A 72,089-nucleotide genomic window follows, 5' to 3' on the forward strand; every position below is an offset into this window, starting at 1 on the left:
AAAACTTACCAGGTTGAAGCACAACACGTGAAAGTTGTTTTTGTAATCATTGAAAATCATTTAGCAATGCTGACAAAAAAATTTAAAAGATACTTTTTTGCCGACGACCAATTAATAAGTACCTAATAGTTATGAGTGGGTCGGGAATCCGTTTCAGATAACACCCGAAGAGCTCTCTACTGCAGAAGAAGAAACCTTCATAGACTTCACAGCAAATGCCGAAATCAAGAAACAGTTTAATATAAGATCCCTCTTTGAATTTTGGGCAGGGGTAAATGATGAGTTTTCTGCACTGAAAACCAGAGCGTTCCATATACTATTACCGTTTTCACCATCCTACCTTTGCGGAACAGGATTTTCCGCGATGGCTGCTTTAAAGACCAAATATAGATCGCCGCTAAATATAGAGAAAGAACTGAGAGCGTCTATTTCTAATATTACACCCTATTTCGATAAGCTTTGATCTGCAAAAGAGGCCCAAGGAAGTCATTAATTTACATTAAACTTGTTGATTTAGTATTCAGTGCTCATAACTATGTATAGCTCCTTGTTCATGGGTATTTTATTTTTTGTTTGTCAGAATTTTGTTTTGCTTTGATTTTAGTAAATTAGTCAATGTTTTAAGTGTTTTTTTTTTCATATTTTCACGCCCCCCCCCCCATGGCTAAAAGCGCGCCCCACAGGTTGAGAATCACTGCTGTAAGTTGTATCCTTATGGAAAACTTTTTTATTATTAATTTTACGAAAAAAAGTTATTCTTTATAAAAAGTTCTGTATGCTCCAAAACCCAAGATTCAACCTTCAGATATTAAATTTTATGAATGTTATACGAGGTATGTCAAAAAGTTATAATTTCACTCAAGAGTAAAGTAGCTTTATTTTTCACAATATTGAAAATTGCTATTATGAAAAGTTTTTGGAATTAAAAACTATATTCTAATAAGCATTTACATCCTATTAATTGAAAAAAAAATTTGAAAAATTATGGATAACATTATTTTCAGTTATTTCAATAATTCTGATATCTCTTTTATTAATAATTTTACGAAAAAAGTGATTCTTAATCAAAACTTCTGGATGGTATAAAACCTAAAATACAACCATCTTATATCAAATGTTATCAATTTTATACGAGGTATGACAAAAAATAAATTTAGATCAAAATAAACTACCTTTATATTTCCGAATATTTCAATTAGAAGGATGTAATTACATACTGAAACATTGTTTTTAATTCTATATAACTTTTCATAATAACAATTTTCGATATTGTAAGAAATAAACGTATTTTACTCCTGAGCAAAATTCATATTTTTTGACACCTCGTATAAAATTGATAAAATTTGACGAAAGATGGTTGTATTTAAGGTTTTAGACCATGCAGAACTTTTTATTAAGAATATTTTTTTTTCCTAAAATTAATAATAAAATCTGAATTGAAATAACTGAAAATATTGCTAGTTATCCATAAATTTTCAAAAAAAAATTTCAATTAGAAGGATGTAATTGCACACTAGAATAGAGTTTTTAATTCCAAACAACTTTTCATAATAGCAATTTTCAATATTGTGAAAAATAAAGATAATTTACTCTTGAGTGAAATTCAAACTTTCTGACATACCTCGTATAATATTCAAAAAATTTGATATTTGATGGTTAAATCTTAGGTTTTGGACCATGCAGCGCTTTTTATGAAGAATAACTTTTTTTCGTAAAATTAATAATAAAAAAGTTTTCCATATGGATACAACTTACAGGGACATAGTGTATATTAACAATTATAATTTATTCATTCTCAATTACAGGTCAATACCTACAAAAACTTTTACTTGAACTTGACTGACATTCCATTTTTATATTTTTCTTGACATTACATCAAAACTGCCTATACTGTCAATACGTAAATCATAACAACTATGTATAGAATAACATCTACTTTTATTGTTTTATCTTATATATAAAAATCAATTGCTGTTCGTTCGTCTCGCTAAAACTCGAGAATGGCTGGACCGATTTGGCTAATTTTGATGTTGAATTATTTGTGGAAGTTCAGGGAAGGTTAATACGGTTTTATATTGTCATTTTAGTCGCCACCAAAAATTTTACATCTATATGTATAAAATGTTCTTTTTACAGTGTTTGTTGCCATACTTCTTCGAAACGACTTGTCCGATTTTTATGAAATTTGGTAGGTATATTCGAATGACGTGAAAAATACGAAATTAAGTAGGTGGACTCCTTGCTGAATTCCCAGCAGAACCGTACTAATTTTTTTTCTCTACCGCAATCGGTGTCCGAAATACAATATCTTAAGGCGTAGAAATATTCTGAGGACAGAAGAAGAACGAGCAATAAATTTCATCGAAGAAAAGTGCAACTGTTTAACTTTTGGACTTAAATTGGGCAAAATACGATTTTTTTAATTTCTCGAAATTTTCAAAAAATATCTCTAAACGAAACTTTTCTGACGAACGGCAAGGAGGAGAAAAGTTTTGAGCACACGAAAAGGACAAGCAGCAAATTATAAAATTTGATTTAATTTTAATTAATTTTGTTTAATTTGATTAGTTAGACAACCCCGAACCCAATTATAGATGTTATAATGTAGATAAAATAAAGCTGTTATATTCATTATAAAATAAACAAATTTAAGATTGTTTCACTGTTTCACTACAAACTTTATTTTGTTACTTATAACTAAACTTTATTACTTCAAACATCATGTGTAATTAATTAAAAATATTAATAAAACCTCATTCACATCGAGCATTTTTGTTTATTAGTTACGAATTCGGTTTGTTTATTTTAAGTTTATTGTATACAAAAGTTTGTTTTTATCTATTGAGGCAGTACGAAGTCTGCCGGGTCAGCTAAATTAGTCCATGTGGTGAGACTGCTCCCGTCTGAAAAAATTTCTGATTCAGTTTCTTTGTGGATTCCTATTAAAAAATGTCCCCTTTAAACAAATCTGAAGGGTGCCGGGCGGAATTTTTGGGCAGAAATTGTTTAAACAATTTTTTTAAACAAATACAAAAGATCATGTTTTTTTGCTCTGGAGCATATATTTTTAGATTTTTTGGGTCAATCTAAACAAGAAAGGTATCTTATAGTTTTTCTCAGAAATTGATAGTTTTGGAGTTATAGGCGATTAAAAATCTGAAAAATGCGAAAATACGCATTTTAGAGGCTTAAAAGCTCATATTTAGATTAGTATTTTTGAGGTTGCCAGATACTTAGATTGAAGACTGAAGATTCAGCTTCAAGATTCTGAAGAGTGATCGCGTCTAACTTTAATTTATACCGTTGTTTTTTAATTGTCAATTACGCGTGCTTATCCGATTTTTTTGCCGGTGCGGCGCGCTCCATTTTAAAAATCTCCTATTTTCCTCCGAAAAATATTTTTCCTAGATTCTTTGGGACATTCTAAATAAAATAAGTTTCTTGACATTTTTCTCAAAAGTTAATAGTTTTTATGTTATAAGCGATTTAAAATCCGAAAAATGACAAAAAACGCATTTTTGGATTTTAAATCGCTTATAACTTTAAAACTGTTATTTTTTTGAGCAAAATGTCAGGAAACTTATTTTATTTAGAATGTCGCAAAGAATCTAGAAAAAATATTTTTTAGAGGAAAAGAGGAGATTTTTGAAACGGAGCGCGCCGCACCAGCAAAAAAATCGGATAAACACGCATATTTAACAATTAAAAAACAACGGTATAAATTAAAGTTACACGCGATCACTTTTCGGAATATGGAAGCTGAATATTTAGTCTTCAATTTAAGTATCTGGTAACCTCAAAAATACTAATATGAATATGAGTTTTTAAGCCTCGAAAATTCGTATTTTCGCATTTTTCAGAATTTAAATCGCCAAAACTCGAAAACTATCAATTTTTGAGAAAATTTACAAGATACCTTTCTTGTTCAGAATGACCGACAAAACTTAAAAATGTAGTTTTGGAGCAAAAAAACGTGATCTTTTGTATTGGTTTAAAAAAATTGTTTAAACAATTTCTGCCCAAACATTCCACCCGGCACCCTTCAGATTTGTTTAAAGGGGGCATTTTTGAATATTAATCCGCAAAGAAACCGAATCAGAAATTTTTCCAGACGGGAGCGGTCTCACCACATGGACTAAATAGTATTCAGCTAAATAGTAATAAATTTTAATAGTTTTTTTTCTACTAACTTGTTAAAAATGCAATAATACAGTTTAAATTAAATTTTCAAAAACCTTTTAAACCACTTTTTTCAAATTGCGCAAGTTGTAATATTAATATTAATGTTAATAAATGAAATATAGATATTTTGACGTTTCACAATTTGACAATTCACTTTTAACTGCAGTGGCTTAAAAATTTTAAAGCACTAGTGCCTTAAAGTAGCATTTTTAACGCTCCTATGGAGTGCTAAAAATTGCATTTTTAACACGGTTGTAGAAAAAAAAATTTTTTCAAAATATACAGGGTGTTTCATTAAGAATTTACATATACTAACTGGAGAAATCTTGGCAAAAAATACGAAGATTTAACCTAAAACACTTAAATAAACTATTCCTCGTTACCGAGATACAGAGTGTTTTATTACAAATATTCTAAAATGATTTTAGCCCATTGTTTTAACAACTTCCAAAATTTCTTGTTCAAACTTGACAGCCAGTTTACACATGTCATGATACTTTAACTAGGTAGTGTTAAAAGATAGTTTTCCGCTGTTACCGGAGGCGTGCTGTAGGGATATATACTTTCTTTTCCCCCCCGTTACCCCTCACAAACTACGCCACTGTCGTAATAATCATTTCAGCATGTCTTTTTGATTCGTCGTTGCGTTTTACATATTATCCTTTTGTCTCAATGCAATAGAGTAAGTAGTTTTCAAGTTATTTGTGGTGAAAGGTAATGGATTCAATAAGATCATGTATTTTAACACTAGAAACACCAGAGCGGTCATATTGACTGCTTTCTATTTTTGACCCTCTGTATTACTTATTCCTAGTTGTTTCAGAAAGTTGATAATTTCTGACTTTTCCATGATATACTTGAGGATTATAATTCCTCCTTTACAGGTACTTAGTGTAATTACTTTTTGAGATGTGTTAATATATACCTAGAAGAACCAGGGCGGTCATTTTGACTGCTTTCTATTTTTGACCCGCTGTATTACTACTTATTCATAGTTATTCTAGAAACTTAAAAATTTAGGACTTTGCTACATCTATTTAAGGATTACAAGTTCTCTTTTGCAGGTAGGTACTTAGTATAATTACTTGTTAAATAGTATGTTAATATCTACTTAGAAAAAATGCGGTCCTTATTACGGAGAAGTACCAGATCTAAGCGATGATCAACAGATAAATTTGCACTTCCATCGGCAATATGGAACTTATTTATAGATAATTGTACATTTTGCTACACCTACAACTGGCTAAAATATATCTATCGACGAACAGCTTTTTCCCACAAAGGCAAGATGTCACTTCACCCAATACATGGCGTATAAACCCGATAAGTTTTTAATCAAATTCTGGCTTACAGCTAATGTCTAGTACAAATATTTATTGCACGGATTTCCTTACCTACGGAAAGATGAACAACGACCAGACAATCAACTTCTAACATGTAATTATTAGCCGTCTAATGGGCCCATTTATGAATAAGGGAAGAAATGTCACGATACATAAAAAGTATTACAGAAGAAGACTACCAGCAGTACTGGAACAATAAACCGAGCAAGAAAGGATATTCCTCCGTCAATAGAAAACGAAAAGATGGAATTATATAAATCAAAAATTTTCGTACACGAAGACTTGAGCTAACCAGGGAAACCAGGTGTACCAGAGAAAAATGATCAAAAATGTTCTAGCGCTGAATTCTCTATACTCAAACAATATTGTAATAGGCATAGACAAAAAGAAGAAACCTAAAACTATTACCTACTACAACCATACAAAATACGGAGTAGACGTTGTAGATCAGATGGCTCGACCAAATCAGCTTCAAGAAGATGGCCGTTGCAGGCTTTTTTTAATATCTTAGATATGGTAGGAATAAATGCTTGGATTCTGTATAAAGAAGCTACTGGTTGTCAAATATCTGGGCAAGCTTTCCTACTTCAGTTAGCAGAAGAATTGCGACAAGATCATCTGACTAAGGACAGGACAATATCAACGGAAACAAATCAGAGATACAACACCTCAATCAAATAATAAACGTAGGCAGTGACAAAAGCTACAATATCTCGGACATGTGATGCAGAGCGAGAAGTATGACATCCTATGACTCATAATGCAAAGAGGGGTAGATAGCAGCAGAAGCATCGGAAGAAGACGAATTTCATGGCTGAGATTTGGATGCAGCTCAAAACAACTATTCAGAGCTACTGACTCAAAAATTAAAATAGCTATGATGATTGTTAACCTCCGTAGCAGAGATAGCACCTGAAGAAGAAGAAGTGGAAAACTGAGAACTAAAACTAAAATAAAACATGTGAAAGGCATATACCTATGTAAAAAATTTGTGTGTAGGTCTTGTACAAGCAAAATTAAAAAATTTTATTCTACATAAATTGTGCTTAAATAATTAAATAATTTATTTGAATTAACTAAATGTCTTTTGTTAGTAGGTATTAACTCAATATAGGTTTTTTTTCAATTAAAAACAATACGAAAACGACTGGCGATAGAAAATTCTAATACCCGTCATCTTGACCGCTTCGGTGCTTCTAGGTATGCTAAAATGTTGGTGCTTCTAGTGTTAACTAATCACACATAATCTTATTAAATGTTGTTTAAAATACAATAATATTATTGCATCCATTACCTTTAAACGCAAATAACTTGAAAACTACTGACTCTATCGCATTGAGACAACAGGATGATATTTACGTAAAAGTAACGAAGAATCAAAAAACATGCTGAAATGCTTATTACGACAGTGGCGTAGATTGTGAGGAATAAAAGGGGAAAAATGAAGTATATATCACTACAGCACGCCTCTGGTAAAGGCGGAAAACTTTCTTTTAACACTAGTTCAAGTATCCTAACACGTTGTAAACTGTTTGTCAAGTTTGAACAAAAAATATTGAAAGGTGTTAAAACAATGGGCTAAAAACATTTTAGAATATTTTTGTAATAAAACACTCCATGTCTCGGTAAGGAGGAGTATTTTATTTAAGTATTTTAGGTTAAATCTTCATATTTTATGCGAAGGTTTCTCCAGTTACTATATGGACAGTCCTTAATGAAACACGCTCTATATTTTTGGACTTTATTAAATTTAGTCTTTATAGTAAACACGACAGTTACACAACATACTAATTGACCATGTAGAATCTTATGTACGTATACCTTGGCACCGAGGTAACTGCAAAATGGGAAGAGAGCACAGAAATTAAGGCGAGAATAGAACGAGCTAAAGCAGCATTTAACAATATGAAAAAGCTCCTCATAATAGTGGCGGCTTGTCCTATGAGGCAGGTGAGGCAGTGCCTCACCAGTATATCAATCGACTATTTACGTTATTTCGTTGTTTCATAATCAATTTTTGAAAAATAATTTAGCTTTTTGAAATTTCCTAAATAACTTTATTTTTATGAAAAAAATTAAAATCGGTACAGCCCTGACTCTTTATCTTTGTATCCGTCTTCCACGTGCCAGTATTATATGCATCTATGCATCTCATTCCAACTTTCTCAAATCATTACAGTTAAAGCTAGCCTCCCACCATCCTTGTCTAGCATACTACCGTTTCTTAAAATGGGACAACGACAACAGTAAAAGCGGCAAAATTTGAAAAATGTGCCACCGATTCTGGGAACAAAATTCATCTATACTTAAGGCCGGCCTCAAACACGTGTTTTTTTAGTTATGAAGTTACTTGACCTTGCTATTTACTTAAGGTTCCGCGGAACGGAATAGGAATAGCTGAACTGAACCGACTACAAGCACAATTCGATGATTGCAGATCATAGCTTTCTATGCATACGCGGTGTATACGAATGGATTATTATATTTTAGAAGTTTATGGATATGTATTTAAAACATTGTTCATTATAACCTAGTATATTGTTCTGAAGCTATTTCTTTGTGGAATTTTTGTAATTTATTATTCTAAATGGGAAACAAGCCACAATTTAAAAAATTACTTTATTAACGTTTTCACTTCCACATCGGACGTTTACATACAAAAGTAGTTTTTAAGTCTTTAAAAAATGTTGTATTTTGTGTTTACTGTTTTTTTTTTGGAAAATTTATAACTAATAAATTATTTTTCTTTATTTATTTGTTACATTTACATACAAGAATAGTTTTTAAGTGTTTCAAAAATGCACTCTATGCACTGAGGCTGAAAGCATTTGAGTCGATTGCATTCACGGGAAAATTTTAGAGAACTAATCGGCAGCAAATATTTCTTGATGATTTTTTGTCCGGAATTTTTTGTGAGGATATTTTGTCTAAAAAATTTGTGGAGATTATTTGTCCGGGATTTTTTGAGGGGATTTTTTGTCCGGGGATTATTTGAGCTGTTGAAAACCAGAGTGGTCTTTTTTTTGTGTGAATTTGATGGCCTTGGCCGAGCCAATTAGCCAGACATTTTGCAGAGTGGTCAAAGTAAAAAATTTTATTTTATGCGTTCTCTTGGTGTAATATTATTATATACTATATTATTCCATATATATAATATTGACATCTATTACAGTAGCTTCGTCTGTAAGTGGGTGGATGCACTAACATTTTTCAATTTTTTTTGCAAAATAGAACACTGTCAAGCAAATAAAATTCTTGACGTAAATGTAAAATGAAATTCTTGACTTAGACCACTTTGGTTTTCAAGGGCTCATTTTTGTCCATGGATTATTTGTCTGGGGATTTTTGTCCAGGGATAATTTGTGGGGACTTTTTGTCCGGGATTATTTGTCCTAGCTTCGTCCTAGCGTTATGACGTCCCAAAATAGACCTTCCGGCCACTAAAGAAAAGCTAACCATAATAATAAAATTCCTCAGGTGTAGTGTGCCTCACCACCTTCTGCTATCACTAGCCGCCCCTGCCTCATAAGCAAAGATTTATCTCTGCCCCTAAAACTACGTCTAGTTAAATGCTACATTTCTCCGATCTTACTGTATGATGTGGAGGCCTGGACGCTGACAGAGACGCTCACGAAAACACTAGAGGAATTCGAAATGTGGGTGTACCGACGCATTTTTCGTATATCCTGGACCGAATATGTCACCAACCTAGAGGTAATCCACAGAATCCGAAAAGATAACGAAAACTTGAGCACAAAAACAAAAAAAACTTGAATATCTAGGCCACATCTAGAGACACGATATCGATAAGTACCGTCTACTTCAATTGATTGTCCAGGGGAAAATAGAGAGTAAGCGTGGGCCAGGCAGAAGAAGACACTCGTGGCTCCAAAATCTGCGGAAGTGGTTCGTACTCACATCAGTCAAACTATTCAAAAGTGCCGCAAGCAAGATCAGAATTGCCATGTTACCATTACCAGACAAGGCACTTGAAGGAGAAGAATTTACTTTTATTTTTCATTATTTCGATTTTATTTTTCACGCTGCTAAGCAGTATTTTCTACTATTTTCCTTGCTCCATTTACATCTAGTGAAACTTGTAGTTCTTTTTCCATAAAATTCTCCATAGTCTCTCACAAAACTTTGATCATTTTTATTCCTTGTATAATTAGATTTTTCCAGAAAATACAGGAAATGGAAAAGAACCAAGTAGCAACCTCTGGTTTTTTGTTTCATACGTTGCTTCGTATGAACTATTTTGCATGCACCAACAAGTTTTTTAGGATTATTATCACTACCATTCAATTTCTTAATTTTAGTGGTCTTTTCCGCTAAACTTAGTTATTTGACAGATATCTAAAAATATCCCGCATCTGCTTAAAATATAATCGAAAGTACCGACATCTTATACTGATAAAGAGTACATGTATTATCAAAGATAAAGGTACACTATAAATAATATAGATCGTGATATTGTTTTTAAGTAGATCTCAAAATCGTCGTCGTAAGATCAATTGATTTTTAAAATGACTGTAAAATACTCTGTGGTGTTTCTGCTGGCCTTATCTTGTTACGATGTAAATAGCGCTTCTCAAGGTAATTATCATTATAGTTTATCTTTTCTTTAATATTTAATTACTTGCTATCTAAAATATTTTGAAACATTTTTTGATATATGCATTAATTTTTCTTAAATCAATCAATCAGTGGAACTTTCTTCTCTTGATTTTAAATAATTAGATTGATTGATTAATTTATTTAACCAGAAATTGTAAAAAATTTAAAGGAAAATATATTTGAAAGTTACTAGTCCAGAAAGCCACTGCGCATCCGCTAGGAAAAATATTCTAATTCGGATTTTTTGCACAATCTTACTTAAAAAGGACTCCTTTTAACAAATTTGCATGTTGCCAGGACCAAAAGCTGGTCAAAAATTTTTTAAACGTTTTTTTTTTGTTTTTTTCCTAAAATTATTTTTTTTGCATGAAAAAAAGTTTTTTTCGGTTTTTTGGATCATTCCAAACAGAAAAGGTCCTTAGTGACTTTTTTCTAAAATTGATAGTTTTTGACATATAAGCGATTAAAAATTTGAAAAATTGCGAAATCGGCCATTTTTAACCCTCAAAAACTATGTGAAAAACTAAAAATTTGAATGTTGCCAAGGTAGATAGATATGATTTAAACATCGATTGATGAAATTCCGAAGAGTTTTTTGCAATACAATATTCAAAACTCCTTTGTTTTTTAATTGCTAATCAAGCGTGCGCGACACTATTTTCCACCGACAGTATGGTGCAAATGAAAGGAATAAATTCGTTATTTCGTAAACCGGCGACTTTAAGGAAAAATCCCGAAACAGGTTGATTTTTATTGTTAAGTTATGATATTGTGGCATATATGGTATACTAGTGACGTCATCCGTCTGGGCGTGATGACGTAATCGATGATTTTTTAAAATGAGAATAGGGGTCGTGGGGTAGCTCATTTGAAAGGTTCTTCAATTCTTTATTCAGTAATGTAATTATTTACATAATTATTTATACAGGGTGTCCTTCTACTTCTTTTTTGTCAAATAATTTAATTTAATAATAATTTTTTGGACACCCTGTATAAATAATTATATAAATGATTATATTACTGAATAGAGAATTGAAGAACCTTTCAAATGAGCTAGCACACGAACCCTATTCTTATTTAAAAAAGTCATCGATTACGTCATCACGTCCAGATGGATGACGTCACTAGTATACCATATATGCCACAATATCATAACTTAAAAATAAAAATAGACCTGTTTCGGGATTTTTCCTTAAAGTCGCCGGTTTACGAAATAACGAATTTATTCCTTTCATTTGCGCCATACTGTCGGTGGAAAATAGTGTAGCGCACGCTTGATTAGCAATTAAAAAACAAAGGAGTTCTGAATATTGTATTGCAAAAAACTCTTCGGGATTTCATCAATCGATGTTTAAAGAATATCTACCTACCTTGCCAACATTCAAATTTTCAGTTTTTCACATAGTTTTTGAGGGTTAAAAATGGCCGATTTCGCAATTTTTCAATTTTTAATTGCTTATATGTCAAAAACTATCAATTGTAGAGAAAAGTCACTAAAGACCTTTTCTGTTTGGAATGATCCAAAAAACCTAAAATAACTTTTTTCCATGCAAAAAAAATAATTTTGGGAAAAAACAAAAAAAAAACGTTTAAAAAATTTTTGACCACCTTTTGGTCCTGGCAACATGCAAATTTGTTAAAAGGAGTCCTTTTTAAGTAAGATTGTGAAAAAAATCCGAATTAGAATATTTTCCCTAGCGGATGCGCAGTGGCTTTCTGGACTATACAGGATTCTATTTTGTTTAAATTTTTGTTCAATGTCTATTTTTTATATAGGGGTTTAGATTCGAATGCCGACGTTATTCGTTAGTGTCATTTTGCATTATCATCATCAGTAGTAGGTATCACAGCTCGTTATGATTCAAAGCCTTTTTCAGAATAATCATCCATTCACTTTTGTCTCTGGTAACTCTTTTTTATTCTCCCACTACAATAGATTTTAACTCATCTTCTAAGTTGTCTGGATACCTAAGTCTCGGTTATCCTCTGGCTTGTTGTATTAGCGGCCCTCTTCGGTCAAAAAGTTTTCCGACTGCTGAAACTTCTTCTAGCGTGATTACATGCCCTATTCATCTAAGACGTGCTACTTTAATGAATTTTATAATGTCAGATTCCTAAAACATCCATACAACTCATAGTTGCAATGCCTGCGCCACAAACCATGCTCTTTGATTCCTCTATATTTATATTCTTCTTAAGATTTTACGCTTGAAACCTTTCAGAAGTTCCTTCTGTGTAAGTGACTATTTTTGCTTCATACATATGTTATCACTGGTCTCTTAAATTTTTCTGAGTAGTTTTTGAGGCTCTCTGCCTTATCAATCCATAGTAACACTTATTGGCAAGCACTATTCTTCTTTTAATTTCTTTTCTAACGGTGTTATCTTTAGTCAACAGTGAGCCTAGGTATATAATGGTGTCCACACCGTCCAGTTCTAAATCTTCCAGTCTGATTGCTTGACCTCTTATAAAACAACCACAAGATTGACACTTTTGGCCAATACGACACAAATCCTTATTTTTGTGTAACCTCGCCCATGGTATCCTTCGCAAAGCCTTACGTATTTCTCAGAATTCCATTTCTCTCCTAGACATCTCTGTGGCTCAGGTATAGGAACTGTGTCGTACCTACGCCTTCTTTTCTTCTATCTTTTGTCTTAAAACAGAGAAAGCATATGTTTTCTTCCTTCCAGGTATAAACCCAAACTGTTTTTCTCCTATCGAGGTCTCCCTCTTCAACTTCACTATACAGTTATCTTCCAAGTTTTCATTTTGTGCGATATAAAGCTTATCTCTTTATAGTTTTTACAATTAGTCCAAGTAATGAATCTTAAAATAGGAAAAAACCTCGCAATTTTTACAGAATGGACCAATTTGCTTGAAAATTTGAGGATAAGTAGTGGAAAGTCCAAGGATCAAAATCTATATCATGGCGAAAGGCGCTTTTACCATGGGGTTGGTTGCCACCCCATCTCGGGGGTGGAATTTTTTATTATATTTTGACCGCAAGAGTTGGTAAAAACATTCATTATAAGCAAAAAACGTTCTATATATCTTTTTGATAAAATCAATAGTTTTCGATTTATTCGCTATCGAAAACGTTTGTTTTATATCGAAAAAATGAATGTTTTTAATCAGTTGTCTGCTAATAACTCAAACAGTTTTCGTTTTATCAAAACAACTGTACTTTTTAAAAAAATTAACAAAACTGTTTTTGCTAATTTTCTTTAAGATCAATAGTAATCGAGCTATACTTTATTATATTGTAACTATTCTTCGTCAAATGCTAAATATTGTAGTTTCAAAGTCAAAAGACGGGAATTTAAAGTATTTAAACATATCTATCTCCAGAAAAAATAAAAGTCTCTAGCTCAAAAATTAAGTAACATATTGAAAACAATCTCAGTCCCTATTTTTTTTTTTTCAGCGAAAAAGTGATCCGACACAACCCTGTAATAACCACCCTAATTTAAATTAGTCATTGGCCTTATCTGGTCTTCTTTATTTATGTACCATTAATAGGCTCTAGAATATTGACCGGCTTAAAATGATTAGTTTAAACAAATGGAGTTAAAACGAATAATGAATTTTTGTAGTTTGTTAAAAAATGCCCTTTTATTCAGAATAAATAAATTAGCATTAGAGATACGAAGAAATATTTAAATAAAAAATTGTAGCTTATTTAATTGCCAAGAAGCTGGTTTGCAAAAACTACAGTTCTACAGCAAAAATTAAGTGAACTATTGACCATTAAAACTTGTAATAACATGCAAAAACCACCTTTGCCAACCCTTTCAAAGTGATCTCTTTTTGCGAATGTGGATTTTAAAAGGATTTAATATTAATAGCCTGTTAGACCTTGTAAAAACATACAAAATTCTTTTTTACCAAACTTTCTAAGATAAAAAATAAAAAGTTACGGTTAAAAATTCAATATATTTTTTTGAAAAAGAAGGAGAAATATAATTGGAAGCATAATATTGTAAGTTAGCGGTGTTTTTAGTCATTAGCCTTACTCACTCTTCTTTATTTATGTATTATTAATAGATTCTATAAGTTTGACTGGCTTAGAATGATCACTTTTTAAATAACTGGAGTTAAAAGCGATAACGAATTTTTGTAGTTTGGTAAAAAATGCCATTTTTTTTCAGAATAGAAAGATTAGCATCAGAGATACGAAACAATGATTAAATATGAAATTGTAGGTTATTCAATTCCTAAGAACATGGTTTGAAAAAAATTTTTTTACGGCAAAAATTTAGTGAATCATAGATGAGTAGGTATAATATCGAAAAACATTGATTTTTTCGATATAAAACTAACACTTTCGATAGCGAATAAATCGAAAACTATTAGTTTTATCAAAAAAAATGTATAAAACATTAATTGCTTAGAATGAATATTTTTATTAACTTTTGCAGTCAAAATATAATAAAAAATTTCCACCCCCGAGATGGGGTGGCAACCACCCCCATGGTAAAAGCGCCTTTCGGCATCATGTATATTTTGATTCTTGGACTATCCACTACTTATCCTCAAATTTTCAAGCAAATCGATCCATTCTGTAGTATTTGCGAGGTGAAAAGCTTCCGTTCATGTACTATTACCTATATACAGTGATACCATTAAGCTCTCCCTCTGTGAATTGGGATTCCATTCTTCCTTATAGATCCTACTAATAATTTGTCGCAATACATGAACCCTCTTCTAGACCCTTCGGAACTCCCACAGGTATTCCATCAGCTCCTACTGCCTTCTCATTCTTCATTTTATTGAAAACTTTTAAAACTTCATCTTTCATCTCCGGTACTACATTCTCATTTGTAGCCCCGCATCCTCTGCTCCTCCTCTGGGTACTTCGTTTAGCAAGTTTTTTAAGTACTCGTACCATCTTTGCCTTATTTTAACATCGAATCTTAACACTCGGTCATCCGCACTCTTAATCTGGCGTACGCCAGTCAAGTCATTTGATGGACTTGTCTCTTACTTTAGCAATGCTTTATATTTAGGGTGCTTCGAAAAAGGCGAAAAAATTTTTTTTTGCGATGGAAAAGTAATACCTCACAAAATTTGCCCAATCAACTGTTAAGTATTTTGGTAAAATTTTTTCGAAATTGGAAAATATCTTCTGCCCCCCCCCCCCCCCACCAAGACAGTTAACAATTTTGAAAAAAAATGTTAAAATGTTAACAGACGAAAAAAAATTTTATTTCGAAACGAAAATGTAATGTTAGAGGGCGTTCTAACCTTACTCCGGTATAAATAGTTTTATTGTATACCGAGAACTACGGAGGTTTTGATTTAAATTTGTCTTCTTGCATAGCCTCCTTGACAAAAGGTAGACCTAGAAATAGCGCTATCGGGGGATGGCAGGAGACAGATTTAAATCAAAACTAAACCGTCTATTTTTGTATTTTGAAAATGTAATAGCTCACAAAAGTTGCCTAACACACTATTTAGTATTTTAGTAAAATTGCGTTGAAATAAAAAATATTTTCTGCGCCCACGGCAACTAAAAATTAGAAAAATACATTAATATGCGAATTTCTTGTGTAAGGAAAATGTAATACCTTATAGAATTTGAATAAATAAATTCGGTTTAAATTGGAAAATATTTTCTGGTTTCACAAGGCAATTAAAAATTTTACTTAAGAAAAGTATACTAAAATATTCTTTATATAACAAAATAGCCTAACTTCTCCGTCTCCCTGACGTCACCCAATTTTTTAATACTAAAATAAATATAAAGCAAAGTACAAAATTAGGTATATAAATATTACAAAAAAATATGGTAAAAGCATTTTTTCGAAGATGTTTTCCGATTTAGCGTTAAAGTGAGGCATAGTTTTTCTGGAATCAATTCGAATTTTTATAAATCCATCCCTCGAATACGCTCCACAAACTAATAGAGAAGCTTGTGTCACAAGCTTGACACATCGTTCTATTGTTTGTGGCAGTGATATTTCTCAATCTCAATGTTAAACGGGTCTAAGTTAGGATTCTTAATAAAATCTCGCAGATTGTCACTCGAAAATTTAGAGAATATGAATATAGGTGGTTCTGTAAGGTGATATTCTTGTTAGTTAATTAACTCAAAGTTGTCGTTTGAATCAAAATTTTTATAGGAGAAAGTTTGAAGACCCTCACGTTTTTTGATTTGGTCACTGGAAAACTTCTTTTGATGTCCAAGGGGTAGATCATTTGAATGTCGCAGACATACAAACCACTGAAGCGGTTTTTAAAGATGTTCTCTTAACAGCCGTATTACATCACCCTTAACGTCAGTATTTACGACTGTTTCGTCACATGCAATAGCTGGATTTGATACTTTCTGATATACCAGACAGCGGAAACCCATATCCGAAATATTTGCACCCTGGCTCATGCACAAATGTTATGTGTTCTTCCACGATAGATTGACCATAAAACTTGGTACTGTTTTTTACTTGAGATAAAGTTTTTTCTTTGCGTCGGTAACTTTCTTCTATTACCGTTGTTCTCTCTGATTATATTTGTTTTTGTTTTCCCTATCAATTTCCTGGGACCTCTTTGATTTAATAGAAATTCGCGCTCATCCAGAGGCACCTTTTGAGATTTGCTACAAAGACAATTAATCAGAGTGTCACATTTGCATGCTGCAAGATCGAAACGTGTAGTTTACTTTTGTTCTTAAAGCACTGAATTTTATTTTTGTAAAATTCACTGTTTTGCTTGTTCTTAAATGGTTTCATAAGTTTCATATTTGTCATGATAGGCTTTTAAAAGCTGAATAATTCTTGTATGTTAAATTATTCGAATAAAAGCCTTTTTCCATATTTCCTCCGATTTAATTGCAACGTGTTCGGCAATACCAGAAAATTCTTGCTCTTTCTTGCTGAGTTTTTTATCCTCTTGCAACCATAAAACTTCATCGCTTGTTTGTATTTCGGTAAAACATTTTCAGGTATATTTGGTGGTTGCACAAAAATGGGGCGGTCCAGAGCACATCTTGATTTTATTCCCCATGATCCTGGTTTATCTATTTTAAAAATCTTTAATTTACAAACAACAATAATAAAAAAGTAACGCACCGCACCAAACATAGGCGAAAATTGCACGCACGGACTCACGAAGCGGGACATTTGAAAGGTTTAAATATCGTTTAAATTTGTAATTGACAACATTTTTAGTTTTCTTTAATTGATCTTAGATCAACTTAGCTTATATTTTATTCCAAATAATATAAATTGAAATTTCCATAAAAATCAGATATTTAATAAAATTCAAGGTCGTTGGGGGGGGGGGGCAGAAAATTCGCTCAGAAAAAAAAATAAAAATACTAATATGCTGAAAAATAACACTAGCAACTTTTTCACGCTATTAGATATAACATTTCCAACTTTTATTTTTTCGATGCACCCTACTGTGTATCCTTATCTTCTTCTCTGTTACAATTCTCAGACGTCTTTCTAGGCTTTTTCTTCTACCTACACTTCTGTTATTTATCGTTCTACCACCAATTTTATCATTTCTGGAATAACTGCTGCTAACTTCAGTGAATTTTGTGTTTTGTTTTAGATCCAGTTGTTTACTGGGGAGATTTCAGGTACCATATGAACTATGTCGGGGCAATTTACCATGGACAGACCGTAACTGGAGAGAGAGTTTATATATCACGGACCATTGTAGCAGATGAACAAAGCGTTTCTTTTATGCCTGGTTCTTTCATTTTTGGATACCAGTACCAACCAGCAACTCTGAACGGAAATCACTATATTAACTATGCAGAACTTTACGTAAGCATTATTATGATATTACTAAAGTTACTAGGGCGGTTAGATAAATACTTAGCCTTCAAACGAAAAACGAAAATTTTGGAAAAGTGGTGATTTATTTTTGAACGTAGTTTCCTTCTAGCTCAATACACTTGACCAAGCGATGCTCCACCTTCTTTAACCAGTCTAAAAAATACTTGTTCTCGAGGTCTCCAAAGTAAGGCCTCCCTGGCGGTGATAAACTCTCCTCATCATTCTCTTTGCCTTATCCCTATGCGGGGTCGGCTTCCCTCATTGCATTTCTCCACACAATTCTATCTTGAGTCGTATCAATGTTAATCCCATTTAGCAACATGTCCTGCCTTATCGTCTCCCCCCAAGTCTTCTTTGGTCTTCCTCTCCTACTCCTTTCAGGAATCTACAATTCAGCTATTCTTCGTATTGGGTGATTAGCGTCTCGACATTGAACATGACCAAACCATCTTAACCTATCCTTTCTCATTTTGGCATCCATTGGTGCCACACCTAGACTTCTCCTAATATACTCATTTCTAATTTTATCCTTATTTGTCACTCCACTCATCCATCTAAGCATTTTCATCTCCGACCCATGCATGCGTTGTTCCTCTTTCTTTTTCACTGCCCAACATTTAGTTCCGTACATCATAGCCGGTCTTATGGTTGTTTTATAGAATTTTTCCTTCAGTTTCATTGGAATTTTTCTGTCACACAACACACCACTCGCTTCTCTCCACTTCATCCATCCAGCCCTAATTCTACTGCATGCATCTTATTTATTTCTCGGTTTCTTCACGTATCCGTCTATCAATTACTCTCTCCCATATTTTCATGGTGTGGCTAAGTAGTTTTATAGCCCTATAGTTTGTACATCATCGTTGTATGTCTCCCTTGTTTTTGTAGACAGGTACTAATATACTGCTTCTCCATTCATCCGGCATTTGTCCAACTTCCATAATTCTATTAAATAGACCTGCTAGCCAACTTATTCCTATCTCTCCCACTGCTCTCCATACTTCCCCAGGAATATCATCTGGTCCGACTGCTTTTCGTTTCTTTATTTTTTGAAGCGCTTGAGCCACTTCCTCGTATGTTATTCTGGTAGCCATTGCTGTTACTGTCTCCGTTAACTCCACAAGCTGTCTGTCAAATTCTTCATTTAATAAACTGTAAAAATAGTTTCTCCATCTCTTTTTGACATCCTTTTCGTGAATTAGTATTTTATTATTTTCATCTCGGATACATCTATGGTGATAAACTCTATTCGACTTAGCTTTAAAACTCTATCTGGCGGTGATAAACTCTATTCGACTTAAATTTCTGGCTGGCGAGTGACCTTTTCAAGTTTGAAAAAAAAAAGAAGTCGTACAGGCTCAAATCCGGAGAATATGGATGAATACGGAGAATGTTGGATGGAACTGCAGTTTTTAGCTCAATTTGACCAATTTTTCCATGGCGATCGCTGAGGTGTAAACCGAAGCGTTATGTTGGAAGAGCAATTTTTTCTTGTACAATTGGGCTGTTTTTCTGAAATTCGGCGTCTTATGGGGCTAATAATGCGGCATAGTAAAGCCCTGTAATCATTTTTAGTCAAGGAAATGAAGCATTTTGGCTCGCAATTTTTTCGTCCAGCATGGATTTACTTGAAATTTTCACAGACGGTAGGGAATAGTCCAAGGATCATTTTCTATATCATACCACCGTACGCTAAAACCTAGGGGGTTGTTGCCACCCCATCTCGTGGGTGGGAATTTTTTATTAAATTTTAACCATGTAAATCGATGTAAAAAGAAATTCTAAGAAAAAATTATTTTTTTCATCTTCTTCGTAAAACTAATATTTTTCGAGTTATTCGCGCTTGTTTCGCTTGTTACTCGCGCAGTTTTTCGACGAAAAAATCGACTCCTTTAGAGGGTTCTCTAAGAATACCTCGAAAAATATACATTTAATCAAAAAACTGTAGATATTAAAATTGTATCTTTTAGTAACACAAATCAAATTCTCTTTCTATAATATATTTAAGACCAATATAAACCGAGATACGGTACGTTAAAGGTTAGCTTTTTTCGTCAAATGTATAATTTGAAATATTCAAAGCCAAATACCGGGAAAACTTTGCATTTTTTAAGGAAAATTTAAAAAATCTTTTTTTAAGTATGCAATTAGGTCTTTCAAAAAATAATAATAAAAAGTTCGTATCATGAAAATTTAGCGACTTATGATCAAAAGAAGGTCGGTGCGACTTATGATCAAAAGAAAGTCGGTACTTGCTTTTCTCTACGAAAAAATCAGTGAAAACAACGCCCTAACTCCTTATTAAAAACTAATTTTAACCTTTCTATAATTCCTTGTATATTTGTATTAGCAATATATCCAAGAAGTTTGACCTATTTAAAAGACCTAATTTTAGAAAAATTGAACTTTAAAGAAGAATTGATTTTTTGCAATTTCGTATTTTTCACCTTTTACTTCAAAATATCTCCGAAAATACTGAAGTTACGAAAAAAATGATAGACTACTAAATTGTAGCTTCTTTTTAATACCTCAAATTTACTTGTTAATAGATTTTCATTTCAGTGAACAATTAGCAAGATATAGCTGTTTAAAACCTCTATTTACGAGCAAACACCCCCTTATTCGAGCCCTTTAAATCAACCCCAATTAAAAACTAAGGGATCTTACGGAATTTAATTTACACAGTCTTATAGCTCTTTAAAAATCCTACAAAATCATTTTTGAAACAACTTTATATCGCCAAAAATGAAGGAGCTATGTTCATAAAACGATTTTTTTTTCGAAAAATTCGAATAGTCCGCTTATGGAGCATTTTCAATGTATGTATAATACCACAGAACCGGTTCGTATACTGGAAGATGACTAAAAAACTATTTGTATTTGTATTTGTGCACATTTGTAAATTCGAATTTTTCTTTAAATAAATGTTTTTGTAATTCTTTAATTCTACTTTTTTCTATAAAGATCAATAAAATTATCTACTTATAAAAATTGTAATGCTATTAAGGGTGGTTTTTAAGGGTCTAAATATTATGATATTATATCCTAAAGCATAAAACAATCATTCTTTATCCAATCAACACCAAATTTTACCCATAATAAAGTTTACAATGTTTTTATATAATTTTTGAAAATAAGGGCTAAAATAAGGGCTATAAGAGCTTTACACCCCTAAAAATAATCAAAGCCCTTGAGCATGATATAGAATATAAAGTACAGGGTGAGATAATCCTAATCCTAAATTTTTATGTAAATCGATGCAAACCGAAATTATTCTTTTAGGATAAGTAAATTTTTGATATATAGCTCCAACAAGGTTGGTTTTAAGGGTTGAAATATTATGGTAGTGTATCTTAAAGCATAAAACAATCATTATGTAACTAATAAGAACCAAATGTTGACAATATTAAAGTTTAAAATGTTATTTTATAATTTTTTACAATTAAGGGTAGTTTTCACCCTTAAAAATCAAAAGCGTACAACGGCTCAATATAGAAAATGAACTAGAGGGTGAAATGAGCCTAATCCCAAATTTTTGTACAAATCGATGCTGGACGAAAAAATTGCGAGGTTTTGCCATTTTTTCAGCTTCATTTCCTCGACTATTTGCCCTCTTGTAGGAAGTGGATATAGATCACACCAATCCCAAAAAATGGTGGTCATCGCCTTTCCGGCCGATTGGACAGTCTTCGCCCTCCTCAGAGCACGTTTGCGGGGTGACGTCCACTGTATCGACTGTTCCTTGGACTCAGATGTATACCAGTGGAACCATGTTTCATCGACGGTTATGAAACAACGTAGAAACTCATTTGGATTACGCTTAAACAGCATCAGACACTGCTCTAAAATGGTCTCATGGTTGCGTTTATTGTTCGAAGTTAGAAAATGCGGCAGACATCGCGCCGACAGCTTTTTTATGCCCAAAATTTCATGCAGATTATGATCAGCGAGATCTTTTGAGATGGATACTGTCTCAGCTACCTCACGCACCTTCAGTCGGCCGTCTACCAAATATGAGATCGTGGATTTCTTTTACGTGAATTGGCCTGGGGCCAACGTGTTCAACGTGTCATCGATCCGAGGCAGAGGATAACTATGTTTCTTGGTAACATTATTCAACAAACGGTAGTCCACACAGAACCTCGTAGTTCCATTTTTGTTCTTGACCAGGACCACCGGAGAGACCCATGGGCTCGTAGAAGGTTCTATCACCCCGTCTTTCTTTATTTCTTAAAAAATTCTTTTAGCTTCCTCTCTCTTCGCCTGTGGTAGTCGTCGAGCTGTTTGACGAACTGGCCTAGCGTTACCAGTGTCAATTTTATGTTTGACCACGGTAGTTCTTCCTGTCTTTCCTCCTTTAGGTATAAATATGTCACGATACCGCCGAAGGAATTCCCTCAATTTCTTTTTCTCCACCTGATTTAGAGACTGGCCGGCAACTGCAACCATTTGGTCAAACTTGTCGTTGGAATTATTTGATGTTGTCGTCTGACGGATTATGGACGTCACGGGTACACAAGTTCCTACTTTTGTCTCCTTCTTGATGGTCACTGGGTAGTCATTGATATTAATCAATCTCACGGGAAATTCTTTAGCAGAAGTTACCAATTCCTTTCCAATTATGATTCCTCGGACAACCTCCTCGTCGTGGTTCCATGGCTCCATCATAACAGGTGTTCTTTCTTCTACAATTCCCTGTAGCCGCGGTACGATAATCGTTTCGCTCCTCGCAGGCACAACTGTATTTTCTTTAATGGCTGCTAGCACAGTGCTGTCATAATGTGGATGAAGAAGTGCTGTCATCATGTTATCGGTTACCGACGTGCCAAAACGTTGTAACTCGTTACACCATTTTTTGACGGTTTCATCGAAGGAGAAAATTCATCGTGTTTACAGCATTCAAGCGCTTTTTGATTTCGCTGCGGGTTTTCCCCCCTAAAAACAAGAGTCGAATCACCGACCGATATTGCTCTTTTTTTCATTTTTCGAAAATCCCCAACCACGCCCGCTTACACACGCGGTCAACGCAAAACTTCGAGTCCGATTTGGCTGATATTTTGACATAGGCCGTCTACAAGAATGCACTAAAAGATGGTAGTTTTTTTGCGACAGTGGCGCCATCGAACGGAGAGGCTAAGTACTTATCAGACTACCCACGTTCAATTTTTGGCAAATTGAATCATTATTGATCAAGATACAGTGCGTTGGAAATAAGTGTTATTAACTTATATATTTTTAGCACATAAGCAAAACGCTCAGACAGGTCGATTTTAAAAATAATTATAGTATATTTTAGCATCAATATTTCGAACTTTACGCGATCCCCCTTCAGGTGGCAGACGTAACAGTGATTTTTTAATAAGAAAGTACATCATGTGACATATCATTTAAAAGCTTTTAAAATGATGATTACAAAAATGTATAATACTTTAACATTTGAGAGCGTAGGCGCAAAGTTTCGGCCGAACTCTTTTAAATCGCATTCATTTTTTTCGAATCCTGAGAAAGGGAGCGTTCAAGTATTACGTAAAGCGATTTTTGAAGATTTTTGACCCCCCTCCCCCCCTACGTAACGCACTGTAATGGGCGTTTAACTATTGCGTAACGCAATTTTTGACCCTCCCCCAACCTGCGTTACGTAATACTTGAACGCTCCCGAAGCTAATAAGTATTTTTGAAAAATTTAAACTCAGAATTAAAGATTACATTATCACCGAGGGCTGACAGTCCTTAGAATAAACAAAAGTTTATTTTGAATGATATATTTGAAACTAAAAATCAGACTACATTCTTTCTTTTTTTCACCCCTGTCACTTATTAAAATAAACATTATAGGAGTTCTTAGGGAGTTTAGACCATTGAGAATACTGTGATATTTCATTCTACGTTTAAATTTTTCAGAAATATTTATTAATTTTTTCAGGATTCGAAAAAAATTATTGCATTTAGAAAGAATTCGACCAAAATTTTGCGCCTACGCTCTCAAACAGGATTAAAGTATTATACATTTTTGTAATCAGTATTTCCAAAGCTTTTAAATGAGGTATTACATGATGTACTTTCCTATTTAAAAAAATCAACGTTATGCCTGTCACTTGAAGACGGATCGCGTAAAGTTCGAAACATCGATGCTATAATATACTATGATTATTTTAAAAATCGACCTGTCCCAGCTTTTTGCTTATGTGCTAAAAATAAATAAGTTAATAAGGGAGGGGCATAACACTTATTGGTCGAATTAAGACCAATACCATGCTATGGCAGTGAAGTCTGGGTGCTGAAAGAAACATCCAAAAACAAACTCGACACATTCGAAAGGAAATTACTTAGGAGAATACTAGGACCTGTGAGGGAAAATGGAATCTTCAGAAGTCGATACAACAACGAGCTTTATCAACTTTATAAGGAAACGCCCCTGTCAGACTTCATTAGATTACAAAGATTGCAATGGGCCGGACATGTGATAAGAATGGGAGAGGATAGGCTACCAAAACGAGCACTGAATGCTAGAATGCAAGGAAAGAGACCGGTTGGGAAGCCAGGAAAGCGCTGGGAAGACACAGTAAATAGCGACTCACAAGCCCTTTTAGGAGTCCGTGTATGGAGAAGAGCAGCCACAGAGAGGCAAGCGTGGAGGCAAAAAATAAAGGAGGCCAAGGCTCAGTTTGGGCTGTAGTGCCGTAGAAGAAGAAGATAACACTTATTCCAAAGCATTGTATATAGTCTACTTCTAGAGTAACAAATTCTAATGTTTTTTTAACCATGCAATGCGATTTGTTGTTCATATTAAACTATATTTTTCTTTCTACAATAACCTTATTTGATCCAAATTTATTTCGAATCTTGGTATTTTATTAACTGCTGCAAACACTCAGTATCGACTGTGGTATTATGTGGTATTGGTATTTCGTCTTATTAGGTAACCGATTGAAAACATTACTTTTGTCTTCCATAATACATCCAGATTAACATCTTTGATTGTTTTTCCCTCCTGCTGTTTACTTAACCTTCCGATGACCAACCTTTTTTTGGCATGGACTTTATGTCATTTAGCCAGTCACAATATGAGTATTAGTGTCATGTGTAGTGTGTACGTTGAGTAAGTGTCTTGTTACTTTGCAAAGTCGATGTCATTAGCGTAAAACTACTTAGAATTACACATAATAGACGGTATTTTACTAAAGATCAACTTCAGAATATATTTTTTATTCGTAAAATATAGGGAATTTTTTTTATTTTAAAATATGAGGATATCTATATAAAAGTCAAATAAAAAAATAATGAGTTAAAAATTGAAAATACTTTTGAATTTATTAAAGAAAAACATACGCTGGGGTCACAATTTCCCCCGCTTGGTTATCCGAAGGTTAATCTACTGCCAACTGTGCTTATCAATAAAGTAGTGGATCCAAGTTCCAGCCATCATTATGATATATCGATATAAAATCTACCGTTAATTGAGTTGAATTAATTGCAAATAACTCTCTGGAACATGGACGAGTTGTTGTTTATAATGACTGTGAGTAAACGATGCATTTCACTATTTCCCTCCCACTTTTCTTTTAACTTTTACCATTCACTAAAAAGATTTCGGAGACTTTTTTTTATAATTCTGCGTATAGTCCAGAGAAATAGGATTTTTCTCGTGACACATCCCCCTCCAGACCGAAACCAAATTTTTTGAGTAGTATGGACGTCTATAATAATACCCTATATGTTTCCTGCAGCCGATTTTGATGATTTACAAAATATACATAGTTATAAACAAATAAAAATCAAAAAACGGTAAATTTTCGCTTTTTTCTTCTATTACGAAAAAGTGAAGCATTCTAAACAAATTTGAGCATAGAAACACATAAATCATATAAAAAACTTTAATTATGGCTCGCTGAATATGTCTATCGTTATTGGTTGCTTAGGAAATTGCAAAATAATTAATAAATTTTGAGATATTATAAATGTTCATAACTTATGTAAATATTAAGTTAGAACCTTCTTATTATACGGATATCTGAGACTTCTTACGCTTAAATTATATTTTAAATTTCAAACAATTGGTCAAATAGTTTAAAAGTTACTTAATTTATTTATCCGAAATTCATTTTTTTTGCAACATTATAAGTCAGAAAATGATGAGGTTACAGTAACACTTCGGACAGTTTATGAAAGAAGAACATTTATACTATTAACTTAATTAAAAAAAAGAATGTGTGTGTACTTTGTACGCATGTAAGAAGATATTCTTCTATTACATAGGTAATTTCAACGAAGTCAATATACTTAACAGGTTATTTGTATTTTATTTAAAAATTAAACCAACTTTCTTATCTACCACTATCAAAAAATTTTTATTAAAACAACCAAAAATAAAAAAAAAAGTATAAATCGCCCAGGATTCGAACCCGCGTCATTCCAATCACGGAGCTAACGCCCTTCCAACTACACCAGCGAGGCCCTTCTAATTGACATGTAAGTTTCGGATATAATTACACAACACATAAAATGTTATGCCTACGTAATATGTTATTATTTTACTACAGAGAAACACAAATCCAAAAACACAAGAATTATAATAAATAATATATTTCCTAAAAACACTAATATATTCTTTAATGACTTATTTGCACGAATACAGATACATAAATACCTATCTTGAAAGATTAGCAAGGAACTACACACTGTCTGTGTGCACAGGCGCGCAGATTTATGTACAATTTTACCCTCAATCCAATCACGCGTAAAGAAGAATATCTTCAAAAATGACAAATAGTAATTGTAAACAGTGTAAAATTATTTTGCAAAAACATGTAGATTTTTTGCTTACTTTTAAACAATTAGAATTTTTTAACCGTTACCCTTAGAAAAATAATTTTTTCATATTTAGGAAGACTTAATTTTTATACACACTTATTGATGACCTATCATAGTACCCGTATGTACGCCAAAAAATCCGTAATAACAACCTCTTAAAACCTACCAAATTTTAATTGCATATCTCAACTGGTTTTAAAGCGATAAATAAATCGTCAGTTTGTAAGAAAAAATTCAACATCCCGTATCTCGGAAACGAAACATTTGCGGATATACGTTTATAAAGCCAACTGTCATTATTTTTTCATGCAGAATTACTCCGTAAAGTTTGTCGCACTTATTTAGAAACACCGTGTATTGATGAAGAACATGTCTAGTTGTTAAAGTCCCTAACTTTTTTATTATCCAACATAAAAGAAAACAAATAATGTGGGAGGTGAAACTAGGTCTCGTCTTTGTGTTCTGTGCGATTTGTTTTAATTTTTAATGTGGATTTTACTTATTTATTGACGAATTTAACACAATGTAGGTACCCCATTTTTATTATTATTTCCTTTTCTTTCATCTGAATCAACAGTTTATTAAAATTTTTTCACTGCTTAAATTATCAAAACATAGTCTCAATTTACAGTCAATTAACTTTCAACTGAATATTAATTCCTTTCTAGTTTTACTTTACTTTCTTTTCTACTTTCTCCCTTTCAGTTTATACCTCAGTTTCATGTACATACATTGTTGTCTATCAATTCAAATTTTATTTTGTTTTATTATATGACTGCTATTACAATGATTTAGCCACAATTTTTACGCTTTCCGACTATCTCATCCTTTGTACGACCACTATTCTTCTCATTAGAACATCTAGGAGTATTGACCTTAACAATTTGGGTTACAATTGCACGTCCAGAGCTAACATTAGATATCAACCCGTTTTGATCCAAACGTTGTCAGCCTTACACCAACACATACATTAATAAATAGAAGTCTCTTAATAAATATCAATAAAAATCTTTAAAACCATCACATATAACAATTGTTAAAGAACAAAGAATAAAGAACAAAGAAGGCATAGAGACCAATAATATAGAAGAAATTATACAAATAACACAAGAATATTATAAAAACCTCTACAATACAAAACAGAAACCAACACAAGAAATCCTTAAGCAATTACAAATAAAAATAAAAAATGTCAATCCCGACTTACAACCAGAAATCAGTAAGAATGAGATAAAAAAAAACTCAAAGAGATGAAGAATAATAAATCGCTAGGAAAAGACGGGATAACTGTAGAAATGCTAAAAAATGGTGGGAAAACAACTAGAGAAGTTTTGTACACACTTATGAATAAAATATTAATGACAAAACAAATACCCAACACTTGGAACGAAGCAGTAACATTGTTACTATTTAAGAAAGGAGATAAAAAGGATCTAAAGAATTACAGACCCATAACTTTACTAAATGTGATGTACAAACTATTAACCAAGATATTAACAAACAGATTAACAACTAAATTAGATGGATACCAGGCAAGAGAACAAGCCGGATTTAGAAAAAGCTTCAGTACAAGTGACCACCTTTTAACGATGAAGATATTAATCGAAACAGCTAACGAATATCACATCCCGCTATATATGGCATTTATTGACTTCGAAAAAGCATTTGATAGTGTGGAACACTGGGCAGTAAAGAATTCCCTTCAAAACAGCAGAATAGACTACAGATATACCGACTTAATTACAAATATATATGATAAGGCAACAACAACTATCAAGCTAATGAAACAAACGGAGCCTATTAAAATAAACCGAGGAGTAACACAAGGAGATACCATCTCGCCCAAGCTATTCAACCAAGCGCTAGAAGATGTGTTCAAACAACTGCACTGGGATGGTTTGGGTATAAACATAAACGGGCAATATCTGAATCACTTACGATATGCTGATGATATTGTATTAATAGCAGAAAGAAGTGAAGAATTACAAAGAATGATGGAAGAACTAGATAGAGAATCGACAAAGATAGGACTGAAGATGAATTACAGTAAAACAAAAACCATGACCAATCAACAAGAACAACTAGTAATTACAGTGGCACAAACAAGAATAGAACAAGTAAAAGAATATATATATCTAGGACAAATCACTAGATTAAATAGAGAAAATCAGACCGAAGAAATAAAGAGAAGAATAAGGTTGGCCTGGGCATCATTCGGAAAACTGTCTTATATTCTAAAGAACAGAAAATACCCGCAATACCTAAAAACAAAAGTCTTCAATCAATGTATACTCCCTGTTTTAATATATGGCTCTCAGACATGGACGTTTACAAAAGAGAATATGGAAAAAATAGCAAAGACAGAAAGAGCCATGGAAAGACAAATGCTAAACATTAAATTATCAGACAGGAAAAGAAACAAATGGATCCGTAACAAAACAAAAGTGAAAGACGTCTCTACCCAAGTAGCAAAGCTTAAATGGATGTTCGCCGGACACACCCTACGGCAGAAGGATGAAAGATGGACTAAGATGATAATACATTGGAGACCATGGAACCACAAACGAAAAAGGGGAAGGCCACAGATGCGATGGTCAGATGACTTGAAGAAACACACTGGGTCAAAATGGATGCAAATTGCCCAAGATAGAGAGGCATGGAAGAAGGAAGAGGAGGCCTATATCCAAGGATGGATGTTTAGGGCTGATTAGATAGATATATATGGTATTCACTTTAGTCTACTTCACACACAAAATTCTACTTCACAAACAAAATAGCAGGCACATATTTGTTGGTTGTCTTTCACCAATTATCTCACCACCCTCAAGAATTTCCATAAATTTGGTAACCTTTACAACATCCTCCGTATATTCCACCATATCCCGTTAGCATAACTTAAGCAAGGTATCATGTTAATGAATACTCAGGAGTAGCTCCTTGTTGCCGAATCATTTAGTGACTTGTAACCGTTGACCTGAAGATGCTCTGCATATTGTAGAGAGCAAAACCAGTCGTCGGAAGTTACTATAAATGATTGAGAGTACGTTTGTTTTCTACCTCATTTTATTGTTTTTATTTCAGTTTTTACTCACCAACGATTATGACAAACTAGAATGGAGGCCCGCTACCGCTGAAAACTTCACTGAGTTGCTGAACCAAGATGACTTCGAGCCCGTTCAAGGAGGCTGGATCTATGAGCTGGATACAAAGGCTAACGCTTCTCTGTATATAGGAGCTGCCGATGTACCAAAATATGGTGACTTTATTGGAAAAATCTTCCACAACTACCATAAAGAAGATAGAAACGGTGTATTGCATTTGGATATCCAAGAGGAGGAGATAGTAATTGCTAAAGATGACGTTTATCAGGTTCTTGGTGTTAGAAAATAAAATTGTATAAAATAAAATACTGTGTTATTGAAATTAATAAAGTATACAAAAAATTTATTTGGTGAATTTGTACTTAGCTTTAACACAGCCAAATCAAATCGCGACTCGTATTCTATAAAAAAATAAAATCTAATCAAGAAACCACCTAAATAATCAGAAAAATAAAAAACATATCTAAAAGTCCATAAAATAAAACAGTTGTATAAAAAAAGAATGTGTGTGTACTTTGTACGCACGTAAGAAGTTATACTTCTATTATATGATTATATGATTATATGATTATAAACGAAATTAATATACTTTTTATTTATATTTTATTTAAATATTAAATTAATTTATACTTAATACTTCTCAAACATTTTTATTAAAACAGTGCCAAAAATTAAAATAATAAAAAAATAAAACACACACAAACACATTAAAAATGCCACAAATGATTTCTGAACATTAATTGTCGGAAAATTTTTTAACTAAATACGTATTTTCTGAAAATAAAATTATATAATAAATATACTTACAATCATAAAATGTATAAAAAAAATAAAAAAATAAAAGTTTCTATTGGGATTCGAACCAACTTACCACGCGGCTGGTATTTGCGTTGTATTGGGATTCACCCGCATTAAAACTGCACCACAGAGGCAGCTTGTCATTATGTGCGAAGATCGTCTAACTAAACAGATTAACCTTTTGACATTTTTAACTTATGTAAATCAAATTATTTTGATTTTGAATTGAAATGATTTAGAATTGAAAAAATACAACAAAACATAGGGTAAGAAGACAATATATTAGGTGAATATTGATATAAATTTTGATGGTAATCAAATTATGTAAAAAAAAAGTATTACATACTACTTATGTATTTTGGTAGGTTCAAGGTAGGTATCGGAGCCCGTATAACGACTAATACATTTCGCAATCACTTGCGTCGTGCAAAGTGGCTATGTTCAAATATCATAACAAAATTTGATCAACTATTTATAAAACACTTACCAGTGAAAGATTCTTTAGCTTTGAATAAGCGAGATCTGCGGCACTCATACTAGGCACAGTTTGATGAGCTTTCACATTGGCATGCAACAATCATCTCTTCTATGTAAATAAGTCCAAAAATATAATATGAAAACTATTTAAAAAGGCAGTATAACCATTAACTAACTTTTTGTTTGTTGTTTCTCTTCCTACAAATTTTAAAACGCAACAAGCATACATTATAACCAAACACAGTCCCACAGCTGTGCCACAGCTGCCATATTGGATAATTTTTGTCATGTCATTTGAACATCCAATCAGAACAAAGTTATAATGCGCATGCGCCCGGTCGCTAGGTTTTCCCATATAAAATTTCACCGTCATTACGCCCGTAAAGAAGTATAACTTCAAAAATACTTATAAAAAAAGTCTTGGACAAACTCTTTAAAAAGGATTTTGTTTAATATCAATGAATAGACATTAGGTAGTCATTCAGCTAGTTGCAATAGATTCTCCAATCAGACACAATCCGATCCCTAATATAATTTAATTCAACAGATAATTAATAGAAGCCAATATGATAAGAAACATACGGGATCACTTGCTTCTCGTCTAGGGACCCATTAAGATATTTTCAGTAGACAAAAAATATTGTATCACGGATAAAGTGTGATAACATTTTTAGGATAAACGAAGGATCCAAAAATCTTAACTTCCACACCACCATGAAAAATTCCATGCTCGCGTATTAGACTAGGGCGCATCTGTAAAAATATTAGTACATTTGGATGTTTGAGAGGTGACTCATATTTAGTTACCCTCCCACTCAAAAAGGTCCGGAACATTGTTTAAATAATCAAAATTTCAACAAATGAAGGAAAAATTCGATGTTTTCTTCGTTTTACTTTATCGTACTACATACGCAGTATGAGTATAATAGATAAAGTTATAGGATCGTGTAAAAATTTTTTTTTCAGATTTCACTTTTTTTCGACGTTTTGAGTCCCCCTGAGTCTAAAAAGCAAATAAAAAAAACATGTCGGAAGTATGTACGTATGTACGTACGTATGTACGTACGTACATATGTACGTACCTACGTATATCGCCACCGCCCAGCAAAAACTACTAGACCGATTTCGATGAAATTCGGTATGAGTAATTTTAAGAGAATTTTGTCGAGAAACTAAGCTTTTGAAGAAAACCTCTCAAAGGGGGGCCGAAATAGGGGGGTTATTTGGGGTCCATTTTTGCTAATTTTGACCGAAACGAATGAAATTTACCTTAAAGTTAGATCATCGATAGGTAAATAGAAATACGGAATTTGACATTTCCAAATCAAAAATGGCGGCCAGCATGGCCGACCGCCCACCCGATACATTTCCTTACCAATCTAAAAACTTGTTTAAGATAAATTTAGTTTGAAGAAACATTTATATAGCCTAAAGATGGGGCTATAACAAGAATATTATCGTATTTCAGAAAAATTTATGGGTTGCCTATATTTAAGGGGTCAAAATTTGACATAAATTTGAACTAAATTTTCTCAAAAATGACTCCAAGAAATTTGTTTATTTTTTAATATATTTTTGATATCCTATCTGTTAATTGAATAACATTGGTCAGATTTCTTAACTCCTCATAGGAGGGGAGTTATGAATTTTTTATAAAAAAATATTCGAGTGCCCGTAACTACCTCTGTAATAGAAACTAAAATTTTAAATTTTGCCAACGTATATAGTACTTTATTATCTATTAGCACAATAAATTTTACCCACAATATGGCTTCCGGTTTAACCGAAAATGAAAAAAAATCTTAATTTTTTACATACGCCCTGTATATTTTTACACATTTTGAAAGAATGTAAAATTATCTTTATCTGTAACTCAAAAACTCAAAAAGTTACAGAAAATTGAAATTTTGCTAGAATCTTGTGTGTGTCCCCTCTCACGCGATCATGGCAGAGCATTATTATAGGGCAGTCAATGAGGGTATTTGGCTCCGAATTCCATCCTATTACATCGATGTACTTGATATTTTCACAGTAAGTAGGGAATAGCTCAAGAAACAAAATCTACCCTATATACTATGGCGCTTTTTATCTTGGGGCAATTCCCACCCCTTCAAGGGGGTGGAAAATTTATTGGTCAAAATAAGCATGGAAGTGGCTAGAGAACCTATTTTTAAGCAAAAACTGATCTATACTTTTTTTTGAGAACTCAATACTTTTTGAGTTATGCGTAGTTGAAAATTGGCCATTTTCATTTAAAAATGACACGTTTTCGGACGGTTTTTTGTGAATACCTTAAAAACTATGCATCAAACTAAAAACACTATATAAAAATTTTTTTTAATTATAAATAACAAAGAGATTCGTTTCTTCGTAAATTTTCTATTTATAATACAAAAAGAGATATGGTAGGTAAAAAGAGTTTGTTTTTTGGTGCATGCTCAAAGTGCTCATGCTTTTGTAGTGTTTGAAAAGGCCTTTAAAACGAGCACCGTTAAATGTCGGTTACATTTAAACTAAGCGAGATATGGTGCAAAAAAATATACGACTAATGTACTTTAAGGAAAAATGAGAAGTACATACATTTAACCCCTCATTCACCAGATTTTAAATGCATTGTTTTTCTTTTGCAATACCTCTTAATATAGTGTTATTTCTACTTTCAAAAAGTTGGACGGGTGAAAAAAATAAGATCAAATTATAGAGCGCATTTTTAAATTTTCTTAAAATTCTTCCTTTTGCTCCATGCAATTCGAAAATAAAAATGTTCTATCCCCGAGAAGTGGTGAGAACCGCCCCCACGATAAAAGCGCCATAGTATATAGGATAGACTTTGAATTAGGAGATTGGACTTTGGGCTACTCCCAGAATTTCATTACAATCCATGCAGTAAAATGCAAATATTGTAAACTATTAATTTCTCAGAAAAATGGACTAATTTGAAATGAAAGTATGACTAATATTCTATTGATTTATGAAATAATCTATAGTGTGTCCCCGAACATTTTCTCAAATGCCGGAATTAATGATGCGTAGAACCATAAAATATTTTCAAGTATACAAGGTGTTTCTAAAATATCAAAATAACGAGTAACTTTGTTATTTTTATAGAACGCCAGTATCTAGTACGATAACGATAATAGATCGGTACGATAAAGTTCTCGGGCGGCCCTTCCGTCCAGCGTTTTTTGATTACAACTTTAAAAGTGTTTACTTTCGAGAAAAGTTGTACTAACATAAAAGATGTGTAATTAAATTTCCTACAACATACGATTGGTTGAAAATTTTAAACATTGTCGCCGTCGTTGCAAAATAGCAATAAATGCGAAAACCCATAGAAAAACAAGTATTTGCATTTTACGTTTTTTAACCATATATGCTGCATATAGGACCTTCATATTTCTTTCAGGAAAACTTTATGATAAACTAAAACAATACTATAAATTTCAATAAAATCGGTTTAATAGATTTTTCAAAATGAATTTTGAAATCGTAGCAGGTTAATTTTTTTTTAACATATAGACTGTATACTGTATAGTATAGGTACTGTATATATCTTTCATTTACAATTTTCAAAATTAAAATAGGGTAACTACCAAAGTGTCAGCAATTTTTTTAAATAAACATTAATTTTTGGCGCTACGCCCAGGACAGCGGATACGTTTGCTCTTATTGGGAATTACATTGGCCTGTCAAAAATATCGAATATTGCGGCTGTGGACAAACAAATGTGTTGTTAATAATAATTGTTAAGACGAAACAGTAACGATCAACAGGTAGCGAAAACGCGTTCCAAGATTGCGGCTGTAATTTTGAATATTTTTTCGAGATATTTGGCACACGTATTCGTAATATAATAATGAATGGCGGTACAGAGCCCAATTTTAAGAATATGTTAATACGTGGAAATTACTCTGTAATTAAATACAATATTAAAAAAACGAGCCTGTACCGCCATTAAGAAGAACAAAAAAAATACACTTTCTTCAAATAAATTTTTTATACGATGCCTAGATTTTGTGTCATTTTGGAACTACTAAAAATTTTTATTTCATTAGTAGTTCCAAAATGACACAAAATCTAGTCATCGGATAAAAAAGTTTATTTGAAGAAAGTGTATTTTTTTGTTCTTCTTAATGGCGGTACAGGCTCGTTTTTAATATTGTATTTAATTACGGAGTAATTTCCACATATTAATATATTTTTCAAATTGGGCTCTGTACCGCCATTCTTTATTATATTACGAATATGTGTGCCAAATATCTCAAAAATATATTTAAAATTACAGCCGCAATCTTGGAACGCGTTTTGGCTACTTGTTGATCGCTATTGTATCACCTTAAGTTGGTGTTTTAGTTTTTATTGTTTTGAGAACAGAGACAGAAGTATGCTGATACTTGTAGCGACTTTTTAAATAGTTTTTAAAAGCAACAGATACTTAAGTGTAAATATTTAAGCATTATAAAAAAAATTATATATTCCATTTGGAAAATGAAAAATGTTCGATTCACACAAGTTGATTTCCACCAAAATTTCTACCAATCTTTATCTAATATATTATTTTCTTACGCTATATTTTGTTGTATTTTAATATTTTAATTCCACAAAAATCAAACTAATTTGATTATTGTTTGTGAAATATTGTTTAAACAATTACATAGGTTTAAAAATAATAAACTTTTATTCTCTAACTTAAAATATATGAACAAAGAAAGTTTTTGCTAAAAAAGATATTATTTCAAAGTAACACTTCCGTGTTATCGAGCCCTAGATGACTTGTTATTCTAGAGTATCTCCCAAAAATGTTCGTACATATCTGGCTGTCGAGAGTAGTACAGCTTTCTGCATGGTCTTATGGAGATGTTCATTCAGACCCAGCTTTTTTATTGTTTTCTGGGAGGTTCTTCTGAATGACTCCAGTAGTAGACATAATAATAGGTATTGTTTGGGTACTTTGCATTTTCCATTGTCTTCGTATCTCAATTTGCAGATCTCTGTACTTCGAAATTTTTTACTAGGTATCTCCACATCAATTAGTGTTAGTTGTCTTGTTAATTTATTAACTAGTACGAGATCAGGTCTATTATGTGCCACTGTTTGGTCTGTGAGCACAGTGCGGTTCCAGCATAGCTTTTAGTTGCCAATCTGAAGCATACTCTCAGCACCGTATTGATAATATGGCAGATGGTTTGTTTACAGAAGTACCAGTTTAAGAGCTATCTCTTGATGAAGGATCTTTATCTTTAGAGTAAATGTTTTTATTTTGCAATAAACAAATTTATTTATTTATACCGAAATGTACTAAAAATTAAATTTTTTCAATCATTATCAAAGGTCATTGGAATGCCCAATCAGAACAAACGTATTCGCTGTCCTGCGCGTAGCACCAAAAATTATTGTTTATTTAAAAATATTCCTGACACCGTGGTAGTTAACCGATTTTAATTTTGCCAATTGCAAATGAAAGGCACAGTATTCTTCTATGTGTAAAAAAATCAACTTGCTGTCTGCTTTATTTTTAGTCCTGCAACATTTTGAAAAAATTCATTTTTTTGCTAAAGCTAAATTGCAAAATTTATTTTGCAAAATCTATAAAACGGATCACAATGAAATTGGCAGTGTTGTTTAACTGTATTATAAAGTTTTTCTGGGTGAAATATGAAGGTCCTAAGTTTAGCATAAATGGTTGAAAAACGTAAAATGCAAATACTGGTTTTTTTATGGTTTTTTCGCAATTATTGCTATTTTGCAACAAGAGTGACAATTTTTAAAATTTTTAACCAATCCTGTATTGTAGCAAATCTAATTACGCAACTTTCTTGTTAGTGCCACTTGTCTCGTAAATGAATATTTTTAAAGTTATAACCAAAAACGGAGAAAAAAATCGAATTTTTCCTTCATTTTTTGACATTTTAATTATAATATAAACAATGTTCCGGATCTTTTTGAGTGGGAGGATAACTCAAATATTATTATATGAGTTCTTTTCAAGCAAATTCTGCAAAAAAATACGAGTCACCTCTCAACATCCAAATGTAATATTATTTTTTTTTTTATAATATTTTTACAGATGCGCCCTGGTCTATCGTCCATTTTGATATCATATCAACTGGGGCGTATATTATCTGTATTATGTGTATTTCCTCTTTTATTGCTAAGCTTAGTATAATATTCTGGGTTATACTGCTACATAGTTTAAAATTTTCTTTTATAGATATATTCTAGTTTACTATTATTCGTACTCCCTCTTTCGCTCTCGTGTTCTCCTTCTTGCCTGAGTAGTATAATTAAATGTGTAGCTTTTATCTAGTATTTGTATCCCTTTTCCCTTTACTTTATTTTTACAAAAGTCTCAGGCGTATGTGTTCTTATTTTATCAATTATACAAATACAGGATGTCTTAAAAACACTTGTTACTAATCATACACTTCAGTTTGTACTTGAGTTGAATAAAACTATTATTAAAACCACTGTAGAGTACTTTGTTTTTGTCAAAATAAGTCAGATAAAACAACAATAAAAAGTATTTGATCTCTAAAAACACATTTTGTCTAGTTTATTGTACAGGTAATTTTGCAGCTAGATTTCTAGTGTTCAACAGGTATATTCTTGATGAACATAAATATGTTTATTAAATATATATTAATTTTTGTTGCTGTAATTGTTTGCAGTTACGGAGAAAGTGAGTACAACAATTTATTTTTGATTCTTTAAGATTTTTCAGGAAACTTTAAAAACTTCTTTCTGTTTCTCTTCTTCTTTAGGTTCCTTGTCCGTATTCAGACGTTGGCCGTCATCATGTTTACAAGTTCCTGAAACCTTTCCCTATTGGCTGCTGCGCGAAATAAATCTTCTACCCTTGAACCACACCATTTAGTCCATTATTTCACGGTTTTTGCTCTAAATTTTAAAGAACCGCTTGGATTGACATAAAATTTGGCATACGCATAGCTTACATGTCAAAGAAAAAAAGTGATATTGTGCCGATGTGTGCTTTTGCCCCGGGGGTGACTTTCACCTCCCCTCGGGGGTGAAAAAATATATGTCCAAAATAAGTCCGGAAATGGGTAAACTGACTAATTTTAAGTAACTTTTGTTCTATAGAGCTTTTTCGCCAAGCCAACACTTTTCGAGTTATTTGCGAGTGAATATGTTCATTTTTCAACAAAATAACCACATTTTTAGACGGTTTTTCGCAAATAACTCAAGAAGTAAGTATTTTGTCGAAAAAAACGTTCTTAGCAAAAATATAGCTTATAAAAAAGTAAAAAAAATGGTGTACGCGTTAGGTCTCTGGATCTCGAAGAATCAGAGTTATAGCCAATGAAAAATAGATTCATATTCACCAAATTTCAAAGAAAATATTTCGACGTGAAATATCCAAAAAATTAAGCACTTTTTGGGGGAAACCCATTATAACTTTTTTAAAGTGTTTAAAAAAAGCTTAATTCTTGTTTTTACAAAAAGTTTCTAGCATTCAATTTAAGCAAGTTACGCTTAAAATAAAGTTGGTCCCTTTTGTTTTTGCAAAAAAAATCGGGAAGACCACCCCCTAATTAGCAACTTAAATGAAATTAATCGTTACCGCTCCACAAATTATTTTATTTATGTTGTCTTTATATGATCTGTAAGTTTTATCGATACAAAGTGCTTATTTTTGAAAATATTTGGTTTCAAAGTAAAATTTTTAAAAATTAAAATTTTTAAAAATATGATTTTTTTCAAAATAACTTAAAAATTGTTAGAGATACCAAAAATCTCGAAAAACAAAAAAAGTCAGATTTGCCTTTCTGAATAGCATGTATTTTTTTGTTTTTCTGTTAGACAAAAATTGATTAAGATTTGGTGTTTCTAAATTTGCATACATTCGTGATCAGTGACTCGTTCAACCCATTTTAACTACAGCCCTTTCAATAATAAGGACCTTGAACCGATAAAATTTACAGATCATATAAACAATATATACACGATTCAAGAAACTTGTGAAGTCGTAACGATTAAGTTCATTTAAGATACTAATTAGGGGGTGATTTTCACGATTTTTTTTACCAAAACCAAAAGGAACTGATTTTATTTTGAGCGTAACTTGTTTAATTTTGATGCTAGAAATTTTTTTATAAAACAAAAATAAAGATTTTTTTAAACACTTTAAATCAGTTTTAGTGGGTTTTTCCTGAAATGTGCTTCATTTTTGGTTATTTCACGTTAAAATATTCCATTTGGAATTTGACGAATATGAACCTATTTTTCATTAGCTATAATTCTTCTTCTACTGGGTGTAGAGACGTGATATATACACCATTTTTTTAAATTTTTTACAGGCTATATTTTTGCTACGAACTTTTTTTGGACAAAATACTTACTATTTGAGTTATTTGCGAAAAACCGTCTAAAAGCGTGGTTATTTTGTTGAAAAAATGAACGTATTCACTGCCAAATAACTCGAAAAGTATTGACTTAGTGAAAAAACTTTATAGAACAAAAGTTACTTAAAATTAGCCAGTTTATCCATTTCCTGACTTTCTTTGGACGAATATTTTTTCACCCCTAAAAGGGGGTGAAAACCACCCCCAGGGCAAAAGCACATATCGACACAATATCACTTTTTTTCTTTGACTTGTTAGCTATGTGTATGCCAAATTTCATGTCAATCCAAGCGGTTCTTTAAAATTTAGAGATTTTGCAATATTTTACCGTTAAAGAACGGACTAATTGTATAATAATATTACGCAAGCATGAAAGTTTCTTTCGACCAATCCATCTCTTTCCCACCAATTTTTCTTGTATTGTAAGGCGAAGTAGATGGTATTTAGGTCCTCGAATTATATGACCGAAGTATTCTGTTTTTCTCCTCTTTATGATGCTTATGGGCAGACGTTCTGAATTCTTTCTATTTAATTATGCTCATCTGAGGAATTACTTAATTCATTCAAAACATCTCGGAACTTGTATAATTGTTCATTTAACGCATTACTCTTCTTCTCCAATTTCTCGCATTTTTATTCCAGATCAGAATTTATAGATTTTGCATTATTTCCGAGTTACTTTACATTTCTCTTTCAAAATTGACAGCCATTAACTTTTCTATTTCATTTTTGCTAATGGTTAGTTACTCCTTCAAATGAGTAACTTCAGGTTCCAGAGTATCCTCTTAGATACCTATATATTTTTTATAGGTCTATGTTTTTTTATTTACACTCAACGAAAAAGGTACGTAATATCAATAAAAATGTTAATTCAGACAACAAACGCAATACTTAAAATTTGTCCAATTCTTGGTTTTATTGGGACAACAAAACGATGTTCATCAATTCATTATTTTCGTTCGTTGAGCCAATGTATTACGTTTATTGAATGGATGAACATTCATTATGTATACCATAATATCACTTTATTGGTATTACGAACTCTGTTCACTGACTCAACGAACACTATTTATTGATATTACGAACTCTGTTCACTGAGTCAACGAGCACTATTTATTGAAACATAAATGTCGTTAATTGACCGACGAAGACTATTCGTTGTGTCAATAACAGTGTTATTTCTCCTAACGTATTTCGTTTATTTCTACAATTATTTCCGTTTATTGTTACAATTAATTCCGTTCATTCCCACAATAAATACGGTTTTTCTTACAAGCAATTCTATTCATTCTTACAAACAGTTTCGTTCATTCCTACTATGAACGTATTTTATATTAATAATTACTGAATGCAATAGCCCAATGTATGATATTAATTGATTATTTTTTAAATCCCCTTTTTTGTCCTTAACCTAAAGGACTTTACACTGTGTGATTTTTCATATGATTTCACTTATACAGTGTACTGGAATAAGTGTAACACTTCTCCCACCCCCTTATTAACTTATTTATTTTTAGCACATAAGCAAAACGCTCGGATAGGTCGATTTTTAAAATAATCAAAGTATATTATAACATCAATGTTTCGAACTTTACACGATCCCTCTTCAGGTGACAAGCGCGGCGTAACTTTGATTTTTTTAATGGGAAAGTACGTCATGTGAGAGCTTATTTAAAAGCGTTTGAAACAGTGATTCCAAAAATGTATAACACTTTAATCCTTTTTGAGGGCGCAGGTGCAAAATTTCGATCGAATTCTTTCTAAACGCATTCATTTTTTTAGGAATTCTGAGAAAACTAATTAGTATTTTTGAAAAATTTAAAGGCAGAATAAAACATTACATTATTACCTAGGGCAGAAAATCCCTTAGAATAAACAAAAAGTTTCTGTTGAATGGTATGCCTATTTGAAATTAAGAATCATACTAAATTTTCTCTTGTTCACCCCTGTGACTTATTAACATAATCATTATAGAGGTTCTCAGGGACTTCAGACCCTCGATAATACTGTAATATTTTATTTTGCATTTAAATTTTCAAAAATAATAATTAGTTTTATCAGGATTCGAAAAAAACGAATACATTTAAAAATAATTCGGCCAAAATTTAACGATAATAGGCACACAAAAACTTCCTTCTACTACGGACTACACTTGAAAACGAAATGCAATTATTATTTGGCACTTCGGTAACACAGAGAAGCTAGGGGTATCACGATAAGGAACAGCCGTTAACTTTCAAATGTCAAGCAAAGCATTTATTCTCTCAACAACTACGATTATTGTCACAATGAACGCATTTATTGTGGGTATTAAATGCAGTAGTAGCTTGATTAATGCATTCGTGGTCACAACAATCAATTTACATATATTGAATAATCATATATTACTCTATATTAACAACATTTGTACATTGTTTTAATGAAATCTGTACGTTGTCACGATAAACCAAGGTAATTTCTTGTCATCTGAGAAATCAAGAAGGTGAGTTGCTGCCCGAATTAACAGTATTTATTAAATATACGAAACTAAGTTATTGGCTGAATAAATTGAGTGTTATTGATTAATGTACTCTAGTTACTCTCACAATTATTATTCAATCGTTGTGACAATAACCAAATACATTCCTCAATGTCTAAAAGTTCGTTGAAACAACAAATTAAATTGTTGTGACAACGAAATACTATTCAGTAATCACTGTTAATCAATATTACGAACTAAATTTTTTTGAGTGTAACCTCCCAATTTATTTACAATCTGTAAAACAAGTTAAAATGAGTAAATGTTGCGACCACTAGTGTAGATGACTTGGAGAAAATAATTCTTTAATCATTTTCTTTACAAATATTTTACATAGATATAAAATTGTTTGTCTCTGGGAATTGCGGCACATATAACTAAAATCGCGATGGTAAATCACTAGGAGTATTTCGTCTAAGTCTTCGTCAGACTGGTTGTCTCATCAGGTTTCTGGCTAGTACATTTGGATGTTGTGTCAGTCTGTCTTCGTATTTCTGTGCGAAGTTAGTAATTTTTTCTTTTACTGTTGCAATTTCTAGATTGTGTCTAATAATATTATTTGCAACATACCATGGAACATTTGTGATCATTCGAAGAACCTCTCCAGGATTTCGATATTGGAGTTTGATGCAGTACCTTAAAGTTGGATCCCGTAACTCCATATTGGCTTTAAAATTGCTCTGTAGACAAGTACTTTATTTTTCATCGAAAGTATTGATTTGTGACCAATCAGCCAGTAAAAATTGTGTAATTTGAGACCAAGTTGTTTAAGCTTTATAAAAATGTGTGTTCTCCAGTATAATATTTGGTCTAGGTGCATTCCAAGGTATTTGACTATTGCTTGCTGTTTTAGTTGGTGGTTGTTGATATATACAGGCGGGTAGTGACCTTTACGGTTTGTGAAGGTAATATGAACCGACTTTCTGTTTTAGCCAAGTTTGTATTTTGTTGAGGCTGGTTTGCAGAAGTTGAGAAAGTTCGCTGTGTACAATAGGTATAACACTGGCCCCAGAATACTGCCCTGTGGAACTCCAAATCCAACTGGAAATAGAGACGTGCGCTCATCATGTCCTCAATTAGCCGCCGAAACCTTTCCCAATCCGTATATTTGTTGTCCAGTTTCGGTGGTAGCTGTATCTCAACAAGTTCAGTGCTTATCGTGATCAATGCAGGCGAGTGATCCGAGGAAAGTAGGTCTATGGTGTAGTACGTGTATTCTATTTTTATTGTGTTCCGCAGTTTCATGTTTATGCCTGTAGTTCTTGTGATATGAATGCTTTCATGCTTTCCTTTAATTTCTTTTTATTTTTACTTGCTTTCTTCAATTGTCCCATTCTGTCTTGGAATTGTTTTACTTTGTTTTTTTTTTAATATGTGTTTTCTTTCTTTATCTCCTTTCGATGTTTATTACGTTCCATTTGTTTTTTCCGTATTTGTTTCATTTCATTCATCATTTCTACATTTTTGTCCATTAGTTCTTGCCTCATTTTTATCATGAGAACCTTTTCTTCTTTTCTTCAGGCACTAATATACTACTTCTTTATTCGTCTGTAATTTTTTTGACTTGTATCTTGCATTATCTTATCAAATACAAATAGTAGGGGAGCGAAGTATGCTAAATGTGCAGTCACTCGAGCGCTTTGGGGACCTATTTGGTTGTGAAGAGTAGGTCCTAAAACCAAAAAAAGTTAAGTAAAGTGCTCCATTTCAGTGGGGACCTTCCATTTTTAATTTTATTTTCCATTTCCAACAATCGTTTTTTTCCGATTATAGCGCCGCCTATCCATAATTCGAAAAAAGTCTCGAATAAAAGTGGCTTATTTTTACGTAAAGAATCCAAATCTGCAATAAAAATTTGGGGATCCCATTTTGGGGTCCCACCTCACCACCGTGGGTGGTTGTATTTAATACCATTCGATAGATTTTTCAAAATCATTTTAAAAATGTAATTTGCAGTTTTTCGATCTGATGTTCATTTTGCGAAATATCGCGGGATTTGTTATTAAAATTTTAAATTTACCCCCACCCCTCTCCTTGGGGGACATGTTTGGGTCATTCGATATATTTTTGAAAAATATTGAACACGGTTTTTTTAGTTTTTCGATCTAACGTTCATATCGCGAATTATTCCCTTTTTTTTTGTAAAATTTTTAACTTGCCCATTTCCTTACGCCCCGCTCAAATCGTCAGATTTTTGAAATATACACTGTTTTGCATGTCCTCAACGTACTTTATCTTAATCTGACAATTTCGAGTATTTTTAAGGATAGATTTTTTTTGGGCCCCTTTAACGAACTTCCCTGTGTTAAGAGCCAATATATGGTAGAGGCACGTCTGCAGGGCACCAGGTTTCTGCCCATATGATAATCGGACGCGCCCAAGTAACTGCAAAATCCCCGCTTGGACTCTGCTACTAAAATATTAGGCAACTTTTTGTTGTATCTTCAGGATTGACCACACCCCCTCGGAGATATATCATCTGTTCCAACTGCTTTTCCTTTTTCTCGTATTAAATACTGTACTATAAAAACAATTTTACTAGCTATTCACTTTTTAAAAAATGATGTTGTTAAAAATCTCTATAAGTTTCATTCGATATGCCGATTTTTTCAGGTGACTTTTTTGAATGGAAAGACTACGACCGTACTAATATACCAGATGATGCAGTGGTTGTCGATGCTCACAACCCACGTGGACCTATCTATCTTGGTGTGGTAACTCTAGTTGACACAGAAAATATTGCGCTGATACCTGTAAATATACTTGGAGGATCATGGTATGTTAATGTTACCCTCGGAAAAAGACCCTATATAGCAAGCAAAAATATTAAGGTAGGTACTTGTTACATAAATCTACATCCTCTATCTCTTTCTCTTTCTCTCTCTCTCTTTCTCTCTCTCTCTCTCTCTCTCTCTATTGTCTTTTCTCCATTGCTGAGAGTCGTAATTTTCTCTATTGGTCTCTATCATTTCTCTAAGGTTATTTGCTGAATTTTAAATTTGGTCATAATATTATCTAGTTGGCAACCGCTCTTTTGGTCTTCTTCGCTAAACGTTTGCAGAAACAATTATTAATCTCACCAATTAACGTCATCTCTGTGCACCACGTGATGAAAGAACTGTAGACTTTCCTGAAGACTTGTTATAGACAGGCTTTTTTGAAGATCAAGTTGGTCAAGAATGGAAACGGTTGTCTGATGAACTTTCCAAGGTACGCGCAGCTTCTTCTCCAAGATTACATCTCGAAAGCATCAATTTTTTAGCGTTCTTTTACTTGAAGAGTCCAAGTTTCTGCTCCGCATAGAAGTAAAGAGAATACAAGTACATTGACCAATCTCACCATGATTTTTTTTTACTACAAATTTAGTTAGTCACTCATCGCATTTTTCGCCATACCAATACGTCTCCAAACTTCTGCTTCGCAGTTGCCATCGTTAGTTAGACTACATCCATGATCTTAAAATAACCCTTTGAGATAGCATTCTTTGCTTTACTACTTTGCTTTTAAACTAGTTTGTTTATTTACTACTACTTTGCTTTTAAAATCTAGAAGTATCTAAATAACTTATATTATTGTGGGCTAATTAGCAAAATTCATGGAAAAGTTATTTACCAGCAATTTTATTGCTGGAATCGAATTATAAGATCCTATATATTACTAATATAGGTATGCAAAGTCCGCAGATAGTGTGCTACTTTTTTTATAAAGAAAATGGCGCCGACACATAGTATTTTTTTCAATTATTGCTCTATAACTCCGAAGATTTTAGCTTTACACCAAAAACACTCAAATAAAAATTCACCCCAATTTAATTATGCATAGTGGTAAGTTTTTCCAGATTTGCTGCGACGAAAATTTTCCTCGGAAAATGTGGGTTTTTCCAACAAAATCTCGAATTTTCAAATAAATTTTTTGGGCCAGTAATTATTCATCAATAATTATATAGCTTGGTGAAATAAAAGCTTTCTTGGTATAGATTATAAATTCAGAAGCCGGTGAATATGAAACGAATATTTTAGCAACATTTCAATTGTTAGTTAACAATTTACAGTCGCAATAACAACCAAAATAATCATAAGACATTGATCAAACTAAAAAGATTATAAAGGTGTGATGCCTATTTAATATTTTGTCGACAAAATATAAAGTTTTTAAAAAAATTGTTATAAACAAATTAACATTTCTCAGAAATTGTTTACTATATTCCAATTTTAAAAAATACTTAAAATGCGTATTTCATAGGTCTTGAAATTGAATGCTTTAAAAAAAATTTACAACCATTTGCAAAAAAGTTATGAAACAGCAAAATAAATATACGATTTCTCCGTTGTTTATAATTTGTTTTAATTGTTTCAAAGCTTAAATGTGAGTCTATGGTACAAACTAATTACTCACAAAGAATGTCAAAAATTAGTGCAATGGTTATATTTTAATCAAAGATAAAAAATACTATTTTTGGAATTTTTAGCGCAAAAGTAGGCCTGATACAGAGTCGGAGCTAAAATGTTCACTCGCAGTGACTGACACGCAGCATACATTATTTATTAAAAGTGTACGTTGCGCGGCCGGTCGTCGCTCCGAGTGAAAATTTTAACTACAGTACTGTATTAGTCTACTTTCACGCGTGTAAATTACAAAAAAAATATAGGTATTTATAATCTTTAATTAAAATATAACCATTAAACTGATTATCAATATTTTTTTGTAAATAATTAGCTTGTACTTTAAACTCACTTCTACGCTTTGAAAGAATTAAAAAAAACACCGTAGTAATCGTATGTTTACTTTGCTGTTTCATAACTTTTTTGCAAAAAAGTTTTAAAGCATTAATTTCAAGATATTTGAAATACGCATTTTAGCTATTTTTTAAAATTATAATATAATAAAATCTTTCTGAGAAACGTTAATTTGTTTATAACTATTTTTTTTAACATTTAAAGATTATGCAAAAAAATAAAAAAATAATATTTTGTCGACAAAATGTTAAATAGACATCTCATCTTTATAAGATTTCAAAGTTTGATCAGTGTATCATAATTATTTTGGTTATTATTGCGACCGTAAATTATTAATTTACAATTGAATTGTTGCTAAAATATTAGTTTAATTTTCACCAGCTTCTGGAACTATAATCTAAACCAAGAAGGCTTTTAAGTCACCAAATTATTTAATTATTGGTAGATAATTACTTATCTAAAACTTTCTTTGAAAATTAAAGATTTTGTTGGGAAAACCCTTTTCCGAGTAAAAATTTTCGTCGGAGCAGATCGGGAAAAACACGTCTCTATGCAGAATTTAATCACAGTGAATTTTTATTTGAGTGTTTTTGTTGTAGAGTTAAAATCTTCGGAATTATAGAGCAATAATTGAAAAAAAACACGATTTTCGGGCGCCATTTTGTTTATAAAAAAAGTAGCACACTATCTGAGGACTTTGCATACCTATATTATTAATATATAGGATATTTTAATTCGATTCCAGCACTAAAATTGCTGGTAAATAACTTTTCCCAAAAATGACCTATTCTCCGATAATCAGCCCAGACTATATGGAATCATCTGGTATATCAAATTATGTTGTGCGAATTAAAAAAAAACGAAGACAGAAAGTCAAGCATAATTTATTTTAAAGCAATTTAATAGCAAATACATAACAGTTAAATAAAACAATAAAGTATTTAACAAACAAACTGAAACTAGTTGTTTTAAAGTCAATAGCATAAAAAATTTCAATGTAAAAACAATGTTTAAATTGTTTTTATTTGTTGGTTTTTTATTTTTTTTCTGGTAGTCAGTATTAGCACCTCTAGTCCTTATGCAAGCTTCAGTTTATCAATTATTCAGTTTATAAAATTATCAACATTTTGTTGTGGTAGGATGCTCCATTCTTCAAGAGCAGCTGGTACTAGCCGTGTTGTGTTTTGTGGATTATCCCGGCGAGCTCTAATTTTTCTTTTAAGCATATCCCACAAATACTCTATAGGGTTAAGCTCGGGTGAGCAAGCAGTCCACTCCAAACAACGGATACCTTCTACTTAATGATGTCTCTCATCACTCTAATGATATGTGTAGGTCCATTATCATGCATGGAAATTAAATTTTCTCCTGTTGCACCTCTTCAGAGCCTAACTACAGGTTATGAACATACCTGTGAGCAGATAAAGTTGATTGGATGAAAATGAAAGGAGTTTTTTACGGATCACAATTCCTCTCCAGAACATTACACTTCCCCTTGTATATTTGTGAACAGATCGGAAAGTTTTCGTTCTTGCTTGTCTTCCTCGACCCCTAAGCCATCCCCTTACACTCACTAAAATAGAAGAACGTCATTTAGTGGATGTTGTTAGAGCAAGTGCAGAATATGGTGCTCCTTTAACAAGCCTAGAGATTAGAATGCTTGTCAAACAATATTTAGATGCCAGAGGAACTCGAGTTGTTTATTTCTCTAACAACAATCTTCCTAGTTGTGACTGGGTCAAGGCTTTTTTGTCACGACTGCCAAAGGCACTGCCAAAACGTTAAACGATCCAGGGCAGCCAACACTGAAGAAATCATAGAGGGATATTTTAATAATTTAAAAATAACACTTGAAAACATCGAACCTCAAAATATCCTAAATTATGACGAGACAAATCTTTCAGATAACCCTGGTACCCAAAAATGTGTATTTCGACTTGGTACAAAATACCCGGAAAGATACATGACTGCCACTAAAAGGGCAGTGTCTGTAATGTTCGCAGCTACCGCAACAGGAGAACGCCTACCACTGTATGCCCTGTATAAAGCGGAAAGATTATATGATAGATGGATAACGGGTGGTCCCCCTCGTACATTGTATAATAGAACAAAATCTGGATGGTTTGATGCATCAACTTTCCAACCCGGTCAATCAGTTCAATTTGAAGAAATTGGTCAGAATCAGGAGGGAAGTGGGAACGAGGATTTAGAAGAAGAAATAGAGACGGAGACGAGTGACAACGAAAATTTAGCAGAAGAAATGGAGATGACTAACAGTGATGATGATATTGGTGGGGAGGCAGATGAATTACATGAACAAGCTCAGGATGAAATGGTTGAAAATATCGAGTCTGATGGAAATATCGAAGTAGATGGAAATAATCTAAAAATTGGTACTTTTATGGTGGTCCAATTTCTTACAAAAAAAACTGTTAAACATTTCATCGGAATTATAGTAGAAATAAACGACGACAACACATACTGCACCGTAAAATTTTTAAGAAAAAATATAAATGGTTTTTTTTTATCCTAACATATTAGACATATCGGACGTCAATTTTGAAGACATTATAAAAATATTAAAGGAACCTTCCAAAAGTAGAAGAGGATATTTTTCTTTTAAAGAAAATTTGTTTTCAGTTATAGTTTGTCGTGTTTTTTTTTAATAAAAGTGTAATATTTTTTTTTCTATTTTTATAATAAAAATGTGATAATTTTTTTTCTAATTTTTTAATAAAAGTTTCTCCGAAATTGAAGAAAACTCTCAAAAAGAGAGCTTTTTGTTCTAGTTTTTATTAAAAAATAAAATTAAAAACGTATATCGTGGGGATAGTAGACAAATTAAAACGTATGCCATGGGCAAAGTAGTCCTATTACGATTTAATTTTGCCCTACAGTGAATTTAAAATAGGTGGGCAATGTTGAACTTTTCCGGGGCAAATTTGCCCACCTTGTATTTATTATTTTTTCTCGGCTGTGTTACAGATTTTTATAAAAAATGATAAGAACATTCTCGGTTAATATTTCGAGAGTTCTCAAAATAATTTTTGTAATTATTTATATGTGCTAAGAAAAGAAATATTTAAATAAAACTGAAATTTGCTGGGCAAAGTAGGCCATGTGTACGGTACACGATTTCGTGGGTCATCTGATTTTACACAAATCCTGACTTTTTCTGAAAATAGCACATTTTGTCAATTCCCAATGTTCCAGTTTTGGTGGTGAAGACACAAATTTAGGCGATCAATCTTGTGCTGTCTGGATAACTCGTGAACCCGTAACTCTCACCTGCTGTATAATTCTTGGTACGAACTCTTCTTCTTATCGTTTCAACTGAAACAGTTACACCTGTAGCTTCCAAAAGCTGCCTTTGGAGCTGCAGGTGAGGAATGGTTGGGTGTCTTCCAGCTGATTGGAAAATTAAATGATTGTGGCGAGCCGTTATTACTTTTTGGCTACTTCCTTTTGCGTTGTTTTTGAGCTTTCCTAGTTTCTGTTACCTAGCATAGGTTTTGGACAGAACGTCCTGTATTAGACGCCGAGCTCTACAGCTATGTCCTTCTGAGAACATTACTTGCTTCACAAGACCAATAATCTTTCGCCGTTTTAAGTTCTATGAGGCATATTTTCGTTTTTGGACGCAAAAGTTAGTTTATTTATTTTCGTTCAATTTGCAACTCAAGCAAATAACCTATACCGTATCGAGCTGTACTATCTGATTGTCTTATAAATTTGTTTATTTTCAACAAAAACCTTTATTTTTCGCAACAATAACAAGTTTTTTCAAAAGAAATAAAAATTGCTTTGAAATACATAGTGATTCCATATAAGTTTGGTTGTGTGTATTTCATTAGTAGTATACAGGTACAGTGGAACCCCGATAAGTCGGCCCCCGATAACCCGGAAGCCCGGCTAACCCGGACCGATTTTCATCAGACAAACGTTTCAACAATAAAAATGTACTATCCGTTACAAGATAATTCGGATGGAATTCCTCAGATTATTTTGTGCTTGATATTTTGATATCGGCCCAGTCTCTTAATCTGGGGAATTCCATCCGAATTATCTTACAAGGAATAGTATGTAATATAATATTTGAGAGATAATGTGTATTTGTGTAATTTGAACAATGTATACGATAGTAAAAATAACTCATGGCACACGGCGGCGGCGGCAGAGCGACGGTCATTGTCTCGGATTTATCGGAAACAACAGGCACCTATTATTCCTTTATTTATTTCAAACTGTCTTAACATTGTTTAAAAAAGACTAAAAGACTATTTAAAAAAATTGTTTTTAAACAATGGTATTAGTTTTCACTGTTCATAACATCGTTCCGATTGTGACTGTATTGTCTTGTATTGTTTGCTTAGGTTTGTGTTTGCGTATTTTTAATAATTTAGATGTGTAGGTACTGTGCATATATACAGGGTGTAACAAAAATACAGGTCATAAATTAAATCACATATTCTGGGACCAAAAATAGTTCGATTGAACCTAACTTACCTTAGTCCAAATGAGCATAAAAAAAAAGTTACAGCCCTTTGAAGTTACAAGATAAAAATCGATTTTTTCCAATATATCAAAAACTATTAGAGATTTTTTAATGAAAATGGAGAAGTGGCATTCTTATGGCAGGAACATTTTAAATATAAATTATAATTAAATTTGTGCACCCCATAAAAATTTTATGGGGTTTTGTTCCCTTAAACCCCCCCCCAAACTTTTTTGTACGTTCCAATTAAATTATTATTGTGGTACCACTAGTTAAACACAATGTTTTTAAAACTTTTTTGCCTCTTAGTACTTTTTCGAAAAGCTAGTTTTTATCGAGATATTTTGAATATTTGTCAAATCCACCACATATTTGTATATGGTAAAGTACGATTGTAGAGACCTGGTAATAATATGAAATTTTTTATATAAATTACAATTTGAGGTACATTTTGAACCATATTAGAAAAGAAGCCACATCTCGATAAAAGGTGCCTCATCGGAAAGTACTAAGAGGCAAAAAAGTTTTAGAAACATCCTGTTTAGCTAAAGGTACCGCAATAATAGTTTAATTGGAACGTACACAAACATTTGGGGGGTTTCGCATCTCGATTAAAACTGGTTTATCATAAAAATATTAAGAGGCAAAAAAGTTTTAAAAACATTTTGTTAAACTAAGGGTACCACAATAATAAAGTTTCAATAATAATAAAATATAACAATATATAATAACAATAATAATAACAATAAAATATAACAATATATAATAATAATAACAATACCACAATAATAAAAGCTTCAGAACAACAATAATAATTTAACTGGAACGTACAAAAAAGTTTGGAGGGGTTTAAGGGAACAAAACCCCCATAAAATTTTTATAGGGTGCACAAATTTAACCATAATTTATTTTTAAAATGTTCCTGCCATAAGAATGCCACGTGTCCATTTTCATTAAAAAATCTCTAATAGTTTTCGATATATCGGAAAAAATCGATTTTTATCGTGTAACTTCAAAGGGCTATAACTTTTTGTGTGTGCATATTTGTACTAAGGTAAGTTAGGTTCAATCGGACTATTTTTGGTCCCAGAATATGTGATTTAATTTATGACCTGTATTTTTGTTACACCCTGTATATATATTTCATGTTATTTCAATTATAACGGAGTTTTTCTGTAAGTATACCGTATTTTATTAATTTTTACCATATTCTCCGGCTAACCCGGATTTTCGATAACCCGGATCGGCCGCGGTCCCGATTAATCCGAGTTATCGAGGGTCCACTGTAATTGAAAAGCTTAACTAGAGAAAATCTCCAAATATTGCAATTTCCATGTACGTATTTTTTGAGCACTTGCCTTTAGGTATTAAAAAAAATCCTCTCTGAAACACACAGAAAATAAATATTTTCAAAATTCTAAAAAACTGTTATGGAAAAAAGCTTTGGACACTCAAATATACGAACCAATTTTTTAGGATACAGTTTACAATAAGCTGCCTACAAAAAGTTGGAAAATCAATGCGCTAAATTCTCATCCCAGAAATATAAAAATAGTACGAATTTATTCAGTAAAATGTGGCTGTAGACAACGGGAAATAAATTACACAGATAGTAATAGCTATTTGTATAACAAGGGAGGAAAGTGCTACTTTTCCTCCCGAGAATGAAGTTTACTGCCCGACGCGTAGCGGAGGGCAGTAATCATTCAAGGGAGGAAAAGGCACTTTACTCCCATGTTATACATATGGTTTTTCCACCTTCCTCAAAAAACAAGTACTTTTTTCATTTTTACTTAATTTATTTATGTAACTAACCAACAAAATTTATTAGAACTGAACTAAACCAGTAGGTACAATATAACTGTCAACTGTCAAATATAAGTCAAATTATTAATGTAAACATTGTTAAATCAGAATAACAATTTACTGTTTTTTACCATTCTGCAAAATACAGAGTGTTTTTAAATAAACGTTAAAATGTATATACACTTACGTAATACAAAATAGATATTGTACAGGGCGCCAATAAGTTATATTTCATGAATGAAATACCATGACGTCATTTTTACTTTTCCTCCCTAGGGAGGAAAAATATTTTCCTCCCTAGGGAGGAAAAGTACAACTTTGCTCCCTACAATCAGGTCCGGAAACGTATACTTTCAGTAGAGGTAGGTGGAAAAAGTATGAATGTAGACAATATACAGTGCGTCCATAAAGTAACGCATAAATTCATTATTTCGTAAACCGGCGACATTAAGGAAAACTCCCGAAACAGGTCGATTTTTATTTATAAATTCCGATTTTTTGGAATTTATATTATAATAGTGACGTCATCCATCTGGGCGTGATGACGTAATCGATGATTTTTTTAAATAATAATAGGGGTCATGTGATAGCTCATTTGAAAGGGTATTCAATTCTCTATTCACTAATATAAACATTAACATAATTATTTATACAAGGTGTTCAAAAAAACATTTTTTTAATTAAAATAATTGAGACAAAAAGAAGAATGTATGTAATTTATTTAATTCAAAATATGTTTTACTGTTGTCAGAAAACAGGAAAAAAATGTTTATTTGACAAATAAATATTGTTTTTACTTAAATTCAATGTTAAAGCTGCCACCCACCTGTGTCTTGGCAGTTTGAACATTTCGTTTAATCCTTAAACGCCCAAGGGTGGGTAAAAAATGTCCACCTAATGCGTATTCCCTTGTAACATATTTATTACGTGTTTAAAAATTTTCCAAAAATTATTTATTGTTAGAAAGACAGTCTTTTATCGAATGTTAAATTGGTTCTACAAATATTTTTGAAAATTAAAGTAATACCTTGAGTTAAATATGGGTGGGCATAAAAAGTACACCCTTGGTAAAACTTGTTACTAAAGGTTTCTATATAATTTCTGGTTGGTAGGAACATAATCCATACAATTATCGACGTATAATTACATAATCGACATAATTATCCACCAATGAGGAGGCTGAAAGGAAGAATGTGAAGAAAATCGACAAATCTGAATTACTGGCTTTTACTGGTATGTTAATTTTGATGTACATTGTAATTTTGTTGTTAGGTTTTTAAATTGTTTATATTAATATTTTAGAAGATGCTGTGTTTATTAAGCATAAGATTTTTAAGTTTAATCAATTTCCAACAACTCTCAATAAATATATTAGCTATTTTCGAGGTGGACATTTTTTACCCACCGTTGGGCGTACATGGAACCTAAAAAAGGTTAGGCGTTTAAGGGTTAAGCGAAAATCAATGTTTATTAGTCAAATAATTTTTTTTCTGTTTTCTGACACTAGTAAAATGTATTTTGAATTAAATAAATTACATATATTCTTCTTTTTGCCTCACTTATTTTAATTAATAAAATGTTTTTTTAAACACCCTGTATAAATATTTATATTAGCGTTTATACTATTGGATAGAGAATTGAATACCCTTTCAAATGAGCTATCACATGACCCCTATTCTCATTTAAAAAAATCATCGATTACGTCATCACGCCCAGATGGATGACGCCACTAGTATGATATATATGCCAAAAAATCTTAATTTTAAAACAAAAATCGACCTGTTCCGGGATTTTTCCTTATAGTCGCCGGTTTACGAAATAACGAATTTATGCATTACTTTATGGACGCACTGTATTTAGACCAGTAAGGATCTGCGAAAAAACGTCTATTTTTCGATGTGAGAGGTGGCATTCGGATTTTTGCATATAAAGTTAGGTGACACTTTCAGTAATAATAATTGACTTATGCTCCTTCTCAAATATGCCCGGAACATTAATAAAAAAATTTAAATATTTAAAAATTTCGAAAAAAACCGATTTTTTTCTGTTCCTTTGCTTATAACTTTAAAACGATTCGTTTTGGAACAAAGTCGTTGAGATATAAAATAAAGATAATTGAATTTTGTATGATATACGACTAGTAAAAAATGTCTTAAGGTATTACCTTTTCTGCAATATAGCAATAAATACAAAATAAGGGGGCAAAATAAGTCTGTTGTTATTCAATATTTTTAACCACTTTGGTGGCACTTAGAACCTTTGTAATTCGCTTACGAAATTTTTTGTAACATACTTAAATCGTGTACCAAATTTCATTAAAATCTACCTAATAAATTTTGCATAATAAATTGGCAATCTAAATGTTTTTAAAAAAGTTCAAATTTTTTAAAATCTTTCTGAACAAAAAGTAGACCATTTAGAAGTTGGTTAATTTTTTTACATATAAAGAGGTGCTCTACCTATCTAATACACTTTACAGAATTAAAATAGGATTATTTAAGGGACCCCAGCAATGTTTTAAATTTATAAACAATTTTTTGGCTTATAAACAAATAGCTTTGTTTAATAATAAAAAAATTAATTTTTAGCAATGCAAATAATTAAAACCGGTATAATTTGACTTAAACTTTCAAATGCTGTCAGCATAATTGCTATTTTATTTTTTTATCAAACGTTATTCGCGTTCAAAAATGGCAATTTCTCGATTTTTTGAAAGTTCCACCGCGTTTATCTCAAAAACTATGCATCCTACGAAAAAACTTGTAAGAACATTTTTTGCTTAGAATTACCCAAGAAATACAAAAAAATGTTTTATTTTGCGAAAAATCGATTTTATGTAATTCCTCAAGTTCTTTGTTTATAACAATCTTCTCGACATCCGGATCAACTGTTACCCAAAAATTTCGTGTTCTACGGGTCAAAATACATAAAAAAACTTGGGTAAGTCCATCTAAATAAAGGAGCCATAATTTTATAATTAGGGCTAATTTGTTTATAAGCCAAAAAATTGTTTATAACTTTAAAACATCGCTGAGGCTGCTTAAATAATCCGATTTCAATTCTGTAAAGTGAATTAGATAGGTGGAGTACTTCTTTATATGTAAAAAATTGACAAATCTTTGTATGTTCTAGTTTTTGTTGTGCAAGATTTTAAAAATTTTAATTTAAAAAAAAAAGATTAGATTGCAAAATTATTATGCAAAATCTAGTAAGTCAATTTTAATGAAATTTGGTGTACGGTTTTAGCACATTACAGAAATTTTCTAAGCGAATTAGGAAGGTTCCAAGTGTAATCTAAGTGATGGAAAATCATTGAATAAGGACAGGCTTGTTTTGCCCCCATATTTTATATTTATTGCTATTTTGCAGCAAGTGTGATAAATTAAGACATTTTTAACTAATCGCATCTGATAGAAAGTTTAATATCCTTTGTTTTATTTCTATACGACTTTGTTCCAAAATGAATCATTTTAAAGTTATAAGCAAAAAAAGTAGAAAAAAAAACGAAATTTTTTGAAATTTTTAAATATTTTATTTTTTTTATCAATGTTCCGGGCATATTTGAGAAGGAGCATAAATCAATTATTATTAACGAAGTTATCACCTAACTTTATCTGCAAAAATCTGAATGCCACCTCTCACATCCACCTAAAAACAGATCCTTACTTGTCTAATTGTTAATATTATAAAACAAATAATTTTCTTCTTTCTCCTTCTTCCTACTTTATAAATAGTCTCATGTCTGTTTTACTTCGGTTTTTAGCCTCAATTGACATTTCCTGACCATCTTTTCCTTGGTCGTCCCAATGATCTTCTTCCATTTGGCGATTTGTCTCTTGCTATTCGTACTACTCTATTTTCTGTCATTCTTTCTATGTGTTGATTCCATTCTATTTTTCTTTTTTTGGCCCACATGTTTATTTTTTCTATAGCACATCTCGCCCGTATTTCCTCACGTCTTACTCTGTCTCTTAGAGTTTGGTTTGTTATTTTTCGTAAGACTTTTATTTCTGCTGTTTCCAGCAGTTTTTGTGTTTTCGCCATATCTGCTCTTGTTTCCGCTGTGTACGTCATTATCGTCTAATCTTTGATTTACATATCCTGGTTTTCGTTCCCATTGTGAGGTATGTATTTGTTCCTCCAGATTGTGTTGTTGCGACATCCTGCTGCTCTGTTCGCCATGTTCACTTGTTTTTGTACTTCTTTTTCCACTTTACCGTAGCTTGACAGTTTTATTCCCAAGTATTCTGTTTCCATCAGTTGTTCTATTATTTTGTTACTTACGACCAATTTACATCGTCTCGGTTCCGCTGATATTACTATCGATTTAGTTTTCTCTGTTGAGATCACCATGTTGTATATTATGAGAGCCGTTTCTTCGAATTCTTTAATAAATTAATCCTTGTAGGTCATCTTCATTTTCGGCTGTCATTATGGCGTCGTCGATGTATCAGATTATTTTTATTTCCTTTTCTCCCATTCTATATCCTCTTCTTTTATTACCTTTCTTTATGATTTCATCCATTAACAGATTAAATATTAATGGGCCTAGCGAATTTCCTTGTCTAATGCCAGGTTCATACTTGATAGGTTGCGATAGTTTTCCCTTACCATAGCTACGTTACCATAGCTTCCCTTACCATAGCTTTCTTACCATAGCTACGTTATCTTTATTATTCTCGATGGTTTTTATTAAATCCAGTGGTATTCCCTTTTCATATAGTAAATGTATCGCGTCCCGAATTCTCACTCTATCAAACGCTTTCTTTTTTAAATATATCAGGCACATAATATGGTTTGTTAATATATGCCAGGGACTTTTCTTTTATTTGTCTTATTACAAAAACTGCATCCGTGCATGTTCGTTCTGTCCGAAATCCTTGCTGTTCCTCTTCCAGAGTTATGCGTTCGTTTATTTTTGTCGCTATAATGCTTGTTGTCAATTTGAGTGTTGTATTTAAAAGATTTATTGCTCGATAATTATTGGGTCTTTCTTATCTCCTTTCTTGAAGAACATCAGCATGATCGCTCTCCTCCATTCATCTGGTATTCTGTTCGTGGTGATTATTTTATGAATAAAAAGTTGCAGTTGTTGTACAAGGTGATCACCTCCATATTTTAAGAGTTCATTTGGTATTAGATTTTCCTCTGGAGACTTTCTATTTTTTAATTTGTTTATTCCTTGTTTCACCATCTATTTAGGAGATTTTACACAAATAATTTTAAATGTGAAATTCTAATAAAAACAGTGAAAAAAATTTCAAAATCCTTTTTTCAAAGACCTTTGAAAAGTCGAAATAAATAACATCTGTCGGTATTTTGTTATCCAAGGCTAGTGTCCATGCATTTACATATTTTAAAATATTTGTTATTGTTGATCTACCTCTGACAAAACTGTGTTGGTTCTGCGGAATAACATTTAGACCTTGATCTCGCGTACCAAAAAAGTTGATTAATAGCAAGCTGAAAATTTGTTAATAGCTTAACAGTGTCTAGTCGGACAAACTTTGATGTACGGGAACACTGGAACAGGGGAAGTTTTAATTGTGGAAAAGTTTAAAAATTTGGAGCGTCAGATTACGAAGACGTTCCATGTATTTTGTTGAACAGAACATCCAATTGATTTGTTACCCTTTTAAAATATCCTAATAAAAATCAGAATGCTATTACTAACCAACATGATTCCTGTCATTTGACATGTTCTTCGTATTCCACTCATTAAATTGCCCAGTTGGAGATAAACGCCAGTCTGATTTTTGCATGGAGTTTAATGAAATGGTTACAAATCAATTGGAAGTTCTGTCCGACAAAATACATGGAACGTTTTCGTAGTCTGACGTTCCAAATTTTTCACCTGTTCCACAATTAAAACTGTCCCTGTTGCAGTGTTCCCAAACATCAAAGTTTGTCCGACTAGACACCGTTAAGCTATTAACAAATTTTCAGCTTGCTATTAATCAACTTTTTTTGGTACGCAGGATCCAGGTCTAATTCTCACGTAGTAAAAAATAAGAAAACTCGTCACAAATTAAACACACAAATACATTTATTCATTTATGACAATTATAAAACCAGATTTTATTAAAACTTGAATAGATCTGGCATTGCTTCTATGCAGCATTTTACTAATATACATATTGATTTTCTATTACAGATTGCGTGTCGCAAAGATAAAGACTTGGTATGGAGAACCTCCAATCAAGACGATTTTGAAAGTCTGTTTGATCGGGATGACTACACCCCTATCGAAATTGGATGGGAAGCAAACTCCCGCTTGAGTTACAACGCTTCTATATACGTAGGACAAGGCCCGACAGGCGGAGGGAATTTGATAGGAAAAATCTACCGTGGTCTTAAGGGTTCTCCTTATCAGCATCAAGAAGGGATACTATATATGGACGGTACCTCTGTTGAAGTGCCGTACCAAGATATGGGTGGGCAGTATCAAATTGCTGTTTCTATGAAGGACGAGTAATACAGTCAAAATTAAACAGTTTTCAAAAACGTTTTTTATTTAATGAAACCATCATCATCGCATAAAATTACACTCAAAAAAATTTAGTTCGTAATATTGATTAACAGTGATTATTGAATAGTATTTCGTTGTAACAACAATTTAATTTTTTGTTTCAACTAACTTTTAGACATTGATCAATATATTTGGTTATTGTCACAATGATTGAAAAATAATTATAAAAATAACTAGAGTAGGTACATTAATCAATAACACTCAATTTATTCAGACAATAATTTAGTTTCGTATATTTAATAGATAATGGTAATTCTGGTAGGAAAGCACTTTCTTGATTTCGTAGATGATAAATAATTACCTCGGTTTATCGTGACAACGTAGAGATTTCATTAAAATAATGTAAAAATGTTGTTAATATAGAGTTATATTTGATTATTCCATAGATGTAAACTGATTGTTGTGAAAACAAATGCATTAATCAATCTACTACTGCGTTTAATACCCACAATCAATGCGTTCATGGTAACAATAAACGAAGCTGTTGAAACAATAAATGCTTTGCTTGACCGTTTGAAATGTAACGGCTTTTCTTTATCGTTCTTTGTTAAACAATGCTGTTACCTCTGCCACAGTGCCGAATAATTTCATTTCGTTTCCAAGTGTAGTCCGTACTGAAAGGAAGTCTTCGTGTGTCTATTATCGTATTAATTTTTTTCGAATCCTGAGAAAACTAATCAGTATTTTGGAAAAATTTATACGCAGAATAAAATATTACAGTATTATAGAGGGTCTGAAGTCGCTGAGAACTTCTATAATGATTATTTTAATAAGTCACAGGGGTGAAAAAGAGAAAATTTAGTATGATTTTTAATTTCAAATATACCATTCAAAAGAAACTTTTTGTTTATTCTAAGGGACTTTCAGCCGTCGGTTATAATGTAATCTTTTCCATTCGCCAATAAATTTCGTTAAGAAGGATACTTTTGAACCATCGATAAATCTGGATCCTTTGACCCCACCAAAAGTTCGATTAACCAATAACTCTAATAGTCGATATCTTCTAGCCAGATTAAGGGAACCGGATATCTTAAAAGCCATTAAACTTCATCTTTCTTATCTACATGACCAACCAGCTTCAGTGTTTTACGATGGATTTTCCGAGGGACTTCCCACTAAGACAGAAGATCTACGACAAATTCTGCTAGAGTTCAACAATGCCTATGGAATTGGTCCAGATGAGGTGGAAGCTGATCTTAATGCTTATAGGTCGTTTCTCACTTCTGAAAGAATTATACACCTGCAAAAATCAAGGGAATGTCACCGAAATTACTATTCCGCTGCCTCTCCAAAACGAAATTTTTAAACATCACGACGTGTTCTGAGGGACTAGAATCCTCAAATTGTTTTAGTGATAACAAGTTTAGCATGGTTCTGATTAATATTCGTTCTATAAGATACAAAACTAATGAATTGTTTTTGTTCCTAGAGGAATTAGGATTTCCCCCGGTAGTTGCGGTTACAGAGCACTGGCTTGAAGTCAACGAGCCTTTTTTTGTCAATAAATACACCACAATTGCTAGGTATGATCGTCCAAGCTCAGCTTATGGGGGGACACTAATTCTGTCTACGAGTAATGATTTTTATTTGGTAACAAGATATGACTTTCTGTTAAGTGAAGCCTCCTTCGAGTTTTCCTTAGTTGACAATAAGAATCTTAATCTTAATATTATTTGCATTTATAGATCACCTGCCTCTTCTGTGGAACTCTTTTTTCAGAACCTGCTAAATTTGTTAGATGACCTGCCCCATAAAAGTAGTAAAATTTTATGCGGGGACTTTAACATTGATTATGCTGCTGATTGTGCTACACAAATATCCTTGGTCAACATATTTGAATCGTATAGTCTAACAATGCACGTTGATTCTCCTACAAGGATTACAAAAATTTCCATCTACCATAATTGATTATACAGTCTCAGATTTCTCACCCCTTGATGTCCACTCTACAATTAATAATGCTGGACTATCTGATCATGAAGCAGTTTATACGAAGTTTAATATCTCCAGCAAACCCTCCTCGAAAACCCGACGTTTAGGCAGGATTTTTTCCACCCGGAAGTTTCCACCGTAAATTCCAAAATTTATGCTTAACCTCTGAGTGGCGCTTTCCTGCCATGGACGTGGATAATAATTTCAGTGAATTCTTAGATAAGCTTATCTGTATCTTCAATAAAGCATTTCCTTTAATTGCAATTAAGCCAAAACCTCACAAACCCTGGACTACTAAAGGTATCCGAATATCTTCCAAGGATATGCGTTCTCTTCTCTATATTAAGAAATTTACTACCAACGTCTCCATCACTGAATATATCACCAAGTACAGGGCAACCTATCTTAAACTTATAAAATCAGCTAAAAAAGTCTACTACCAGAACCGTCTGGGAAGATCCAAAAGTGTTGCAAAAGAAACTTGGTCCATAATAAACGATCTTCAAAATAAAACCCACACTGCTCAAACATTTTCCCTTCCAGACCCTGAAAATCTAAATGAATACTTTGTTAATGTGAGTAAAAATATTACATCAACTATTTTGCCACAACAAGATCCCATTTCCTATCTCCCTAATTCAAGAAAGGTCTCGAATTCATTCTTTATAAAACCAGTCGATAAATCTGAACTGATCCAAACAATCAATAGTATCAAAAGCAAATCTTCCTGTAGTACTGATGGTCTATCGATAAAATTTTTTTCTAATCTTCCAGAAAATGTGTTAGAAGTCCTCATCTCACTAATTAATGATTCTTTTGAGAAAGGTAAATTTCCATAATGCCTGAAGACAGCCTTAAGGGTGTCTAGTCGTATAAACTTTGATATATGGGAACACTGGAACAGGGGCAGTTTTAATTGTGGAACAGATTAAAAATTTGAAACGGTCAGACCACGAAAACGGCACATTTATTTTGTCCGACAGAATAGACTTAAACTCTCCGAACAGAGATTAAACTCTCATGCAAAATGAGACTGCTATTTTTCACCTGTCATAATTCCTGTCATTTGACATATTCTACATGTTCCACTCATTAAAAAGCCCATTTGGTGATAAATAGCAGTCTGATTTTTGCATGAGAGTTTAATCTCTGTTCGGAGAGTTTAAGTCTGTTCTGTCGGACAAAATACATGTGCTGTTTTCGTGGTCTGGCCGTTCCAAATTTTTAACCAGTTCCACAATTAAAACTTCCCCTGATCCAGTGTTCCCATATATCAAAGTTTGTCCGACAAGACACCCTTAAGCTATTAACAAATTTTCAGCTTGCTATTAATCAACTTCTTTTTCATACGCGGGATCCAGACCTATAATAAATGCACCACTGATGCTATGTTTTCTGTCCTACATAAGGTTTATCAAGCACTGAGCAATAATCTTCACACTGCCACCGTTTTTTGTGACTACGCCAAAGCTTTTGATTGTGTAAATCACAATATTTTGATAAAAAAAATAAATTTCTACGGAATTCGAGGCATTTCTTTAGATTGGTTCCAATCTTACTAGGATGATAGGAAACAACTGGTTAGAGCAAATGATACAGACTCTAGTCTCAAAAACATTGTATGTGGGGTACCTCAAGGTTCAGTATTGGGTCCTCTACTTTTCCTTATCTTTATTAATGACATCACTAATTTAAAAATCGATTTAGCTTCCTATGCTATAAGATCTGTTTCGAATGAACTCAATTTAGCATCTTCCAAAATAACATATTTTTCTTTGTTCGAGTCACATCTTCGTTATGGTCTTCCTTTTTGTGGTTCTGGTACAGCTGCCCAATTCGATGTTGTTTTCAAATTACAAAAAAAAGCAATAAGATATCTGTTTGGCCTCAGAAGAACAACACATTGCAGAAGTTACTTCAAAGATCACGAAATTTTAACCCTTCCATATTTGTATATTTTAGAAACTGTTTGCTTAATTCGTAAACATCTACATGTCTTTCCACCAAGACCTAATCATGACTACTTCACGAGAAATTCTACGTTTGACGTCTATTTGCCGACCCCGTCCTCGGAGTTAATAAAGAAATCGATATTATATTCCGCAAAAAAAATGTACAACCATCTCCCCCTACAACTAAAATCTGCACCAACTTTCCCCAAATTCCGTAAACTGACAAAAGCCTACCTGTCTGAAAGACCATATTATTCAGTAGAAGATTTGTTTAGTGAATAACTAAGGAATAACAGTATCCTTTGCACAAGTAGTATTTTTATTATTTTTTTATCTATATTTGGGTGCCATGTGCAGCAGCTTAACTTTTTAACTTTTAAACCTTTTTTATTAATTATTAGGTAGACTATGCATTTGCAATTTATTTAAATTTTTGCAATTGGTTATTTCTGTTTTAAGTTCATTATTATTATTATTATTTAAATATATTGACAATTTACGTAATTTTAGTAAATTGGATTGTTACTGTTTTGTTTTTTGACTATTTATAAGCTTTGTCTATAAAATTGTAAAATTTTTCATGGCAATAAAGCATATTTCTATTCTATTCTATTCTATTCTATTCTATTCTATTCTTTTATTCTTAGTTTAAATTTTTCAAAAATACTTATTAGTTTTCTCAGGATTCCAAAAAAAAAATGAATGCGTTTAAAAAGAATTCGATCGAAATTTTGCACCTGCGCTCTATAAAAGGATTAAAGTGTTATACATTTTTGGAATCACTATTTCAAACGCTATTAAATGTTCTGTCACATGATGTACTTTCCCATAAAAAAAAACCAAAGTTGTGGCTGTCACCTGAAGAGGGATCGCGTAAAGTTCGAAACATTGATGTTATAATATACTTTGATTATTTTAAAAATCGATCTTTTCGAGCGATTTGCTTATGTGCTAAAAATAAATAAGTTATTAACAGACAACACTTTTCCAGCGCACTGTATAAGTGAAATCATATGAGAAATCACACAGTGTAAAGTCCATTAGGTTTAGGACAAAAAGGGGGATTTGCAAAATTATTATTAATCAATTAATATCATACATTGGACAAATTTTAAGTATTGCTTTTGTTGTCTGAATTAACATTTTTAATAATATTACGTACCATTTTTGTTGAGTGTAAGATAGCGTCTTCTTAGAAGTTGTACAGGTAAGAGTGTAGAGATAGTCGATGTAGGTAAAGTAGGAAACTACAAATTGCTTGCATTTAAGAGTATTTGAGCAGAGCACGCCCACCAACCAGATGGGCCGATGATCTGAAGCATGTTATCGGAAACAAGATGCAAGCCGCACAAAACAGAGACAGATGGAAAGAGCTGAGGGAGACCTATGTCCAGAAGTGGACGCGTACGGTTTCATGGTGATGATGAACAGTATTGACGAAAAGAACAAATCTGGAAAAGAAGAACTAGATGAAGGATACTGATCCAAGACAGGATATTAAGCAATAAATGGAGAGCTAAGCTTTGGAACTAAAAATGAAGCTGGAGATAATATACTTCAACTAGCAACAGCGTTAGATATGGCGATTTTTAAAACATTCTTTAAAAAAAATCTCAATTTATTACCTACTTCTTCTTCTTCTTATGCAATCCATTAATGGATGTCCGCGATCAGGTTTGACCATTTTTCTCTATCCCTTGCAGTATGTATTAGGTCTCCTATGTTTCTTAGTCGTGTCCATTGTTACTGAGCCATGACATATACTTCCTGCCCACTCCACTTTTTCTTTCGATCTTTCCTTCAATATTAAGGTTTGCAGAAACTGGTATCTTTCGTTTCTAATCAGGCGCCCCAGGTAATCCATTTTTCTATGTTTAATTGTGCATAGCAGTTGTCGTTCTGTACCAATTCTTCTGAGGATTTCTTCATTTGTTATTCGTGCAGTCCAGGGAACAGAGAAATATGCTTTATTGTCACTGAAAATTTTTACAATTTTATGGACAAAGCTTACATACAGTCAAAAGAAAAATAATATCAACAACAAATAACAAATAACAACTACAATTTACTAAAATTAGATAAATCGTCCATATATAGAAAATATGATATAAAACCAAAGACAAAAACAATTAATTGCAAAATTTATATAAATTGCAAATTGAACATACTTTCAACAAATAAAATGCAACATTAGGAATTGACAGTTTAAGCTACTGCGAGTGAAACCCAATTTTCTTAGTTATTCACTAAGAAATTCTTCTATTGAATAATATGGTCTTTCAGATAGATAGGCTTTTGTCATTTTACGGAACTTTGGTTAAGATGTTGCAGATTTAAGTTGTAAAAGTAGATGGTTGTAAAGTTTTTTTGCGGAATAAAATATAGATTTCTTTACTAACTCAGTGAATGGACTCAGTAAATAAATATCAAAGATTGAATTTCTGGTGGAGTAAATATGATTGGGCCTTGCTGGAAACACATGCAGGTGTTTACGAATTAAACAAACCGTTTCTAGAATATATAAAGATGGAAGTGTTAAAATTCCGTGATTTCTGAAGTAACTTCTGCAATGTGTAGATCTTCTGAGGCGAAACAGATATCTTATTGCTCTTTTTTTGCACTTTAAAAATAACATTAAATTGAGCAGCTGTACTAGAACCCCAAAAAGGAAGACCATATCGAAGATGAGACTTGAACAACAAAAAATATGTTATTTTAGAAGATTCTAAATTGAGTTCCCTTGAGACAGATCTTATTGCATAGCAAGCTGAAGCGAGTTTTTTACTTAACGAATCGATATGAAGGGACTATTTGAGGTTGCAACTTTAAGGATTCGTCGATAAATCCACATCTCAAATGCCTCTAGCTTATTCTTTGTGTTTATTTTTAAAGTCAATCCTTCCATGCCATATAGGAGCACCGACCATATATAGCATTTCGTGAATCTTAGTCTTAGCTTAGGTTCAGGTCAAAGTCAGAGTGCATGAAGACGTTTCTGAATTTCATGAATGCACTTCTGGCCCTTTCTATCCGACATTTAATTTTCATATCCGACATCCAGTCTTCACATAGCCAGGTTCCCAGGTACTTAAATTTTCTTATACGCTCTAAATCTTGGTTGTTATATATGCTAGTCTTGCATTTTGATGTTGACATAATTGACGGCTGATTATAAGGAACTTTGTTTTTTTTTTGTTGATGCTAAGTCCCATGTGCTCGCTATGTTCTCCAATTTTATTAAGAGGGTTTTGGAGGTCTTCTATATTGTCTGCTATTAAGACCGAGTCATCCGCATATCGTATATTATTGACCCAGGTACCATTTACTTTAACGCCCCTTTCGAATTTCTCAAGAGCTTTCTGAAAGATACTTTCTAAATATAAATTAAACAGTAGTGGGGAGAGAATGCATCCCTGTCTTACACCTCTGAGAATTTTTTGAGCTTGCGTTGTTTCATTATCCACGTTGACGACAGCTGTTTGATTCCAGTAAAGAGCTTCTATGCAACGAATGTCTTTTTGATCTATGTCGAGTTGTTTTAGTATATGTACGAGTTTATGATGTTGTACTCGATCGAAGACTTTTTCATAATCTATAAAGCACATCATTACATCTTTCCTTTGATCAAAGAAGTTCTGAGCTAGCACTTGGGTTGAAACTAGTGCTTCCCTGGTACCCAGGCCTTTTCCAAATCCAAATTGTGAGCAACCAATAACCTTATCGTATTTTGAGGAGATTCTGTAGTGAAGAACTTTGAGGAATATTATTAAAGAATGGCTCATCAGATTTATGAGTCAGTGGTCTTGACACTTTGTTGCGTTGTTCTCTTTTGGCAAAGGGATAAAGTTAAATACAAGCCATTGGACAGGGCATTTTCCTTTTTTACAGATTTGGTTGAAAAATCTTTGGAGTATCCTAATTCCCTCTTCATCTAACAGTATACTTCATATCTGGGAAAATTCGAATTTTTATAGTTATAGGCCTTATAAGTGTGATCAAATCTATCTCCTATGGGAAAACCGTTTTTTTAAGCTCAATAATTACTGTAATCTCTTCAGATATCATACTTGACCTTGCATGCATCAGATACTACATACTTGTTAATACCTTTTAAACCAGGTTTAGTGATCAAAATCGGTTAAGCCGTTTCGAAGTTATCAAGTTTTAAAATATAATCCATTTAACCGTTATCGCCGAAATGGTTTATGTAGTTGCAGTGGTTACGACACTAAATTTGATAAGGCAATCCGAGTTCATTTATCGGCCATCTTCCAATATTTTTTTCCAATCTATCTCGAATAGAAAAAAAATCTAGTGTACATTCGATGGACACTAGACCATTTGAGAGATAATGCTAGAATGGCGACCATTTATAACGCTTAACGTGGAATCGAGAAACATTACGTTGAACTTCATAAATTTAATTTAAAAATAACTTTGAAAAACTCCTGATACAAGAATAAAAACCGCTAAACGCCGTAAAAATGAGTGGCGCATACAATATTCCAGCTACAAAAGAGCTGATATGGATATTACGTGGTTCGAAAATGTATTTTCATTTTGATGGAAAATAAAATTCTAGTTTCCATAATATTTGTTAAATTTGAAGTAAAACAAAAGAGTAACTTTGATAGAGTTTGTATTTTGAAGGTCTTTTGTGGCGCGTTTTTCTTCAAATTTAGCAAATATTAGGGAAACATTTTTTAAAATAAAACTAGAATTTTGTTTTGTATCAAAATGAAAATATATTTTCGCGCCACGTAATATTCATATCAGCTCTTTTGTAGCTGGAATATTGTATGAGTCACTCATTTTTGCGGCGTTTAGCGATTTTTTATTCTTGTATGTATATACAACAATGTGCAAACTAAAACAACATAAAACTACTTAGTCACAACATTAAAATACATACGGGAGGGAGTAATAGATAGACCGATACGTGAAGAAACCTAAATATCCGATAATCAGTTTGGATTTTTGGAAGGCCTTCTAAAATAACAATAACTGATGACGATATATTTTTCTTCAAATAATTATTTTATTTAAATTTCTGTCTATTTTATTCACTTGTTCACTTTCTGTTTTGTTTTACTATTTTTCTTCTAAAAGTAATTGGCACGCGACTCTTCTATTAACTAAAATTTAATATTTCTTCTTAAATTTCAATTTTCACTTATTTTTATAATTCTATTCTCATTTTCTTGGAATATTCCCCATATACAGACCCCGTATCTACTTCATAGACAACACTGATCTGTCATGTTAAGTTCTACTTCAATGCATAAGTTGGAATGTTTTTTAATTACTTTCATCTAATAAAAGTTTTGTTTTATTGCATAAACCGATTAATATTCTTTAATCTAATCTTGAGTTTTTAAACGAAAACTTTTTGAGGTATTAGCAGAAAACTTATTAAAAACATTGATTTTTTCGATATAAAACTAACTTTCGATAGCGAATAAATCGAAAACAATTAATTTTATCTCTTGCGGTCAAAATACAGGGTGTTTCGAAAAAAGGTAACCCCGTCTCTAGGGTTGGTAAAAAACTGAAAAATAATTGGGGTTTGCTTAGTAAAAAATTTTTGAAACGCCATCCGTTTTCAAGATACAGGGCGTTGAAGAAAAAATAATTTTACGCATTTTTGAAAATTGAAACAAGGTTTAAAAACTCTAATTATTGTTGATTTATCGTCATAACAATCAATAAATGTCAGATTTCCATGGCACACTTGGAGAAAATAGAGGTACAGCAGGAAAAATGAAAGAATACCCATGAACGAACATGTAAAACACGCTGTATTTTCCTGTCACCGTGTCACACAAAAAACTGACCAGCGCAAGTACATGTAATAATTATTATTACATGTACTTGCGCTGGGCAATTTTCTTTGTGACACGGTGACAGGAAAATACAGCGTGTTTTATATGTTCGTTCATGGGTATTCTTTCATTTTTCTGACTGTATACCTATTAGAACTGTATCATTACTACCAGCATCAATAAATTATTACTTCATAATTTTCAAATCAAAATATTCCGAAAATGGTACACAGTATCGAGTTTTACCAAGAGTACCTTTTTCGTGTAAAATTGAATGATGTTTAAGTTTACTTGAAATTTTGATTAACAGTAGTTATACTCTTAAAAAAGTTATATTGACTAATACTTAGTACGATCCGTGCAACTAGCGCCCTCTATGAGAATCAGATAAAAAAACAAATTCATGGGATGTATCAGCTTCCAAAACATATTCGTATAAAATTTCATTACAATGTTGCCAGTAGTTTCGGCAAAATCGTAAAAAATGCGTAAAATTTTTTTTTCTTCAACGCCCTGTATCTTGAAAACGGATGGCGTTACAAAAATTTTTACTAAGCAAACCCCAATTATTTTTCAGTTTTTTACCTACCCTAGAGACGGGGTTACCTTTTTTTGAAACACCTTGTATAATAAAAATGTCCACCTTCGAGATGGGGTGGCAACCACCCCCATGGTAAAAGCGCCTTTCGATCTCATATAGATTTTGATCCTTGGAATACCCACTACTTATTCTTAAATTTTCAAGCAAATCGATCCATTTTGTAAAAATTGAGATGTTTTGTCCTATTTTAAGCTTCATTACTTGTAGTGCAGTCACTGAAGGTGAATATGAGCTATTACCTCCGATTTCGTTGAACCTCCATCGATTTGCACGAAAATTGGTGAGTGGTTAGAGGATATCTCAAGGAACAAAGGTGACATGGTGCCAACTTGCGCTTTTACCCTGGGGGTGGATGCCACCCCTCCTCGGGGGTGAAAGTTATTTTATAACAAATAACCCCACAATTCGATAGAGCGACAAATTATACGCAAAATTTGTTATATAAAGTTATTAAAATAAATCAAAACTTTTTGAGTTATTACAGATCAAATAATTTAATTTTTCGTGAGAAAAATGCATATTTTAACCGATTTTTCGTAAATAACTCAAAAACTATAAGTTTTTACAAAAAAGTTATTATTGTCAAAATTGAGGCTAATAAAAAATCAAATAAATTCCTTACTAGAAAAACCTTTCAATGTTAACTGAAAGTGTGTTATAGGTAATTGAATGTATGTTTCTTTTGTCGAGTACCCAAATCTAAGTATTCAAGCTTAACACATTCGCGGACACGCTGTCATTTTATACAGGTATTCTTATGGAGTAAATGACTTCATATGCAGTCATGACCGCGAATGTGTTAAATACCGGGAAAATGATGCATTTTATAACATGAACTTATTAAACATTTGTCAAAGCTCATTGAAATATATATCAAATAAGTGCTCGAACAAGTTGATAGCATTAAAGTTTATGCACCAAAAATGTTTCAAAATGTATCTTTTAAAAAATTTTCTAAAAAATGTTATTGTTTTTTTGTAAATAACTCCGTTAAATTTTAAAGTAGCAAGTTCATCTAATAACTGGTTAAATTTTTTTCCAAGATCTAATAAAAAACGTCAAAATAGTCATTTATACCTCTTACTTTTTTAAAAATAAAAGGTTAAATGGCCCCGGTTACATGGTTCTCGCAGCAAAATTGAAATTTTAAACGTTTCTATCTCGGTTATTTTTTATCTATGAAAATAGTATAATGGGTAAAGTATTTGCTACAGAAAAAACTAAAATTTAGTTATTTATCATTTTTACGTATATTGAGTATTTTTGGAGTTATTATCAAAAGAAAATGAAAAGTACGATAATTCTAAAAATTCTGATTTTTTAAAATTATACCTTTTTTTCAAAAATATGCATTCTAAACCGGTCAAATTTGTTGAAATAATTAACTATGATAACATAAAGAAATTCTTGTGAAGATTACTACAAATTTTAATTTTTGCGGAAGTGGCGTATGTTTAGTTTTTAACTTTTTCCTAAAAAAATCGAAAGGGTTCTCTTATTTTCATCATAACTTGCTTAATTTTGATGCTATTAACTTATACTGAAGCTCATTTGATAGGTATTCCGAAGTACTTTGACAAGTGCTTAACAAGTATATTCTATAAAATGCATCGTTTTCCCGTTATGTAAGCTTGAATACTTAGATTTGAGTACTCGTCGAAAAAAATATACATTCAATTACCCATAACTCACTTTAAAATAACATTAGTTTAGTTCTTTAAGTAGGGAGTGTATTAAATTTTTTATTATCTTTAATTTTGAAAATAATAGCATTTTTCCAAAAGCTTATAATTTTTGAGTAATAAGTGAAAAACAGCTTTAAAACATGCATTTTTTTAAGAAAAAATAAAATTTTTGATATTTAATAACTCAAAAAGTATTGATTTATGTTAATAACTTTATATAACAAATTTTGCTTAGAAGTTGCCCCTCTATCGATTTCTGGTATTATTTTTAATAAAAAAATTTCACCCCCGAGAAGGGGTGGCAACCACCCCCAGGCTAAAAGCGCAAGTTAACATCATGTCACCTTTGTTCCTTGAAGTATCTTCTAACTACTTACCAATTTTCATGAAAATCTATGAAGGTTCAACGAAATCGGAGGTGAAAACCTTTAGTGACTCCACTATTGGACTAACAAAGACGTCATTCTTACTTGGATTAACGGTGGTGTCATTCGCTGTATCAATATTCATTATCGAGGATCTCAGATGTAGGTA

The 72,089-nt window shown here is 32.3% G+C and overlaps 2 protein-coding genes across 2 annotated transcripts; both read left to right on the top strand.

Annotated features, from left to right (window-relative positions):
* The first annotated feature begins 9,949 nt into the window (after window positions 1–9,949).
* LOC126890501 (uncharacterized) lies at window positions 9,950–30,187 on the top strand. The gene is made up of 3 exons (XM_050659485.1): window positions 9,950–10,121; window positions 17,700–17,917; window positions 29,822–30,187. Exons 1-3 carry the CDS (start codon window positions 10,052–10,054, stop codon window positions 30,128–30,130), a joined length of 597 nt encoding a protein of 198 aa, XP_050515442.1. The 5' UTR covers window positions 9,950–10,051; the 3' UTR covers window positions 30,131–30,187.
* Window positions 30,188–37,595: 7,408 nt separating this feature from the next.
* Window positions 37,596–59,538, top strand: LOC126890502 (uncharacterized). The gene is made up of 3 exons (XM_050659486.1): window positions 37,596–37,795; window positions 44,611–44,828; window positions 59,189–59,538. Exons 1-3 carry the CDS (start codon window positions 37,726–37,728, stop codon window positions 59,507–59,509), a joined length of 609 nt encoding a protein of 202 aa, XP_050515443.1. The 5' UTR covers window positions 37,596–37,725; the 3' UTR covers window positions 59,510–59,538.
* The last annotated feature ends 12,551 nt before the right edge of the window (window positions 59,539–72,089 follow it).

The sequence above is a fragment of the Diabrotica virgifera genome, chromosome 8 (assembly GCF_917563875.1).
Source record: "Diabrotica virgifera virgifera chromosome 8, PGI_DIABVI_V3a".
Classification (NCBI taxonomy): Eukaryota; Metazoa; Arthropoda; class Insecta; order Coleoptera; family Chrysomelidae; genus Diabrotica; species Diabrotica virgifera.

What these genes read in the sequence shown, in the direction of transcription:
- LOC126890501 (XM_050659485.1), top strand. Translation starts at nt 10,052, where the DNA reads ATGACTGTAAAATACTCTGTGGTGTTTCTGCTGGCCTTATCTTGTTAC. An exon ending in TGTAAATAGCGCTTCTCAAG is followed by an intron (nt 10,122 to 17,699) that starts GTAATTATCATT and finishes GTTTTGTTTTAG; the next exon opens with ATCCAGTTGTTTACTGGGGA. An exon ending in TTAACTATGCAGAACTTTAC is followed by an intron (nt 17,918 to 29,821) that starts GTAAGCATTATT and finishes TTTTTATTTCAG; the next exon opens with TTTTTACTCACCAACGATTA.
- LOC126890502 (XM_050659486.1), top strand. Translation starts at nt 37,726, where the DNA reads ATGAACATAAATATGTTTATTAAATATATATTAATTTTTGTTGCTGTA. An exon ending in TGTTTGCAGTTACGGAGAAA is followed by an intron (nt 37,796 to 44,610) that starts GTGAGTACAACA and finishes CGATTTTTTCAG; the next exon opens with GTGACTTTTTTGAATGGAAA. An exon ending in TAGCAAGCAAAAATATTAAG is followed by an intron (nt 44,829 to 59,188) that starts GTAGGTACTTGT and finishes TTTCTATTACAG; the next exon opens with ATTGCGTGTCGCAAAGATAA.